This window comes from Dermacentor andersoni, chromosome 10, assembly GCF_023375885.2.
Source record: "Dermacentor andersoni chromosome 10, qqDerAnde1_hic_scaffold, whole genome shotgun sequence".
Taxonomy (NCBI): Eukaryota; Metazoa; Arthropoda; class Arachnida; order Ixodida; family Ixodidae; genus Dermacentor; species Dermacentor andersoni.
Window position 1 is genome coordinate 62,323,843 of NC_092823.1, and position 72,089 is coordinate 62,395,931.

General features: G+C 46.6%; 1 protein-coding gene across 1 annotated transcript; it reads left to right on the top strand.

Moving 5' to 3' along the window:
• The first annotated feature begins 12,589 nt into the window (after positions 1-12,589).
• LOC126543856 (kielin/chordin-like protein) lies at positions 12,590-23,602 on the top strand. Its single transcript, XM_050190988.3, has 3 exons — positions 12,590-13,251; positions 15,482-16,170; positions 20,812-23,602. Exons 1-3 carry the CDS (start codon positions 13,137-13,139, stop codon positions 20,902-20,904), a joined length of 897 nt encoding a protein of 298 aa, XP_050046945.1. The 5' UTR covers positions 12,590-13,136; the 3' UTR covers positions 20,905-23,602.
• The last annotated feature ends 48,487 nt before the right edge of the window (positions 23,603-72,089 follow it).

A 72,089-nucleotide genomic window follows, 5' to 3' on the forward strand; every position in this document is an offset into this window, starting at 1 on the left:
CGTAGGCGTTCATCTTCCGACACCTAAAGTATTCTCTGTGCTGTGCATGACGCTAAGAAGAAAAAGTAACTGCTCTGTATCAAGCACTCATATTGTTTGTTAGGGCAAGATTACAAATTGAGGGGTGTTTCTCCTATGTCTGTGTTTCTCATTGATCTAGACACATTTTTTACCTAACTAAAGGGAACTATGCTTCGCAATCTTCATCTCAACATGAACTGTGCCGAAAATAAGATCTGTATTATAAAATTTCATACATTCAAGACGCACTGTCTCGAGCTTCATTGATTGTGATGATAGCTGATCTCATCAACGAACACGCTGCTGAAGGATGGTTCAAATAATTAAAGAACCAAATCAATAAACTTGATGATGTCTTGCGGGCCAATGTCCACGGTGTCACTTGTAATATGAAAACGAAAGCTCAGCTTCCATCACCTTATCATATTGACGCGTTGCTCGCCATTACCTCTCGGATCAGGACAGCTTCTTCTCGCGCCTGGGAATTTTTTTTTTCATTAAGGTGGAATGCATTCTTTCCGGAAGCAGTCGAAGTCTTAACTTGTTAAGCTTCGAGCACATTTATTGTACTTTGAATATCCTAAAATACTTCAAAAACTTCGGCGCCACAATGACTTCTTCTTGTAATCAACTGCTTACCGTTAAAACAACAAGAAAACAGGGATTTTAAATAAGACTTCAGCAGTCTGAGCTCATTAAAATTGTCGTTAGCGTCTCTTTGAGATAAGCAGCAGCGCTTTAGTAGCTTTTGTATCCGCATAATGAAAAATGAAAGTTAGAATTGTTCGATTTATAATTAGCACATTTTAAGTACTTACTGGAGGTTCCCGTTTTTGATACTGGTTTGCTTTAATGCTTCGTAGTTTTTCTTTGACCTGTGTATTAGTACTGCAACATTTCGTTCCGTTAAATTTCAGTGAGTTATGTTTTTACTACGTGTATTGTTAGTTTTATAACCAAAGTGTTTTCAATTATTTCTTGTTGCTTTGTAAAATTCTCAGGTCATTCTGTATTTAAGTGACAGACGCTTGTGCAGTATATAAATGTTTACTTCTTCTTGACAGAACGCTTGTTTCTGTGCTCTCTGCATTTTTGGTGAACTCTCTGCCTTTCGGGGTGCCTCACCTCCCCGTCTTGCGACCATGGACGCGGAGCATGCCACAGGCCCGCCTGGCCAGAAGTCATCACGGCTGTCAACCGCAAGGAAGCGAGTTGGCTCCCCTAGCGACACCGAGGACACCGAACTGTATTCTATGTCGGAAGACGACTCATCCGACGACGGCTTCATACCCGTCCGGAGTAAGAGGGCGAAGAGAAAGATCGCCAACACAGCGCCGTCACCTCCTGCGAGCACTACGACTACGAAGTCAAGGCCTGCGCGCTGGCCACACGTCATCATCTTTATGCCGGAAGAACCGTCAAGCAACCTACGGTTGCTGAACAGGCAAGCCCTATCCATTTTTCTGCAACGTGCGGTGCCGGATCAAATTAAAGACATCAGAATAAACCCACGCAAGAACATACTCGCCATAGATGTGTACAACGCGAGTGCGCTTGGAACACTTCAAGAAATCACGGAGCTTGGCGGCATCAAAATGCGCCCCTTCATCCCGATCGACGACACATCGATAGCCGGTGTAATTTACGACATTGACATTGCCATTCCCAATGAAGATTTACCTAGCCTCATCAAGCCGGCAAACGAGGGCACGATCATTACGCAAGTGCGCCGTCTTGGGAATACGCGCTGCGTAAAAGTAATCTTCAAGGGGGATTGCATACCCTCCCACGTTAAAGTCGGACATTTTCGACATCCAGTTCGACCATTCATCCAGAAGCCGCTTCAATGCCATCAGTGCTTCAGGCTAGGACACGTAAAGGGCGTGTGTCCCAACTCGCTTCTGTGTCCCCGTTGCGCTGAACCTCATGCAGAAGTGACCTGTGGTGCCACAGTTCTGAAGTGCGCCAACTGTAGCGGCCCTCACGCAGCCTCGTCGAAAGACTGTCCCCGCATCAAGAGGGAGCGCGCGGTTCTGAAGCAAATGGCCAGAGACAATTCGGCCCACAGGGAGGCAGCCGAAGTAGTCCGGCGTCGGCGTCGACGTCGGCACCGTCGTACGTCTTCAAAGAAGGCGCATGAGCGAAGCGATAGCACCCGCTCCACTACGGTACCACCTAGTCGCGACGCGAAAGGGCCCACCATTTCCACGAGGGCATCAGATAAGACTCTTTCTTTAGAGGAATGTCCTACGCTACCGAGCCGCTCCCTTGCTAAGGAACCTCAGAAGGTCACGGCGCCACCGGAGCCTTCTGCGGCCATTGATGATTCACCTAAAACAGATCAAGTCATCTCGGTGCTACGTTCCCTCATGGAGGCCATCCGAACGATTTTAGTTGAGATGGGGACACCGTCTGCTCGAAGCGCACTTAAAGTGCTGGACGCCTTAAGCCCAGTGCTTGAATCCCTCCACTAGAAAGATGGCTACCCATACCCCATCCTTCCGAAAAGAAGTCAAGGCAGCGTCCGTCATGCAGTGGAATGCCAGAGGGCTAAAATCACGAATTTCAGATTTCCGTCAGTATTTGTACACCAATGTGTTTCCACTCATCGTCATTTGTGAGCCCAACTTGTCGAAGCCAATCAGACTGTCAGGGTACGAATGTTTCATGTCATCAACAAATAGTGCATGCAGCAAAATCATCATTTTTGTTCGTCGGGAACTCACCTATGTTTTGCAACCGATTGCGCCCCACGACGACAATCAGTATATATGCGTCACAGGTAAAAAGAACAAACTCTTGTTTACTCTCATAGGCGTGTATATATCGCCTTCCAACAATTTCGACACTCAAAGATTAGCGGATATCTTGAGTGTTTGCCCCGCCCCATGGGTCATCATAGGAGATTTCAATGCACACCATCCAGCATGGGGAAGTACAAAGACAAATGCAAGAGGACGAAGATTATCAAGCATCGCCTACAACTATGGCCTTACTCTCTTGAACGATGGTAGCCCCACCTTTCTTCGAGGCGTGACATACGGCAGCTGCCTCGACCTTGCTTTTGTCTCCAACTCTCTCGCCAGATATGTGAAGTGGTTTCCAGATATTGAGACACATGGGAGTGATCACATTCCCACCTATCTGAACATCAAAGGCTTGTCGTCTAGATCTGGCCCACGGAATACCATTCGGACGATTCAATGGGCCAGCTTCAAATCTGATATGGAAGATGCCTGCAGCGAGGGCCTACCCTCTGGGTTAGAACAAACAATTAAAAATACGATGCGGAACGCCACTCGCATACTGACGATCTCTCACACGCGAAACGACTTCGACATAGAATTAGAGCGACTTCGCGCACTTCGTCGCCGGGCGGAACGTCGATATCGGCGTACAAGATCAATCCATGACCTTAGGGCAGCCAGGAGGATACAAAAGAAGATTCAGCGTCGAATGGATAGATTAGCGTCGGAACGTTGGGCAACGTTTTGCCAGACACTCGACCCCCGCAAGCCGCTGTCTCACATTTGGAAAACGGTGCAAGGTCTGCGTTGCCTTCCGGAACAGCGTTTTCCATTCAAGGCGCTCGCGCTTTTCCAAGGGCGGCAAGACATCGATGTCGCAGAAGACTTTTGTGCGCGAATGGCAGACCAAGCGACACGTCCAGATCCTCCAGCCCGAGATGATGTCCCCCATTCCCGAGATTGCCGCATGGACCTTCCTTTTACAGTGGAGGAGCTCGAGGCGGCACTAGCTCTCTGCAGGCGCTCATCATCTCCGGGTCCAGATGGTATATCATACCGAGCCTTGTGCTATCTCGGAGAATCCGCACGGATAGCACTATTGAGTCTCTACAACACCTCATGGCAGGAGGGAAATGTTCCTGACGAATGGAAAGTGAGCCGCCTGGTGCCAATCTTGAAGCAGGGCAAATCCCCGCTAGAGCTCACCTCGTACCGCCCGATAGCGTTGGCCAGCTGTGTAGGAAAGATAATGGAACGGATGATCCTTGGCCGCCTGGAATGGTACCTTGAACACTACAAGATTTATCCGAGTTCCATGGCTGGTTTCCGACGTGACCGCTCTTCCATCGACAATGTAGTTGATCTCGTTTCATATGTCCAGCACGAAAGGTCCCGTAAACGTTTATCTGCAGCTTTATTCTTAGATTTGAAAGGGGCATACGATAACGTATTACATGAGGCTATTCTCGACGCTCTTGTGACGGTTGGCCTAGGTGGTCGAGTATTTTTATGGATTGCAAGCTACCTATCTGCAAGATCATTCTATGTATTAACTGACGATGGCCCAACTACGCGACGCTATACCAGCAAGGGCGTTCCTCAAGGCGGTGCTCTCAGTCCGACGCTATTCAACCTCTCTCTTATTGGGCTTGCTGAACACTTGCCAACTACCACCAAAATTTCAGTATACGCAGACGACATCTGTCTCTGGACTTCGGCAGTCACACGTCCTCAGATACGTGCACGGCTTCAGAGAGCGGCTACTTTGACAGCGAGCTACTTGTGTGAACAAGGTCTCAGCATATCGCCAGAAAAATGCGCCCTAGTGGCGTTTACTCGCAAACCAATGACGCCTTATGTCATCTCAATCAATGGGCGGACCATTTCCTATGTCAGAACCTACAGATTTCTTGGCGTAATTATCGACCGAGACCTCTGTTGGAGCCCGCACGTGGCTTACATGAAACGACGCCTAACAGCAACCCCCCAGTTGTTTAAATACCTGACAGGAAAGACGTGGGGGATGTCAGTAGACGCTATGCTGAGACTCTACAGAGCTCTCTTTCTCGGTTTTTTAAGATACAGTCTACCTGTACTGAACAACACCTGCAAGACAAATATTCGTGTTCTGCAAGCAGCGCAAGCTCAAGCACTCAGAGTTTGTCTTGGTTTGCCGAGATGCACGTCAACTGAGGCAACTATTGCGATTGCTCGGGACCATCCAATGCAGACTCACATCACGGTGGAAACCCTGAGAACGCATATCAGACATTTGGCACGGGCCCCCTATCACCACCTTGCAACACTACCTTCAGACAGGCACCAAGCATCATTCTCAAAAACTATCGTCAAGTACAACGACAAACTTCCCTCGGGCTTCACCGCTGCATCTAAACCATCGATACCCCCTTGGTGCCTTGTCAGCCCCACAGTCCATCTCAGCGTACCAGGAATCGGGAAAAAGTCTGAGCTGTCGTCGCCTGTGCTGAAACAACTGTCTCTGCTTCTTCGGCACGAGAGGTACGCAGACAGTGTACATATTTATACTGACGGTTCCACAAACATCAAGTGTTCTTCCGGTGCTGTAGTCGTCCCAGAAAGAGGTATTACCATCAGCTTTAGGACTGACCACCCAACGACATCTACATCTGCGGAACTAGCTGCTCTTCGAGCTGCACTTTGTTTTGTCAATCGGGAACCACCTCGACAATGGTAAATTTTCAGCGACTCAAAGGCAGCCCTACAATCTGTACTATCAGCTCTGCGTCGCGGGCCATTCGAACAGCTCGTATTCGATATTAGATGCCTACTCCATACATCACATGAGAAAGGACATCACGTGACGTTTCAGTGGCTGCCAAGTCACTGCGGCGTCATCGGAAATGAAGACGCCGATAAAGCCGCTCGGACAGCTCTTGAAGACACACAGGAAGAGGCCATACCACTTTCACGGCCCGACGCAGCCAGCAGACTTCAAGTGCTTGCACGGGAGATCACGCTCTCTCTATGGTGCACACCAAGCAGCCAGACCAACCGCAGCAATCATCAACACGACCTGCCCTCCTTGATGCATCTGTGTATGCCAACTGGACTCCGCCGAAGTGAGGCCACCCTGCTTTATCGCTTATGGCTAGGGGTGGCCTTCACGAAATCTTACTCGTTTCGCATTGGAATGGCCGACAACGCTCTCTGCTATGCCTGTCTTTGCGAGGAGACACTGGAACACATTCTGTGCGACTGTCCTGAATATAATGTTCAGAGACAGTCCATGGCGTCCGTTCTAGCGCACCTTGACGATAGACCATTGTCAGTTGCAACCATTTTCACATATCGCCGACTGAAGACATCGCAGCTGAAGGCGACGAAGGGACTACTTCGGTTTATGAAGGATACGGGCTTGGACAAGCGGCTGTGACAGTGATGTTACGTACCGCACAAGAGTGACAGACTGTAATCAACGATGTGTGTGCCGTGTTGTGTGCCCTCTATCTCTTCTCCCCATCTTTCATCCCCCCCCCCCATCCCGCTCCCATGTGTAGGGTAGCAAACCGGTTAGACTAAACTGGTTAACCTCCCTGCCTTCCTTCTCCACTTTTTCCTTCCTTCCTTGCCAAACAGCATACTTTAAGGCAACAATAAATAATGATGAAGGCAGGTGCTGACGTGCTGGTTTCTCTACTGCCGCGCTTTCAGAGACAGGTAAGATATAAGAAATCACTCGTGCACAAACCGATGATGACACAACAATAGATTGGTTTTTCATGCAGTCCTAAGCGATGAAATAATTTTCTGTAGCGTTCGAATGCACCTTTTTGCCCAGTGACTGTAGCTGCCCTGTGAAGTATTTCTACTATTATTACAGCAAAGCTGTTAGCCTCTCCGTTGACGGAATTTTTCGTGTCCGTCCGATAGCAGAAATTATCATCGTCAGCAATGGTTCATACACCCCCTAAGCAAACAACAATACAACGGCTCATTTTTCGCATACTGCACAGACTACAAACACTCAGGAAGTGAAGCGGCCAGTGCATATATTCATTGGTATCACCCATACAACGTACAGAACGGCCTACATTTCCATAAATAACAAGCTCGAAATAAGCATCCGAACCATGAATTAAGCGTTGCATACCCCCTCGACAGCTGCAGTGGTGGTTTCGCCACAGCTTCAATGGGCATCCAGTTTCTCAAGTCGGGATGGCGAATCAGTTTTTCCGTGGCGCAAAGAACTTGAAGAAATTGGTATGTTGCACAGCAACGAAGTCGCAGTGAAAGCTGTCTCTTTGAAATTCTTCTCACGTAATGTCGGAACATGATAAACAGCGAAGTTCACCCTTCCTATGCCTTTTTTTCACGCACCGTTCGGCATCGCTATCATAAATGCCTGCTCACACAGTATTTTTTTCGTTCGTTAGCTTATAGGGTCGATCAGTATAATGTACATACACTGCAGAAGCTTTGGATATCAAATAATCACTGGCCAGGAGTTTACCTGTGTACAAGGTCATTTTAAAGCATGTATTGTTCGCTCGGTTTCCTTAGGCTCAGGTGTTTGTGCATCCAATGCATTATTACGAAGATTGTTCCTGACCTGCATAATGAACTACAATATTAAAGCCCTCGCGGCCTCGCGAATCACCGCAGAATGACATTGGCGACGGTAATTAATTTTGTACGTTAGCATGCACGTTGCGGTATCATTGAATTCAATATTGTGCTACGCCGGCTCTTTTGGTGTTGTCAGTTTACTTGCGTTCCCCGCGCCGTACAAGAACACACGAAGAAATCCTCGTTGACTACAGTTCCGGCTCAACCGGGGCCACCCTCAAGATAACAGGAAACATATTTTGCCGCATCGATTCGCATGCATGATTGAACACGAGCCTATTTCGTGGGCGTCCACGCATGAGTTATTCACTACGTCTCGACCTAATTAGCCTACCCGCATGCATTTCGATCCCGCCGGAAAGCGCGACTAGGGACATCAAGGGCGTTCTCCTTTTTTTTTTACTTTTAATTACGTCAAGATGAGACGCAGATGCCTGTATGATGTATCCACCTGAACAGCGCTCACTTCTGCTATCTCAGCAACGGCCTCTAACTTTCCCCGCCCTCACCCTGCGATCTTTGAAAGTTGCGTGATCGTAAATGTACAGGTCACTGCGATGGAATCAGAAGAGTCAAGGTCACGCCTACCGAAAGAAACTGTACCGGTACTGAGTTAACATTTTTTTTAAGGATATCTATCCTATCACGCCGACCCTTTCTATTACACACTGTACGCGTTATCGTGAGCGGGACAGCTACAATTGAAGTGTCTTTGCTCTATATGTTTGCCCAGCTAACGCAACTACTCTCTACAACTTCCGCTAGCTATTACTATTGAATGAGGTATACTATAACTCACAATTCATTATGACTACAGGGTGTTGGTGAAACATTTCTCCTATTCAAAACGTAGTAACTGTGTTTCCATTTTCACTAACTCTTGTCTCTTGTTCAGTTTTCAAGCGGCATTACAAATAAAAATATTAGAGATAAATGTTATTAATGATGATTACCAATAATAAAAAATCATAATATCTGCAGCAAGTATTTCTGCATAATCGCAATTGATCGGTATGTATGCCTAGTCTCATGGCTGTCGTGTTCTACGTTAGAGTTATACACTCGCACGCGGAAACAGGTTGCTGATTCAGTGGGCGCATAAAGCATGAAATAGTCCACCGGCACCAAATGATACCTTAATTCGCTGCCACTGAACGATATGCTGTTTGATACGTGGATTGAACGAGCCCTTTTGGGGCGCCCTGTGAATTCACCTTCAAGGTAGGCCTGTACTATCTTCGCAGACTTGTCGAAATTTTCGCTCGCAATGTTGTGGAATCCCTATGGCAACAAAAAAGCCCCTTCTTCGCTTAGATTTTCGGACGGCCTCCGTGTGGCCATAACTTTGGTGTTTCTGTCTACGGAACAGCGAACAGATGAATTTAACGCTAAGTACTATAAGTAATGGCTTTGAAATGAAAGAAAGGTTTTAACACGGTATCTTGTAAATAGCTTTTTAGATATATAATATTCAAAAGGTGAGAGTAGCCTTTAACTGACCTCTTTTCCCAGATGCGTTTATAATTACTACTGTAATAGTCACTGTAGTAATCAGTAATTGTCAATAGTATAATATGTATTCAACAGTACTACCTCGAAGCGCGGCTATATTAAAACAAAGCACGTGCATTTTATTGGCTAAATTAGGTTTTCCTAATAAAATAAAAAAAATACCTTGAGAATTGTTCCGGCCCACATCTTGCTCTTAACTTATTCCGAATGGATTAAAAAATTTGGAGAAGGCCAGAATGTTGCCAAAATTTTTATTTGGATTCTTACTGAAAAAAGTGGTAGGCGACCCTAATCTTTAACTTCGGTGTCTCTTAAAGGTACTCGCTCCTTGGCGTTTGTGCTCTTTACGTTAACTTTCGGCGAACGCAACGCCCGGGATCGAAACACACTTCGTCGGAAAAAAATTCACCGACGATTACGATACTTCCTAATGCGAAATTTGTGTGCAGCTCTATACGTGTTTTCATTTCACGTTATATTCAGGCAAGGAATGAAGAAAAACATGCAGCAGAGTCGGCGATCATCGAAAATATGATTTGCGGGTCAAGCGTGTCGGCTTTTATACATTGACTCGTCGAAGGTTCCACTGTGTAATCGCTGGGGTCCACGTGGCTTCCAGCAAGTACTGCGCAATTCGCGTAGCACGTTCACTCCGATTAGAAAAAGATTCTGTGGCAGCATTCAACGGATATAACTCTCTATAACATTAAAGAAATTCTGATACATGCAGGTGCGTCGTGCGTCTAGTGTTAACGTTAACAATTGTGAGCCGGTGAAAAGCAGGGACCGAAGAGAGAGATTAAGAAGTAATCAGTGAACCGACGATGGCGTGCTACTCTGGCGCCATCTTGTAACGGTCGTCGCCGCTTGCGCGGCACTACTCTTCTGGCTCTTTAGCCATACCCTCCTCCTCCGCTTTCCGCCTCAAGCTGCCGCCGAGCCCTCCGTCTCTGCTTTCCCCCTCGCGCACTGTTCAATTTCGCCGCTTTGTCATCCCCCGTTGTGCTTCGCGTTCGCTCTTTCATCCGCTGCGCTCGTTCTATCGGTCACGCAGTGAACGCCGACGCTCGACTCAGGAATGGGCGCCTAAAGCCCAGACCACAGGCCACAGGTACGCTTGCCGGCTCGGGCAGCACGCGCTCACTGGGCTCACTCATAGACGCCACTTCGTACTTTGTTATTGACAGTGTTTCAAGATAGATATCTATAAACGCAACTTTTCTACCTTTAAAGCTGTTCGATCAGCACAAAAAGGAAAGAAGCACTTTTTTGAATGATATCAATCTGCTTCACTGAGAGTCGAATATTCCGCGCCGTAGCTGCAAATCCAGGCGCATCGACGCGAGCGAGCCCAAGCGCGCGATAACAGAAAGCAGCTATTAACCGTGATCGCGCTCCGTTTCGACCCCTACGAGCCGTGCCGCACTCTCTGCGCATGCGTGTGCGCGCGGACGCGAGCTTGCGCGCGTCTGCAAGCGTACGTGTGGCGTCGGCTCAAGGCTGCGCTCTTAAAGGGAAGCTGAAGAGTTTTCCAGAAAAAATGAATGAAAAGCTGTACGTAATGGTTTTCAACCCCCATAATTTTTATGCAGCAGTTCTATGTTTAAGAGAGACCTAAGCCGAGCACTGCATTAGTTTATAGCTTTTTAGACTATGAGATTATTTTGCGTCAAAGTGATAATAGAGAACATGAGGGCTAACGTTTGCTTGCTTCAATTTCTCAGACAAATCTCAGCGACAGTTTGAGGTCACGGTCTATAACGTATTTTGGTGGCTTCTGAGTTGATTTTGTCTAGAGAAAGTCTTCCACACTGACTACGTGGTGCCATAGGTTCATTCGAAATGCAAACTGTTCCACGTTTAGCAACAAGCTCTTAACTCTTATAGGACAGACATTACCAAACTCCGTGAAGTTACATGCATATTTCGCGGAAACACTGAAGGGGTGTTGCCGCAGTTCTTTTGTAATTGCTTTTTTGCTCTCTTTAATGCCACCACTTACAGTAACTTCGAACTTTTTCGCGTCGCAGAAGTGTAAACTAAATATACATCCTGCGCAACATTGCACTTTATTCTCACTTTGACTGTAAACAAATTGACGTCATATAGAATAAAAAGGTAGTAAAGCTAATGGTCCACACAATAGCATCAAGTTGCAATGTATTTTATGTCACGTAGCGTATTCCGCTTCAGAGTATGTTATGCTATACCAAAGACTGTTATAATAATCTTTGCCCTGGGTGTTTCCGTTTCTACACAATTATGCTGATGAGGTCATATATAGTGATTGCAGAACACAAGAAAGCTTTTCGGCTTAAAATTACGCTTTAGAAAAACATTTACAGGCTTTGGGGTGCGTCTTGCCCCGTGGAATTATCGTGATGTGTCTTGCTGACATTTCCTTAACAGTCTGCGTTCGCTACTTTCCTGCGAAGAATGCTATGTAACGCTGATAACAAGCATGCCCTTCACGACCTGGAAGAACCACGTTTGCATTGTAGAAAACGAAAGGCACGCGACATAGATGACGATTATTCATTTGGACAAGATACTATAAGGGTACAAACTTCTCTTAGAGTGTGTTTCGAAGGACACTCTTACGAGTGTTCCTCCTAGAACGCGGAAGCTGAATCTTGTGAGTAGAAAACAGAGGTGATGCAACGTTCAGATGAACAGAAAACGTACAATAGTGAATAATCATAATCAACAGTTTCTCTTTGTAGAAAGTATGTTCCATTGCTTGGTAGTTAGAGTATACAATGATTTTTTAAATAAGCGAAATCTAAAAAAGGGTAGGAAATAATGAAAGCGTTGTGGGTAAACCGGGAATAAACGTGTGACTGCGCTCTTTTGCCCGTTATGAAAAAAGACAGCGTCTTTAAAAAGCATAAAGGTGTTGTCTTATACATCACTACATGAGATTGAGGTTGTGGATTAATACAACAGGTGGTGTTCTGTCAGTAAAGTAGTATTGCTGTTAAGCGCTTGTTCTTTGTTGCATGCTTGCATCTCTATGGTTGTGCTTCGTGAAGTTTAAGCCGATTTTCAGAGATAAACCAAGAAATCCGCACCAAGATCGTGTGACATAACGCCGCTCTACGCACTCAGCGAGTAACACTCATTTTTCGACATAATCTACTGAGTTAAAAGTTCCTATGTGAAATACTGGCACTAGTATTTGTAGGAGCTGGAAGTTTAGTGGTTAGGACATATTCGAAGAGTGTTACAGTAGATTGATTTACTCGAACTTAGTCCTGGCTCCAAGTGATCTTGCGAATGATCAACACTGCGTTAAAAATGGGAGATTCTGGAATTATACATGGCGCGGAAACTTGCCTTCATGTGTTTAGAGAAATTGAGTTACTTGGAAAAATAAAACGTAATAATGAACGCCGCAAGAACACCTGATCGACACAAACGCTTGTACTACCTGTAATTCGCATGGTAGCTCAACGATCGCAGCGCCAGCGTTCCCTCTATTCATTTTTGTACGGAACGCCACTCTGAGGTAAGCGCGCGGAGCGCTTTGTTTCGCTACGCCGGTGATCTCGGAAGCCGCGCGGCGGATGAAGCCACGTTGGGAGGGGGAAGTGCTACTTTGGGCGCCCTCCGTTTTCATCGACCAGCGCTGCAGTCGGACGCCCGGCGGGCGGCAGACGCATGCGCAAAACGGCCGCACTCTCCCGGGTGTTTCAGTTTTTGTTCGTTTTTTCCTTCGAGCGCGGGCGCAGGGATAAAGCGGAGGATTTGTTGTCGTTGGGCAGCGGCAATTCGGCGCGGGCAGCCGGTTCGCGGTGGCTGCCGGTTCTGTTTTCTCCTGCGCCGTGTCTGGCTTCGTTCAGTCGGTTGCTGCACGTTCCGTGCGCCCCGTCGCGAGTTGCTACCGAGCCACATGGGACGAAGAACGTCATCTACGCTGCGTCGCCGACATGTATGGATGCAGCGTGGACGGAGCTGCGCGACTCAGCGACGAGGAAGCACTTGAGTCCGCACACGCTTTCCTTCATTAGCGCCTCGGGGACCGCGGTTGTTGTCAAGCTGCCGGCGGAGGCTGCGCTTTCTTCGGCGTGCGGTTTGTTGCCACCGTTCACGTTTCTACGGTTCGCGTAGGTGACCCGATGCGCAGTTCGCGCTGCGACTGTGTTTCACGCTTACGCTCAAAAGCGCTCGACAATCAAGTCATCTCGGTACCGGTTTTCCGCTGACTGTGTGACTTTGCAGTGCGCGTGTTCCGTTTGAGTATCCACGATGTTGCGCGCTAGTCAAGTCTTCGTGGCCCTTCTCTTCAACTTGGCGCCTTCCGGCGTCCTCTTCGCCGATGCCGGCGATGCGTTCCGCAGCAAGGTACCGCCGGGTACAATTGGTACGTGACTTTTCTTTTTGAACCTTCACTGGCGTCTCTCGATCGGGCTGGGTGGAAGTTGGGAGGGTGTTTTGCATTTCGTATATTATGCTCTTGATTCAGCATCGGTTTGCGCCGCGAGTGCGAAGCGCAGAAACAAATTTTGATTCGCGCACAAGGGGACGCTATTGTAGTGCGTCGCACTGGCGTCGGTCGAGTGCACTTTCGTTCGCTGACCGCGTTGTGATAGACTTGATAAACATGAAAAGGTGCACTTGAGTCGGCAGGAGTGTCAGGGCCGAGCACTTCAAATGATACCCGGACGTATGCGTTCGAACCACACAGAAGCAACGCGCAATCGTTGTCTTGGAGCTTGGCCCTGGTTAGCAGCCTGGACTAATTAGAATGTAATCGTCGCAGTCGTTCGTTCTTTATTTTTTCTTAAATAAAAGCTTATCTTACTTTTCATTCTCCCCGAGTAGGCAAATAATGGTCGTGCCAGTATTGCGCCTGATTGTGTTTGATCTGCATTTGACTTTTCGAGTAAGATCGAAGCGCAAAAGCTTTGAATACAGCAAGATCAACACCAATCTGTGTTGAGAACTGCATGTAGTAAAGCTTCACGAGTTCAACCTAAATTAGTTGATTTGGAGTGGCGGTTGTGTCATTGCTTACATTAATGCCGCACTTCACAAGTATTTACCTATATTCACTCGTTGGAAAAGAAAAACGTATGAAAACTCAGTATGCGTAGGGATCTTGTAGTGCGGTATGGGGTGGACTTATGCTAAATATATAAGGCTTGGTGTTAGTGTTTGTAACGTTCCCCACGAAGTAGCGCATTTTTTTCCCGAACATTAACTAAGTGCCCTGTGTGGTGCTTCATTAAATGGATTAGAGCGTGCCGCTCAACCTGTTGCTTTTTTCTTGTTTGCATCTTCATTAACGGCATCATGTTGAGGATTGTACATGGTCGTAAATTTTTTATGTGCTACCTACACATTATGTCAATGATATATTGCTGCTTTTGTGTCTTGAACACCGAGTTGCGTTCTGAACAGCAAGCTTTGAAGAACAGCTCTCGTAGCGGTCCAGTCAAATGCATTTTTTTCCATGCATTTTCTTTCATGCATTTTTCATGCTGCTCTTCTCAATGGTCCATAAATGAGGTGTAAAACAGATACTTGGCTAGATGTGAACGCATATATGTATTCCATCCGATGCAGAAGGGGTATAGTTAGCAAGATGTGAACAGCACTGTGTTTATAGTATACGCGTATGTACAATTTCACCAGAAAAGGTTGCATTCTTCAGCTGTTATCATTTCTCCAGACAGTAATTATCCTGTGTTTTGCGTGCCTTTGCTTTCTTTAACACTGCGCGCACGGTAGTACCAGGCCACGGAAGTGTGTTATCAGCGTGGCATAGCATTTTTGGCAGGAGAGGAGCGAGCGCAGAGTTTTCAAGCAAGAAAACTCAAGCAAAACAGATGAAAATTATTGCATACATATCAAGTCATCAGAAATTTACGTGAAGTTTACGAATATGAGTTCATTTCTCGATTTTGCGAACGTTTCGTTAAGTTTAACTAAAAAGCAATCCTGCAAGCGAAAAGGTTTCGCTCGCCAGTCTCCGCCAATCTTGCGTTTGAAGTCCTATGGCGGTGAAAAAAATACAAAATGGGTAATTGGTTCGGGCAAGTTTATTCATTCCAACAACTTCCTGAAGCAGTCGCTGAAAAATTCCCTGGGACCTAAAAGAAATTTGTTGCTTGTCATTCCATTTTTGTAGCTATCTGCGTATGGCAATTAAAATTAAATCAGCTTTAGACTGGACGAAGGCCATCACAGACCCGAGGCAGGACGTCCAGCTCCTGGCTGTCCAGAGGGCCCGTGAACGAGCGGAGAGGCATGGCCTCTCTGTACCGACATGGGGCTAGCCAACGGCTAGGTAGGGACCTGCAGGCCCCCGCTTAGCTCCTCAGGACCCCAATAATGTCGTTTGCTGCTGCTGCTGCTTTACACAGTGCGCTTGTATATGTGAAAAGGCGTGCGCTCCAAGAGAGCATTCACTCCAGCCCCTGCGCTTTGATGTCATGTCAGCGGGATTTTGCGATTTTCAATGTTGGCAGGTTGGCAGGTATGCAACTTTTGTTTGCGCACAGGCGGCAAGGAGTGTGAACCGTATTTAGAGCGTACCCCAATTGTAGTACTGTACTTAACGATATGCCCTCTAACCCTGTGCCTTCCAGAGTTGGATCTCCTCAAGATGCTGAACATCAGTACATTGCACAAAGGAGTGGGCCGTACCACAGGCCCGATCTCTAGTCTTCCGGCCTGGAAACTTTTCTCCGGTCTGAACGCTGTCCAGATCCCTCTGGAGCCCGAGTCAAGCTTTCAGCACCAGCTGGCGAGCAGCGGAGCACTTTCAGCCATCTTTGTCACCCGGCCCAATCGCCACAGCGTGGCCACATTGTTCAGTATTCACTTACCGGGAAAGATGTCGCCTCTCGTGAGGGTTGCCGTCAATTTTAGGACCCGGCGCTTTGTGCTTTCTTACACTGTGCCAGACTCTATAGCCATGCCTTTGTCAGTCGAAGATGAGGGAGCTGGCAAAGCAAGCAGGCGGGACCTCGACATTGCTGACGATATCAGCGAAGCAGATGGCACTGAGCAGGGGGCCGATGATGCAGATGAGGCCTTCCACTTGAACTCTGCTGATGTGCGACATGTCAAGTTCATGCTAGCTTCAGCTAAAGCACTGAAGAAGTCTCACGGCTGGACTTGGATTGGTGTCACCTTGACACGAGAGAAAGTAACTTTGTACGAGAACTGTGAAAAACCAGTTGAGATGGAGCTGGTGCATTCTCCATTGCTGAGGTTTCCGAGTGATGCTCTGGTCTACTTTCGCCAAGAACCTGGATTGAAACGCAAGTTTGTGGTGAGTGTGTGTGTGTTTCGTTATCATTTGAGCTGATTGTAGTATACCTAAGAGCTATAAATTAGAGCATAATGCAAAGTGCAATGTAGGTAATACAGATAATTTGCTAGGGATCTGAGTTAGATATAATAAAATGTGTTCACGAGACAATATACCAAGAAGTGGTATGCACTGTTCAAGCATTTGTTTTCTTATATCCATACTGCAATTTTGTTCATTCATGCTAGTCGAGAATTTGTGTAATATTGTTTACGTAAAGTTTCAAGACAGTTTCAGCCGTCATGTCTCGTAAGCGGTAGTTCAGTCTATGTAATTTTGCCCCGCAATGCTCAAAGAAGGATCTTTTACACTACATTGACTAGAATATCTATTAGAGTCGCTCTAAAATTTGGTAAGGTTTCCTCAAGGCGTCTGATATATATGCATCGTTTGATCACTCCCCCTTTCCATTGGGAATTGCCTTAGGGTGCCATTTAATACATTTAATACTAGAACTCCTTTCATCTTTATCGAGCATCACAATTGCGTTGTGTCCACCTTTGTGAGCAGTGGGCCTGGGAAGGTGGCATAGACCACTTAAAAAAATAGCGAGAAGTCATTATATACGTAGAAATATGCTGGGAGATTTGCCGGAAGAGAAGCACGTCGTGAGCACCCAGTGGGACACAGGCGGCTTTGTAGGCTGGAATCAAAGCTGATGCTGAGCTGGTATTTTACAAGTGCTTGGTCTTGGTCATAATGCATGTGAAACGTGTCGCGCTTCTGAAAAAAAAAAAAAAAAAGCTCCCGCTGTGACTGGCGCCTTCAGGTCTATATAGGCATTTCTGGTTAGGGTAGTTACGCGGAAGTAGCAGCTTGCTCTGATCGAGAATGTCCAGTTTAGGGTCGCGGTCGCAAAAAACTGGATTGGCGATGCCTTCACGAGCTTGTCCCATTAAGATGAGACTCTCGGTTAAAAAAAAGAGTGGGGGCACAGGAGAGGTGTCGAACGCGGCATGGAAAACACGACCGGTTTGGGAGGCTACTGGTAACTTCCGAATATTTGCTTCTGCTCACATTTGGAAGGTAACAGGAACATTTTTGTCAATGTTATGCCGCGAAATTTAATCCCGAGCAGAGAAGTTCTTTTTAACTATCGTGAAGAGAGTAAATAGTGAAAGAAGATGAAATAACGCGGTTTTACGTTCTAGAAAATGCCCTGGCTATGAAAAATTCCTAGGGGTAAAGATAAATAATCACCTCTTTTTGCAATAGAGTGTAGATACAGGTACGAGGTACGCCCGAGTCGCCCCCCCCCCCCCATGTAGAAAGCACTCATCGGGGCCTTGTGCTTACCAGCATAATGCTGTAGGCAGCCGACGGGTCAGCCTCGGATCACGTGGTAAAGTCAAACGTTGGGTATAAATAAGGCTGAGCACGATGATGATGGCGTTCCTACAACTATTTTATAGAACATGGACGCCATGTATATCCTGGTGGGGGATGTGATGGAAGTGTGCACAAAGTCGGACATTAGTTCGATAAGGCTGGTTCTAAGCTTCGTAGGTGTTGCATAATTGCATTTGTTTGAGAGGCAGCTTTTAGCTCAAGGCCAACTACGGTTTTCCGATTCTAATTTCTGTAAAATACAGAAATACTCATTAGACAATCGCTGAAGCTTTTTGAACGAAATTGGTTGCGTTGACGATATGAATGTGAACTCTACAGCCTGCAGAAAGCACCATTTTCTGTTACACCTTCAATGTTTTTTATAAAGGTTCCGGGAAGTAGGTGTGGTATAGAGAACAGAAGCAAGAAATTTTCAAATCCGCAATGCTGCACCACTAACAGTTATGGCAGTGTTGTAAAAAAAAAAACATCGGTTAGAGAATTTGAAGCGGACACACGATACATGAATTAACAGTTTATGTGAAACTGCTTTAATGTATACGAAGGTTTTGTGAAAGTCCTGCTAGCGGATTAGTTTTATACCAACTTTATAATGTGAGTTGTCGGCTAGGACACACTAGCTCAGGCCGAGCTCTGCCTTTCTTGAAAAAATATGTCTTGCTTTCTCAGACTTCTGTATAATGAATCAATTTTGTACGCTTTAGATAATTGAAAATAGTTATGTTCTTTATTGTCGAGTTGCATAGCAGTAAACATGATCCTTCAGTTTTTCCTAATGTTGCCGGTTTTCAACAGTGCAAGCAAAACATTAAGACCCAAGACAATGTATCATCCCTACAGTCGTAGCTTTTCACTTTTCCTTTTGCGTGCAATAAACCTTATCGAATTCAGTAGAGTGGGTGCCTAGCAAAACGATTTCTCCATATTTAGGTATTTAGTTAACAGTCGAATGAATTGGGCTAGCTTGTCTCATACAGGCTGGCTGAAATTTCCATCGGTGGACCTAGCAGTCATAAGCGGCCTTGTCATATTTGGCGTGTTAACCGTAAGTGGTCAGTATAGTGATGTCACGTGGTTTCGCTAGTGCCGAGGGCTATCTGTAAAGAAACAAAAAACTTGGCTCTCATTTTCTTGGTGTCACTATAAGAGAAACTAAGTGACTTCTCTACGCTTAACTTTTACAGCTAACTTGCCAAGGCGGCTGTCATTGACAAATGTAGTTCCATCCATCGAGACGTCGGCCAGCCTGCCTGAACCACTTTTCCTTTTTTTATCCTGCTTTTAACGGTGTATTTTCATTTGTTCGGGCACCATCATGGCTTTAGATTTCCCTGTATTCATATAGGAGCCCCGGAGGTAAACAGTTCTCTTAAAGGCTCATGCACTGCGTATGTCGACAATGAACGAACGAAGCGCTGCATTTTACGCTAAGTAACGCGTCGTCGGCTCTGTAGATAGACCGCTTCCCGTCAGGTTCGTAGATATGGGACGCGAACGTGCATCCTCCTCACTGACCACAGGAATTATCCAGCCAAAGTGGCCAGAATAACTAATATGGCTGTAAGCAATTCGGGTTGCGGCGTGCGTGCCATGGGTTGAACTTCTTTTCAAGCAAAACATAGAGCCGGAGGTTTCCGTTTTTGCTGCTGGAGGGCGCTTCGAAATTTCGAGATTGTCCGTTGGTCTGCAGAAGGACGCAATTTCGGTAATCAATTACTTTTAACACATGGCAACTGCGCGGAAAATGGGGACATGTGCAGACGATGCCAGCGGAGAATAACTGTCATTTATTTGAAAGGATAGAAGTATATTATAGGGCTAAATTAAGATGCGCAGGCGGCGAAAGATTCATCAAGTACGTATTTAAAAAATGTATTATAAGGTAAACGTCTGTTGTGCAACTCTGCGCTTGTGGAAACTCTACCGCTTATGTGTTCCTCTGAACTAGTTGTACCATGGTGCTGCACCTTCGTGACGTTCAGCAGAAAGAACATAGATATATTTCGGGACATGCAGAGAATCTTCCCACGTATAGTCGCGCACGTGCTATCTAAACTGGGAAAGAAATCTGGATGCGTGATATCCAAGGATAAGTAATCCAGTAGAGTTGCATGTAATGTTTGTTTTCATTAAGAATGGATTACGCTGAAAAAGAATGTGGGAATGCCATTTCGAAATGGTAGTGTTTTGCTCTTGGTGCAGGTATATTTTAGTGTATTCAAGTCGGTATTTACTCGAGTGCAAGCTTGTTATTTATCCTATGTCGTATGGCGGCTACATTGACTATTTTTACGCGAAATATGACTTGTTGAATACAAAGGGTTGGAAACTGTATTGCATATAGTCAACAGAATCGCTGTGTTGGGCTCATCACATACATTTCACGCATGCACATAGGATGTGTAACACTACAAGAAGTGATTAAGTATTTCATCAACCTTCGTACAACTGCTAGGGATGAACATATTAAAGAACTAAAACATAGCAGTGCAAGAAAGCTATAGCGTCGCTTGGCATCGATATACAGTCTGCAGCACGCCCTTTGCGGACTCGCCCAATAATAATGCTTTTTAGTCACAATTTTGTTGAAATGAAAATTGCCTCACATGAGTGCACATATTCTTCAGCAGAGACAGCGTTTCTCTCTACCAACGGATTACATTTTGTATGTTTAATGGTATAAAAAATCCTTCAAACGATAAAAATGTACGTGTTTCCAAAGTAAGCTGATACCGAGTGATAATTTTCCTGTTTGCTGATCACAGATTTATATCATTCGAAATAATTTGGTGCATATCATAGTAATATTTCTTTATTATCTCCAATAGCTGCTGAATGAAACATGGCGCCTGGTAAATCCAGTGTCAGAGTGCCCACACCGTGCAAGTTTATTTCTGCCTGTCATCTCTTTAACTTCAGTTTTAGAGGAGCCTTCCGTGTAATAAGCTTCCGCACGGGAAATACGGTTGCTGTATTTATGAACTTGTCCATAGTTTTTCAGTTCAGTCCTTGCTGAGGTTGTCTTGGCAGGAATATTAGAAAGGCAACATGTCTTTTCTCGAATGTCGTGTGGATACCCATTACATGTTTCTTTCCCATAGATGTTTTGCCAAGTGTCCCTATTCTTGTCACTAAAGACTGCAATCGCTGTTTCTCGTTTGTGCTGTCATCCTATGACAGCACGTGACTCATTCCTAAATGCTTCTAAGAATTGCGGTTTCCATTCTAAAACATTTCCAATTTTTCTTACAGGGCTCGGTTCAAGTTGCTCGCTTGTACAGTAACCGCATCACGTCGCGGCCGTGGAAGTGCTCGAGTACTGGCACTGCAAGCTTGGAAGAATGAGCTTGGCAGCCAATTTTGCGCGAATCACCCGCCAAGAGCTTCACATTATGATGAGGAGTACCATTCACGCACATCCTTATCAGAAAAAAAAAAAAAACATGAAGGGATGTGGGCCACATATAAATCGAGAATTTTGGTAGTAATTATGTGAATATTGGTCAAGAGTTGGTCGCTGGGACCATTTTTGCGAGCAGAATTAACATGTGCCTGCATTACGATTTTAATACAGTGCTTAAGGGAAGATCGACTAGTTGTAAGTGCTTACCTTATAAATGTGTTCTTTGAGTGGAATGGGGAACCACAGTGCCAAGAAAGACGGCGAGTCATTCCACTGGCTGCAAGCCATGCATAAGCAGCACGACTGCGCAAATGCTTCTGCTGTACAGTGTTGCAAACATTGAAGAAATTGTTGAGTGTTCATCCTGGTGAAAATGTTTACAATGACGTTTGTGGCAAAATGTGCGCACAACATGTGCACTGTATTTTGTGCGGGAAAATTCGAAATTGCATTTGCTTTTCGTTGACTGGGAAATTGAAGCAGGTAGCCTAAAGTATATCTGTATGTAGTGATTGCAAATTATGTTTTATTTTTGGAGGCATCGTATGTTGCATGCACGGTGTATGAATATCAGAGTTATGCTGCTTTTTTATTTGGCTTTTATGCGATAGCAGTTTTACGCAACTGACATTGCCTTGTTTTCATTAAGTGCAATAGAAGGAACAGATAGCTTTTCCCACTTCCTTGTCCTCTCAAACATCTGAAAGGCAAAGCAGGCAGTATCCGAAACCCACGGATCAATGCTTGCTCTCGAGACTCATCAAAGGGGGTTTGCTGCTTATCTTTTTTTTTAAACATTCATTAGCAGTTAACGTTAACCTCACCATTGCGATATTGTTTACCATTTCTTTATATCCAAGTCATTAATTGACTTTGTTTTGTCTCTAAGTGTGCGCATTTATCGCTTAAAATCAAATTAAATATTAAATGATTCGCGAGCCTCTTATTCTCCGAACATTTCCCAAACGTGCAGAATTTACATAATGTGCAGAATTCAAATAGTATTATAATATGGTGCCTGATGAAACACGTGAAGTATGGTCTGTGGAATCTGAAAAGTCTACTTGAAGAGGCTTATCCTGCAGCTACCAGAATAGGAAGCGACCGCTCATCACACATTTGTCTTCCTAGGCTGGCCACACGACTGTAGTTTTTATTCAAATCTCACGTATGAATTTTAAAGGTCAGTGAAACTGGCGTTTGTGTCAGTCAATAGCATTTGTGATCACCCCCGTAGCCTTCTGCAGTTTACTGCGTGAACATCTGCAAAAAAAAAAAAATCAGTCAGTCATTACTTCTAAAGAGACGTCTCACATGGCAGACCAACTCAGTGGCGAAAGCTTTGCCTGACCAAATATCTAGAATCTGTAACGGCCATTTACTCCATCTTTTGCATGGATGAAGCAGTCACCTAAAGAAAGGTCGGGATTACGAGACAAGATCGAAAAATTTGAAGAGCCGCAATTGAACCAAGACTTGTCGTTCGAACTGCTTGCTAGGTTTTTGCGTTCTTGTTCTGCGTTATAAGCGATTCAAGCAGCTATTTCTCCGCAGCAAGCAGTGGCTTTTGAAGGCGTGGAGACCACCACTAGCTAGCACATGTGCGACTCTGGTGTGGTGCACGGTACTCTGCACATATTGAAAGGGATTCAAAGTAAGCCAGTGAACCGACTTTCCATGAGTGCTGGAAATGATAGCGTGTTGTGCTGTGTATTTATGATATGTGTTTAGAAGCGCCTGTACGTGCTGCTTTAAGTGGCAAGAGAAAGTTATGTACCTAATCGCCCGTCAATGTTAAACATTCTGCCACTTGGCTTCGTAGTCCTTTTTTTGTTTGCTCGAAAGTTTCTTGGCGGCGGGCACTTATTGTCAAGAAAAATGCTACCTCGAGTCCCCACCGCCCTCTGTGGTTGTGGACATTAAGGTAAAGACTGACTACTTACGTTTGAGAATAAAGGAGTAAGGCACGTGTGCGTGTTGCAAAAAGTAATATGAATGCTCCAAAAAGAGTTTATGAAACGGTTGCTTATAGTTTATTTATCTTTTCGTGCCATCGTTCTCTTTTTTTTCACCCTTGTCATCTCTAAACATAGCGCAAACCCGTGCAGTAGTCATTTGTAATGTATTCGACGGTTAGGTTAAAAGATTTTTCTTTCTTGCGCCGTGAAGTTTGACGGCTGCTTATACTTCTGACGAGCTTGTAACCTTTGTACACAGCACTCGACCAGAAATTCTTGGTAAAAGTGTGGCATATTTATACTCATCTGCCTGCTGTGTGCCATTACACCTGCGCCCTCTGGCGTATTCCTCTTAAGGACTGAGGAGGCCGCAACTCAACATTTAAGGCAGGCATGCAGGTTCTACTTGTGCAACTTGTACAAATTAAGGATCGCGTGTAGAGGAACTCGTGTCGAAGTGATTGTAGCACTGTGGCGTCCCGAATCAATGTGTTCGTGTACGTGGTGTATGTAGTACATGTTGAATTGCTTTTTGAAGGTCAACAGGAAAGCAGGCGGCTTGCCGGAAGAAGTTCTTTCCGGTAAATCTTTTTTTTGTTTTGTTTGTTTGATGCCGTCTTTATGCAACGGATGTAAAACTAGCTTCACTCTTGGACAATATTAAAACAGCGTACACGCCCAATCATTGTAAACTGTCGTGTTCCTGCTTCTTTCTTTGTTTTTATTTTGGGGCTCGTCAAGAGAGTTCCATTTTAAGTTCAGGCACGCCGGCGCCGTTTGCTTCTGGCGGTCCATTCGCGATGCGGTCAGTAGCACAGTTTAAAAAGTCAAAGAGCGTTACACAATCTAGTCCGTAATTACCCGGCGAGTAATGCTTCCAATGTTGATTGAGAAATGGTAAGACAAATCTGGAAATGAAGAGTGACCTATATTTCGCCATGGAGAACGCTTTCGCCGCTGTCGAGGCGTTGAGGAGGGGTCGGGGAGGGGGAGAGGGGCGATTAACTGCCTGCGTTGAAGTGTCGAGCGGCACTGATAAGCGCTGGATCGGCGGCTTCCCGGCAGAGGGTCATTTCTGCCCCGTGTGAAGGTTGTTGGAAGGAGTTGATTGTACGTGCTACATTCTTGCGGTGCTTTATGTGAAGTTTACATCAAGATCCCACGTTCACAAGGCCGTGGAAAACCAAGCGCGCGATGAAGGGTTACCGAGGGCCTATAGCTTCTACATTTGGTTGACAAAACTAAGCAATGCGTGAAAACAAGGCAGCCGAAGAAGTGCGATGCGTTGTAGATTAGAGTGAAATAAAAACACTTCAGTAAATGAATTTGCAGCCAGTGTTCGTCAAATTAGCACGCCAGTTTGAAGGTATTTGCTAGGAGAATTTTGTAATGTTGCCTGAAGGTAGGAAAAAAAATTCACCGAGCCTGCAAATGAACGCGACAATGATACAATAGGGTTTCCCGTACTCTAATGCCTCTGGATACCCTATTTCTAGAGCTAACTAAACACATGGCAGTGCGTACGATTATTTTTATTAGGCACATCGTTGATTTTCCAGGAACATCTAGTGGCTGCTAAAATACCCGCAACGAAATGTATCCCTTCGTAGATAATGCCAGTTGCGGCTTCGTGTGTCGAGAAATGCTCAATGCACTGTTTTATTTGAATGCATTGGGATAGAAAAATAAGTGGGTGCGTCCGTTAATGACAGGTTTCTAGTTTTACACAGAACAGTTGTGGCGTGGAAAGTTGGAAAAGAGCTGCGCTGACGCAGATTAACTAGCCCCCCCTCCCAAAGAACACTGATATAAATATTAAGCTATATCCCTGGATGGCTCTTCTCGAAGGGGATGAGCAAAACGTGAACAAGGTGAATGCAGGAGCCAACGTTTCGACAAGTGGACTTGTCTTCTTCAAGGCGACATATGCTTTCCTCGCCACAGTATATATAGGTGGGGTTATTCTAAAGGGGAGGGGGTGTGAGGCGGGAGGGCGCGGAAACGAGGGAAAGTGTGTTAGCGTGTGGAATTAGTAAAGGAACGCTGTGTACAAGGTCAAAGCCAGGACCCCCCCTCCCCTCACCCTAGTCTGTCAACCCACGCGCGTTAGCCGGCGTGTCAAGGGCGTCTGACACGCCAGCTGACGAAAAAAAAAAAGAAAGAAAGAAAGAAAGAAAAAGAAGGGAAGAAAAAGGAAAAGGGGGGGGGGGATACGCCAAGAAATCAAACTAAGTGTTGTTGCCTATAGCTTGAGGTTTAGCATAGCGAATAGATTCTAAAGCTCCCTTTGAAACGTTTATGCCTATTGGTTGCAATGTCTTGAACTTATGGATAAGGTATGATTATCTGTATTTTCTTTCTCGTTCAGAACGGAAATTTGACTGTAAGATGTAGAGTTTAAGTTCATCAAAGTTATGACCTGGTTGGTTGAAATGCTCGGCGACGGCTTTGGGAAGCTTTTTAGCTGTGTCCGCGCGATGTCCGTTTAATCTGACGTTCATTGATTGTCCTGTTTCACCGATATATTGTTTGTTACAGAAGGAACATTCAAGCATATAAATCACATCCGAACTTGTGCAAGTGAAGCTGGATTTGACTTCATGTGTATAATTATTTGCGCATTCCCCCGTAATAAAAGCATGTTGTCGCCCTAGATGCAAAACCTGCAGGCACCTTCAAAGTGACATTAAAATTAAAAGCACCGCAAATAATTATACACATGAAGTCAAATCCAGCTTCACTTGCACAAGTTCGGATGTGATTTATATGCTTGAATGTTCCTTCTGTAAGAAACAATATGTCGGTGAAACAGGACAATCAATGAACGTCAGATTAAACGGACATCGCGCGGACACAGCTAAAAAGCTTCCCAAAGCCGTCGCCGAGCATTTCAACCAACCAGGTCATAACTTTGATGAACTTAAACTCTACATCTTACAGTCAAATTTCCGTTCTGAACGAGAAAGAAAATACAGAGAATCATACCTTATCCATAAGTTCAAGACATTGCAACCAATAGGCATAAACGTTTCAAAGGGAGCTTTAGAATCTATTCGCTATGCTAAACCTCAAGCTATAGGCAACAACACTTAGTTTGATTTCTTGGCGTATCCCCCCCCCTTTTCCTATTTCTTCCCTTCTTTTTCTTTCTTTTTTTTTTCGTCAGCTGGCGTGTCAGACGCCCTTGACACGCCGGCTAACGCGTGTGGGTTGACAGACTAGGGTGAGGGGAGGGGGGGTCCTGGCTTTGACCTTGTACACAGCGTTCCTTTACTAATTCGACACGCTAACACACTTTCCCTCGTTTCCGCGCCCTCCCGCCTCACACCCCCTCCCCTTTAGAATAACCCCACCTATATATACTGTGGCGAGGAAAGCATATGTCGCCTTGAAGAAGACAAGTCCACTTGTCGAAACGTTGGCTCCTGCATTCACCTTGTTCACGTTTTGCTCATCGCCTTGAATTGCCATCTCCCGGATTCCCCGTCTTTTCTCTGGTCTTCTCGAAGGGGACACTCATCAGCTTTACTGTGGACGGGAGCATAGGATGATACCAATGGCGTAAAAGCAATGGGTGATGAGGCTTTATTACGATTTACTGCTCAAGCCTTCGATTACCTCTTAGATTATGTAATTAGGGGTTGACCGTTACTTAAGGGGTCATGACGCAAAATTTTCGAGCTTGAATTATGCATTGCATGTTAAACTGTACGCGTCTAACAGCAAAGTGGCAAAGTTTGAGCGCTTTCGGTGCGCTGGAAAATTTGTGTTTAAGGTTTTGTCGAAGTTTTACCGTACAGCAGTGTGGCCACAGTAAGTGACAAAATTAATTGTCCTTGTTAAATATTTCTTAAAAGGCAAAGATTCTCGCATTCTGCCTGCAGGTCTGAAGTGCAGCACGCGGGCATTACGCTTTGATGAAACACGGCTAGTGACGAAGCCGATGACAAGCCGCTTCATCAGAGCAACAACATGTTCCACGGATATATTTTTAGCAAATACGCGGTGTGTTGCGGTGCGGCTTTCATTTCATGAAATATTAACAAAGACAGCTTTATTCCTGAGTACTAGAACGGGCACGATGTCTATGGGTGTAGAGATTACTTGGAAGAAGATTGCTTCAAAGAGTTTGTCTAATGAAAACTAGATGCATGTGCGTACAAGCTGCGTATTATCGCGTTATTCTTTATTAGACGTGCAAATATAAATATGGGGTGTGAATTAGTTATTGTACTGCCAGAAACGACTTGGTACTTCTAGGTAAGATGCCAGCCAGGCGTAGGGAATAGCTTGTGGATGGAGTGTTTCTGTTTCGGTACTGTGTGCGCGTGCCCTTGATTGGTGATGGAAGAGCAATGCGCGTACCTTAAAATGCGTCGCGTGAGGCAGTAAGCACTCATCGTGTATAGTGTCCCCATAAGTGATATTATTTAGAAATGCGCCGGCTTTGCTTTGCCTACGTCACCTTTGATAGGGCACAGCTTTGGGTAGCGGTTAGCGTAGAGACTGACGTCGGGACCTTTGTGAGGAAAACAAGAGCGTGACGAGGTTTGTTTTGTGCGTGTAATAAAATATAACAAAGGAGGAAGGATGTTGCGTAAAATCATGACGGTTTCAATTACACATAGCACCTTACCAAGCACTCGCAGATTAAAACAGGCTGGAATCACGGAGGTCATTAAGAAAAAACATTCCGAATATGTCTCGTAGGCACGAGAAAGTAACATCAAACAAATAACAAATTACAATGAAATCTTTGTGGCAACATCCGATAAGCCATGCACCAAAATTCATGCGGTAGTAGGCTCCCGGTTACATGTTATCGCTGGCTTAGTTCACTAAAATTTACACCGCCTACAGGGTGCGTTTTAACAATCACCTTCCCTATACCAACCTACGCAGCCAAGACATCATCCGTCTTGACGCACTCATCCGCGAAGCGACCAAGCTAGCGTTCGGACTCGCTGTCTGCGCTATCGCAGAGCTTCGCATGGACATGGGGAGCCACAGCACTCTCGGGGAACTCGTCGCCATCCATTGCCGCGGTCAGGAGCTAAGCCTACATCAAACAAAACAAGGACGCCGCATCTCACGTAGCCTCGAAGTGCAACCAGCTTCCACCACTCCTACAGATACGCTACCACTCATTTCAGAAGCCAGACCTCCACTACATGTAGCTCTTCTTCCGAGATATATGAACCCGGAAAATAACAAAGCCCGTAGGCAGAGAAAGGGTAGCACACTACACCAGGCGCACCACACGTAACTCCCCGAGGCTCATACTGCTATGTAGATGCGAGTCTACAGGAAAAGGGATCGGCCATTTACGTAGTCGGTCGCCGCCTTCACACAGTACACACAGGTCGTACCTACAACAGACTCCACCGCAGCCGAGCTACAGGCACTCGCAGCAGCATTCCAGCACCTTCCACACTCACTCAAAGGCACACCTATTATATTCACGGACTCCATATCAGGGTGAAGGAAATTCATGCCTGACGACGTATCCACAAATAGCACGGAACACTTAGAGCAAGATCTTCATTGTCCGGTAGAGATCGTCTGAATCGCTCGTCACGGTGGAATGTCGGGTAATGAACGTCAGCTTGCCTGTGACACAATAAACCAGGCTCCTGACATTCCCCGGCCAGACCCAGGTGTTTCATTATCAACCCCGCCAACCTCAAGCCATATCGAGACGCGCACCAAATATTTCTCATGTTGCATCCTGATCTGACGCACCGACAAGCCGTGCTCATCCGCCAGGCACAAATCAGCATCCTATTCACCCCCGCCCGTATGGATGGATGGATGGAATAACTTTAATGAAAGGTCCCGAACCTTCTAAATTGCCTCCGCACCGAAGGCCCACCGCTGTGCCGCAACTGTGGAGGCTACTCTAATACTCCCCACATTTAATGGCGCTGCTTCCACACACTGCACCCTATGCACCCCTTCACGTCGCTCACCTCTAAACCCACTGCCGAGTTGCTGACCGCAGTAATTCTGTGCCAAGATCAACAGCATCTTGCGATCTTTGTCGGTGACGCACTGAAGATTGCTGCAAGTGAAGCCCTGGACTGAGAGCCCCGCCAACGTGCCGGCCTTTCCTATAGCGAAGTGTTTTCTCTTTCTCTCTCAGACGATCAGGACTGCAACCTTAGTAGTGGCAGAAGTTATTCAGGTATTCGTATGACACAAGCGAGTATTTTCGAACAAGCTTTGCTAATTTTTTTTTATTAGGGCATCTCTACTGTGTGCTCATCTAGCAAAGGTACATTCTGTCCTTCACATAACCCCACGAACAGTCCAGACGAACAACTAGGGGTTTGGTAATTTCCATTAAGCCAAGTTCGCGATTGGCAGCAGCTGAAAGCCGATTCAATGTCATCCTGAAACCGAGTGTTCTGTAAACACGCAACCGAAAGTGAACGACCTCAAGTAATCCACAGAACCTTTACGTTTGTTATTCACTTAATGCTCTGCTGTTAGAAAATTCGCAAAGAAATGTCTGAAAATCGACAAATATACTGCAATACAATTCTAAATTTATGTTATAAATGTAGCTATCAATGTTCGTTGGCGTTGTTGAAACACTAGGCGTTATGAATAATTAGGCAACCATTTCCAGAGAAATTTGCACGCTCTACCTCTGGCAGATTGGTTACAAGCTCTGGGACTTGCAGGCCTTTACCAGCAGCCAATTTGCAATACGCAAGCGCCTTTGCAAGTTCCTTGCTTTGAAATTTTGATTCAGATATACGTCAAATTGACACGACTCGGTTATTATGTGGAAGACGCCCCGTCGAAGCGACTACTTCACAAACGCTGGCATCAGGTATTCCAAGGACTAAAGGTAACGCGTCTCGGTTTCATCACTTTCACCGACCGTCCTGGTATCCGCGGCTCCTGCGTAAGGCTGTCGCTTTCTTTAAGCATCATGTAGGTGATTTGTGACTTGGTCGATTTCGGGAATACCACATGTACACATCGGCTGCTGTCCACTCGTTTGCACCGGCTGCTGCAGAAATTTGACCAGGTACTCTTTCTACCAGTTGGAATACGATGTACGTTGCTGAGCTATTCAAACGCTATAATTGGCACCCATGGCGGCTGGCGCTTCTTGCGCTTCCGGTGGGCGCGGTGTAAATCGAGCTGATGCATTGTCGTATACGATGAAAGCGAGGACATTTGTGGCGCATTGAGATTGCATTTCGCGGGACACTGATCTCCGAGTGTCCGACACAAACTCAGTGCCCTTCCACTCTCTGAAGCAGGATTACCAGCGAATCTGTGTATCTTGGCCCTTTAATGGCGAACTGTATCTCCGCCGCGGTTATCTTCTTAATCGGGCCACGTAAGGGGAGTCCTTCACGCCTGCTTGACCTCCGCCGCGAGTCGGCCGGGCATTACACTATCTTCGAGATTTTCTGTCTATGCATGGACGCGATCCTTGGGGAACTAGCCCTTAACGTCTTCGCTGTAAAAAGCGCCGGTGTCATGTGCACTCATGATCGCGTTTGAATTGCTGGGCACCGCACTTGGTGAATTTCACATGATGAATCACTAAATAAAGCGACCAACTTGGTTTTTATAGTATACACTAGAATGTCCTCCTGGGCTAAATGCTACCGTGAATATCCTGACTGGTCCTCTAGGAGGACCAATCAGGAGGTGTAGGAGGCGATGTACATGGCAGCGCAAGAACATTTTGCATTATTGAAAGACACACAAATGGGAATTAGAACAACCACGGCAATGTAAAGCATATTAGCAACAGTAACAAAGAAATGTAGCATTGGAAGTTTCGGTGGCAGTTCTCATGACCCGTTATTGACAGGATTCTTGACATGCATTGTTACGGATCGTGTAACGATGTACGAGTTTTTTACAAAACACAAGGAAAAAAGATATTGGGTCTTATTGAACAGCTAACATTTCATCATTTCTTCTGCAAGAAAACTATATAAATACGAGGGTCGTTTGATAAGTATGGTAGAAATAAAAGAGGTGGCGCTACAGTTCTGTTTTCTTCTAGGTGCCGCGCGCGAAGCACCCTTCATATGACGACAGAAAATTTTTTCGCTAGTACCGACGAAGTTAGTTAGCTTCTGACAGCCATTCGCACTGAGCTGTGTGGTGATTCCCGCCAAAATGGAAAAAGCTGAACTTCGAGCAGTGATCAAACATTTTTATTTAAAACACTGGATGGCCGGCCAAATTAAAGCCGAGTTGGGCGAAGCTCATGGAGGCTCTGCACAATCACTGAAGACCATTTACTACTGGATAAATGAATTGAAACGTGGGCGAACTTCGACGCAAGATGAGGCACGCCCTGGGTGTCCAGTGGAGGTCACCACGCCAGAAATGGTATCGAAAATTGATCTAATTATCATGGAAGACCGCCGAGTGAATTTAAGTGCGATAGCTGAAATTTTAGGCATCTCCGCAGAAAAAGTTTACTATATTCTCTATGAGAAATTGCAGGTGAAGGAGGTCTGTGCACGTTGGGTGCCACCTTCTGACGATGGACCAAAGGCGCCTGTAGGCAGACATCTCGAAGCAGTGTTTATCGATGCTTGATCCCAATCCGCAGGACTTTTGGTGTCGATTTAGGGAAGTTGACGAAAGGTGGATACATCATTGCCCTCCAGAGTCTAAATAGCAGTCAAAGCAATGTACTGGGGCTCATAAAGTTGCTCCAAAAAAGGCAAATACTGTTTGTTCAGCTGGAAAGGTGATGGTCACTGTCTTTTGAGATTCACGAGGAATAATCTTTGTGGACTACCTACAAAATAACAAAACGATAACAGCACCATATTAGGCAACAGTTCTAGATAAACTGAGAAGAAGAATTCCGCACTAAACTCTCCCGAGTTAGCGCGGAAAGAACTCCTAGTTCACCGCCCCACAGATAGTTTGTTGCAATGGCCAAATGGCACGAGTTTCGCTTCCATGTTGTGCCTCTTCCACCCTATTCTCGGGATTTGGCCCTGCGACGTTTTTCTCTTTCCAGACCTCAAGAATCGGGTGGTTGGAAAGAAATTTTCTTCAGATGAAGTGGTTATGTTAGTGGGAAATTATTACTTCAAGGGCCTCGAGCCATCCTTTTTTCTGAGGGGTGAAAAAATTAGAGCACAGCTGGCAGAAGTGTGTAGAGCTGGAAGGGAACCATGTTGAAAAGCAAAATATTGTTTTCGGCAGACATGGCATCTTTAATTGCTTTTTACCACACTTGTAAAACGACCCTCGTAATAAGGCTTTGTTACTTATACCGAATACATTGTTGTACAAGTTATTAAAATAAGCCTTAAGCCCTTTGTGAGACAAGTTAGTGGTTTCATCTTTCTGTGTCAATTATACGCAGTACGCCAATAATAACATATAAGACAGCACTGAAATCGTGCAAAAAATTTTTGTTAGCAAATATGAAGTGCTTCCTTTTAGTGACCAGTAGTGCAGCTGAGCGATACAATGACTTCGCAGTCGTTGTACAAATCTACCGGAGTGCGGCGCGCCTGCTTAGTTATTTTCGGCACTTCCCCCGACTTTCGTTTCGCGCATTGGCTTGCGGGCATTTCACACTGCGAGGGAAGTTCTTGACGCGTACGATGGCTTTGTAGCGTTAGCCACTTGTCACTGAGCCAAGACCAACGCGAAAACCAATACCGGGCAGTGCAGACGGCGCAGGGCCTCTTTTTAGCAGACGAAGGCCGGAGGCAATTCATTGCATTCGCACCCGGTACACCAAAGAGGACTGGATGTAATGTGAGGAGTTGCTTTCAATTTGGTGCTTTGTCCTTGTTTTCATCTCAAACGTATGGCACATGCTTTACTGTTCTGCTTAGGAACGCGTTATCCTTGAACACCCAGGCAATCTTTATTTGGACACCTGATCGTTTTAATGCAGATTGACCTATGTAAATTGATCTATGTAAGAAGGTCCTGCGGCCAAGGCGCAGAATGAACGAGAGAAAGGGACACGCAGGGGGTCGATTTTTGTTAAGCACTACCATATATAACCGCCAGGCAATGACCCTACAACGAATCATATAGGTGTGGCTGAAACGAAATGTACAAAATGAGCAGGAATATAGAAAACGGTAGTGAGGGAAAACATAAGACACTTTATCATATACTGAATGTCATGCAGTACTCTACTTTATGTTGGGAGACTTGGTTCATTTTTGAAAATTGTAGTCTTTTAGCAGCTATCAAGAACACTTTTCTCTGGATTGTGTTTGAGGAAACCAGAAGTAGTTGCCTTCACGTTGTCATTGGGAAACAATAAATGTACCACGCAGTACGGCGACATAATCCGTAGGTGGGGTGGGGCGTTAAGGAAAACGCTGGCCCTATCGCAGTCTTTGTCGTCTCCAGTGTGGGAAAGCGGGAGCAACGCGACAGAGCTGTGCGGTTTTTATTGCTCGACTCTAAAGCAACGGATTCAAGTGATATTTGCGACACTGATCCGGCGGGTCATACCATTCAAAATTGATGAAATTTACGACTTTTTCTTATAGTGTTGTTGCGTATTGATAAGCGTGTAACCCGCATGATGTTTCGTGCTTTCCTGCGTGCCTGCTGGTCGAACTTGCCGACATAAGTACATTTGCATGATGCTGAACACGTGATAGTCGTCACTTTAGCGATGCGCACCCCGGCCAGCATTCAGAGGTATCGCAGAAAATGCTAGTTCTTTAGAGCTTGTTTACAGTTATAGGCACAGATTAATTGCTATTTTCTACTTGTGTTGGGTTCAGGGCAAAAGTTCAAAATAATACAAAGATAATCTCCGACCGCAAGCTCCTCCACACTGTCGCGCTGAAATGTTGGCCACGCTTTATGACCATTCGTCTTCATTTTTTTTAAAGAAACCTTAAAGGCCCCTAGAGGCATTGTGTAAGGGGGAGAGTATAATCAAAAGTTACAACATAGAATAGTTAGAAAACATATGTGAATACGTATACAAAAAATACAGGGGAACACATGCGCTAACATACAGTAATGTGGTGTTATAATTGCACAATGGACAAACGGAATGGCTTTGAACGCGCCAGGTCAAGGAACAAATAAATTTCAGACAGTAAAATATATTGACGTATATTGCCGCTTGTCTGTGGCGCAGATCATTCATTTTTGCGTCTGAAGTTATTGCATATGGATGCCTTTAGGGAGCAGGGACAATACGCAGTAACTATAGGTGCGTCTATGTAGCAGAAAATTTTTTTCTTAGCTTCCTTACCGAAGAGTATGTGAATTGCCAGTTCTGAATATATTTGTCCACCGAATTTTGACTAATGAGGATTGTGAGAATATTATGTTGAAGAGCACTGCTCATTTGAAAAGTTTCTTGGCCGCCAAACATTCCACAGATTGATATTCTGCTACACATGTTAATTCTTTTTTGTCCACGTGCGTCGTGGCTTTGCATGCGTGGAGCTTACGCAGCTGTGAATCTGCACGCTAAAAACGCAGAAGCATGAACCTCATCCGTCGCATTTGTTGAAGTTTTCCTCGTTTGCCTTTGCGCTTGGAGCGCGACGCCAGAATCCAGCGCGTAGCTCTGACAAGGGTCTCTTTGTGGCCTTCGCTGTCTGCCGTTGTGTTTTCCCGCTGCTGCGATTAACTACTGTAGAATGTCTAGTATTTCTCAAAATATTTGTGGACTTCATAGTAATCACTGACAGATGTATCAATGCGCAGCGATGCGTAGTATTGGAGGGAGAACAACGAGTGGTCAGTTGCATCACCTAGGAACGGCCATAGGAGGAGACTGGCGTTGTGCTCGTCATGTTCGCGTGCCTTTGTGTGGCTTCTGCTTATTTGCATAGTTAGTCATGTTTGAGTGGCAATGCATTCGCGCAAACCGACGTGGTGGTACTTTCGTGACATAGCACAAAAGTGCTTGAGATGCCTGACATATACGGCGAAAGTAGTGTTCTCGTTGTTGCGCTCCCAACCTCTGCCGTCGGCGGCCATGTAAATGCACATTATGCGGCGCGTTCATTAGTGTACCGTAAGCCTATTACACGAACGTATACATAGATAACATGTTTGTGAACGAACGGGCATTGTACATGTAGACTAGACGTCTTGGACTTCGTATAAATATAGTTGTCCGCCGTTTTGCTAACACTTCTTGCGCACTGTGGAGGAGAATCTCAGGGGCTCGACTTTGTGTGATTAACAATCATGCTAAGAAACGTACAATACAGCCACAAAAGGCATAGGTGAACTAAATGACGTTTATTTCAAATGCAGAAATAATAAGGTGAAGATATATTAAAGAGGACGAAAAAAGTTAATTAGTAGCGGAACACATTTCTGTGTGGTGCTTTGTAATTTAAGCTAGCACAGTGTTCATTCTCTCCTGTACATTAATGGATAATTCTGTGTGCGTAAACGATTAGCTCTGGGGGTGCTAGTTAGAGATGCTCACAGCAGAGATGGCACCTTAGCCGTGAACGTCGCTGGCTAGCACGCACAGGGTTGCCTAAATTAGTTGTATACACATATTACTTCTACTTTTGTTTCGCTTTCGAAGCAATGCGTGCACTTTGAAACTGATTAGAGAGTACAGGTGGTCAAAATTCTGAAAATAATGTAAGCAAATCATTCCTCCCGGACGTAATTCTGAGCTAGTACGCGACAGGAACATTAAACCAGCAGTAAGAAATAACACGTCAGGAACCGGCGATCATCCTGATCATTTGCATAGAGGAATTGGATCGCGCCAGCGTGTCTCCACTTTTATGCTATCACCGAACTTCTCCACGAATTTTCATTTTAACGTCTACCCCGAAAAAGCAGGCTGAGCAGCTAAAAGGAAAATGTCGTCCGCCTTTCCCGCCAACCAGAAGCCAAGGAACTCTCCCAGCCTGTTCGCGACGCCCTTGCTGGCTTTCTTGATGCATGGGGCCCCTAAACTCGTCTCGCGGTCGGCCATTTTGTTGCTACTTTCCCGAACGTTCCGTGCTGCCTCGACGGCCCACGAGCAGACGTCTGCTGCGCCACGGGCTCCGATGCCACAGAGGCTGCGTGCGCTCCATGTAGTTCCGTTCTTTAAGCGTGGGCGTTGCGTTAGACGGCTGTGGCTTACTTATTTCTTGTTTTTGTTTTCTTTTGCATGATCTCTGCTCGCTGGCGGCGTTATTGAATTTCGCGTCACGTCCACCCGGCTCGCCGTATTATCACGCGCATGCCCCGTCCGAGGCCTCCGGCATTCACCCCTGCTGCTCTTGTACGTCGTCTGCTCCAAAGAATTTCGGCTCCTGCGTCTTTTTGTATTTTGCACTTTAAGTTCGAGAGTACGTTGCCTTTTTTTAAATGATAACGGCCAGAACAAAGCCGGGCTGTTTTGCCACCCTCTTTCGAAACATGTTTCTTTCTTTTTTTGGTGTGTTGTTTGTTTTGTTTGTCTTGCTTTGTTTTAGTGATGTTACGTTCTCTGCTCTAGGCTTCCTAACTAGTACTTTTAGGGTGAGCTGTTTAACGAACCGTGGCCAACGAAGTTGGAAGGCACTCGCCTTAAAAAAAGTTTTCTCTATTTCGTCTTTCCAGGTTTCATGATGCCAACTTTTGCGTTTGCGACACGCGCGGATGAGTTTTGGCGCGCATTTTATTATCCGCTGAACACGTGAGTTCAGCGTTGTTGTTGAGGAGGTAGGTTTGTTAAGTGTCTTCTTTCTTGCTTTTGCTTTCTTTTTCAGAGGCTCAGTGCATAGGTGGTTAACGTAAAAAAAAACTGCACGTTTGCTTGCCCTCGCTGTAATTAATTAATGCCGGTAAAACTGCAATGCGCTTGGCTGCTGCGATGCTCTGTGCATATAAAACACTTGTGCAAGAGCAAAATACCGCACATATCCTGTCAATCGCTCCGGGAGAGCGATAGTGCCAAGGCTTTGTTACAATTACAAATTAGTTAATTTACAAATTAGTTATGTCCACTTCCTCGGCTGCAAGCATTCTCACGACATCTAGTTTTCTTTTTTTTTTTTCAGTACCCTTGGAAGAAAGTTAAATGTTGAAGCTGCTGTGACTTTTCTTGTATTTCCTTAGTCACATTGACAGATACCCTCCGAAGACGACTGAAACTGTATTAGCAGGGCACTTCTGTAAAATTTTCCCCGACGTGTTCTTCTCACTGTTACTTTTTCTTCCGAATGTTTGTGCCTTTTATTTCTCCGCATGGCTTAACTTACAGTTAGCGCTCGCATACGCAAACCACCTAAATTTTGTTTACTCAAACAAATGTAGTTGACTGCTGAGGCATTACTGTTCTAATTATATTTTTTTTTGCTCCTCGGACGAGCGTTTATTCTGGGATAAGTTGCATTCATTCTTATCTAGTTTTTGGTGAAGGCAAATAAAGGTTACATTTGTATTGGAGTCATGCATCGGCATGAAATTGGAATCATGCATCTGACATCGAATAGAGCTTGGGACTTTGGAGTATTTTAGTGCATCCAGGATTAGTGATTTGTGTCTTTGAGGGTTTGTCTTGTGTTATTCCTGCGTTGTATTCCTTGCAACCTAACTCCTACGTGGAGTGTTTGCAGAAGTGCCACAGCTTCAGAATTTCTAATTATATATTTGCCCGTTGCAGGTCTTCGTCAGTTTGAGTATGTAGCTGCTATTTTGACACAATTATTGCGCACGCAGGACTACGTTTCCTATAAAAATTTGTGACATAATCCATGCACTTGCTTATCAAGTGACCACGTTTCACCGCCTAACAGATGTTATCGCACAGCGGAGGACGCGCTTGCATGTATCGGAAGTTTTTCAATAGTTATCGATGGTTATATTCGCTGTCTCTTGTCACCAAGCCTTGCGTATTCTGATTTTGTGTATGTGCGACGCGAATGGTGTCCAGCGTTCGCAAGACACACGGGCACCATTGATTAATCTGGAACCTTCGATGACTGATGTATAAAAATGGACTCGCTTGACCCGCTGATCAGACTTCGACTATCGCCGGCTGTGTTGGCCGCTATCGTTGTGCTTTACTGTAGCCTGTTTTTGTGGGCATAGGTTCGCCCAAGAAAAGTTAGTTTCGTCATTCACAGTATTGCTACTATGTTCTTTACTGTGACTACTACGTGACGTCTGGTGGAGGTGCTTTGCGTTCTTGTACTGGACGTCCCCGCCAAGCCGTGACCGAAGCCCGAGCGCCGAAGACTACCCCAACTTCGCCAAGAAACAGCATGGTAGCCGCAGGCTGCAAGGACTGCCCCCGGAGCATGGAATACCATCGCCAAGTCAACCCCAATGGCAGCCTCAGCGTCCGCCATCGTGTTGCCACAGCCCAGGGCCCCACCAACCTTCCATGGATCATTGACTGAAGATCTAGAAAGCTGGCGGGTGACTTACGAAAGAATCGCCACATTCAACAGCTGGAACTCCGCCGACAAGCTGCCGCATGTATACCTCGACTTACAAGACGAACGCCAGAACATAGTTTGAGAACCGAGAATCGGCCCTGACAACATGCGACCTGTCCTGAAATGGCTTCTTGCAGACCTTTACGAGTGTTGTGCGAAAGGAAAAGGCGGCAGGTATGCTAGAAGCCCAAAGTGTAACTTTTCAACGAGATCATCGCGATGCTCATGGAGGAGAGGACTTGCCTGTTCAGACACGCCAACCCCGACATGCCCGAAAAGAAAACAGCTGGCTTCTTAATGAAGGGTGTCAAGCAAAAGCTCTTTGCCGGATTTATGCGCAACTCCCCAAAAACAGTTGCTGAATTTGCTTCCGAGGCCACAACGATCGACAAAACACTGCAAATTAGGAACAGGCAGTACAACCGACGCACGCTCCCAATGACCTACGCCAAAGTTCAACCAGTGGACACCGACGACCTGCGCGAGACCATCAGGGTGGTCGAGCGAGAGGAACTGCAGAAGCTCTTCCCTAAAGTCGCAGCCTGATTAAGTGGCCTCAATCGCCGGCATCGTCAAAGAAGAGGTTCAGCGATCGCTTGTGGTTACTGAAGTGCAACCGCCGTCGTCACAGCCCCAGCCCGAAGCGATGACATACGCTGCGGTCGCCCTCCGCCAGATTCCCCGCCCGCGCCAGGGCCCCCAAGACACCGAAATTTTGTCGCCAGATGCCGCCGCCGCCGCCGCCATCTCGCCCACGTGTAGGCCAGTGAAGCGACCTGAGGAAGGCGGACATTTGGCGCGCTCCCGACCACCGCCCGCTATGTACCGTTCCGGAGAAGCCTGCCATGTGTACCGCCGATGCCCATACCGCGACTTGGGACTGCGAGGATTCGCCGTCAACGCGCCGGGTACACAGCATCGGGAGCGCCCACGTGACATCGCCCACTACCTCGCCGCTACTCAGTGAAGCCCTCGACGACCGTCGCGTTCGTCGTCAACCTGGCGGTTGCCGCAGCGCCGTCCGTACACTGACAAAGCCCGGGGCCAGTCCGTCAGCCCATATGCGGAAAACTAAAGCAGCAGCCGATGGAGGTGCGGTTGCTGCTTGTCGAACTGACGAAGATCCTCCTCCGCCGACGAAGCCGCCGAAAAGACTATCTCGACGACATAACAACGACACGCCGCCATCCCGACGAAGCCTGAAAGCGAAGAATACACCGCGCAAAGACCTGACGACGCGACGCACCAGCCACGCGTCAACATGATGCAGCCGTGTTCCGACGCCAACACTTAACTGCTACTCAAGGCAGAGAACTACAGACGTCGACGTAGTTATCGTCGGCCGTGCAGTCACCGCCTTAGTGGACACAGGAGCCGTCTACTCCGCGATTAATGGACCTCTGGCCACCCAGTTGAAGAAAGTTAAGGCTGCACGGGAAGGCCCTCAAATACGGGCAGCGGGAGGACACCCGATAACACCGACTGGAATCTGCACTGCCAGAATTATTGTGAATGACCGCACCTACCCTGCCACTTTCCTTATCCTCCACCAGTGTTCACGAGATATAATTCTCGGCACGGACTTCCTGAAACAAGACGGCGCAGTCATCCACCTGAAGTCGAAATCAATAACGGTATCCGAAGATCAAGTGATACCGCCGGAGAGCTCTCGTAGTCACCATGCCTTGAGTGTGCTCGAAAATCTAGTCAGCATCCCGCCCTGCTCCAGCAGTGTCATTTCCGTCGGCACTGAAACACCTGCAGACGTAGAAGGTGTCATCGACTGTGACCAGCGTCTACTCCTCGACCGTGAAATTTGCGTTGCAAGAGGGATTGCTCGACTGCACGGAGGAAAAACGTAAGTGCTGCTGACAAACTTCAGCCAGGAGTTAAAGCACATCAACGAGGGCACGATGATCGCATACATCGGGGAAATTCTTGAAACCAGCAATGTGTTCGTCCTCTCAGACTCTGTGGCATCTACGTGGACAACCATAGTTCCCGAATCAGACTTCGATATAAATCCAGGTCTAGCCATCAGTAAGCAGGAACAGCTCAAAGTCTTGTCCGGCGACACAAAGATTGCTTTTCGAAGTCATCGGGGATTCGACAAACACAAGTTGCAAAGCATCTTCTAATATACGAAGAGTGTGCTCGACCACGCCGCCAGAGCCCATACTGAGTTTCAACAGAGAATGTGATGCTACAAGGCAAGAAGTCGACGAAATTCTGCGCGACAACATTACCCAGCCGGCGAAAAGCCCGTGGGAATCTCCTGTAATCACGGTCAAGAAAAAGGACGGAACCTTACGTTTCTGCGTTGATTATCGTCGATTGAACAAGATTACGAAGAAAGACGTATACCTCCTTCCACGGATAGAGGATGCATTAGATCGGCTCTGCTAAGCTAGATACTTCTCGTTGATGTATCTCAAGACTGGCTACTGCAAATGGCATATAAAAATCGACGAGCGGGATCGTGAGAAGACCTCCATCACGCCAGACGGCCTCTATGAGTTCATGGTTATGCTATTTGGACTGTTCTCGGCGCCTGCAACGTTCCTGAGCGTGATGGGCACAGTTTTAGTAGGATTGAAGTGGCAGACCTGTCTTGTTCACTTGGATGACGTAGTCCGCTTCGCCGGAAATTTCCACGATCATCTTAGGCGGCTTGCGACACTACTAGAGGCCATCAAGTCATCAGGGCTCACTCTGAAGCCGGAAAAGTGTCGCTTCGCTTACGATGAGCTTCTGTTCCTAGGCCACGTCATCAGCAAATCTGGAGTCCGCCCCGACTCGCACAAGACAGCTCCCATCCCAAAGTTCCCGCAGCCCATCGACAAGAAGGCTGTGCATAGATTCCTTGGCATGTGTGCCTACTACAAGCGCTTTGTCAAGGACTTTTCACGCATCGCTGAGCCGCTGACACATCTAAGTGTGATGTTGAGTTCAAGTGGGAAACGCCGCAGGCTGAAGCATTTCATGAACTCGAACAACGCAGGCAGTCGCCACCGGCACTTGCACACTTCGACGATGACGCCAGTAGCCTACGCCTAGGCGACTTCCTAGTCCAAAGGAAAACTGGACATGAACGGGTGATAGCTTAGACTAGCCGATCGCTGTCAAAAGCGGAAGGCAATTATTCTACAACCGAAAAGGAATGCCTTGTCATCGTATGGGCACAGCAAAATTTCGTTTTCGCCCTTACCTATATGGCGTATTTTTGAGCCGCTCAAGTTACAAAAACAACCTAAATAAAATGAGGGAAACCCGCACCATATAGCAGGTTTAAGCCAATCGAAAATATATGAGGAGGGGTAAAAACCGAAAGTGTAAATTCAGAAAAAGCCAATTGCAGAAAAAAAAAAGAACCGAGGTAAGCCGACATAAAATGAATACATATCAAAAGTACGGAGCAGGTATTACCGTCGAAGTAGAGGTCTGCGTGGGCACGGCATGTGTCGTCTCGGGATTCCGGCCAGCCCTTTATTAAGGCACATAGCAGGAGAAAGCTATCAAGTGGCAAATTGAGGGACAAAGAAGAGACAGCAAAAGAAAAGGAAAAAGGAAAGAAGAATAAAAAAATCAAAACGACAGGAGAGGGCAGCACCAGAGGAGGCCTAGGCAGGTCCAGCAGGATGCCTAACAGCAGGAGCAGATCTTCGGGGGAACCGGACTGCAAGAGGCTGGAGACGGACTGGCACTTGGTAGGTGGCTCCCCGTTGACTAACGCAGTGGTATAGGCGTGAAGGCTCGTGGGGTGGCGCACGTCTTGTACATGTTGTCCGAGGTCTCCGGTTTGTCCGACAGTGCACCGGGCATCAGAAGCAGAGCGCAGGGTTGGCTTCGCTGCAGCGCGACTGCATATCTGCGAGAGGCTGGAAAGCGGTATCAAAACAGTTCGAGTAAGTATATATTCAGCATTCATCAAAGGAGACAGACAGGAGATGGACGGAAAACAAAAAAAGGGGCTGAGTCGGGAAGTCAGGCATTCCGTCTATAGTGTCCCCGGAGACGAGCTCCTCCTTAGTTGGCCTAACTAAGGACACTATGAAGCGAAAGGCGAAGAGCAAGTTGGGAGGAAAAGGAAAATGAAAGAGAGAGAGAAAGAAACTCGATTACGAAATATGGATGGATGAAGGAAAGATCATAATAGGAGGGGTCAGGACAAGTGAAAGAAGAGATGACGCGATAAAGGCAAATGAGGAGTGCCCGTCTTCGTTGGTCGGTAAGGAGAGAGTGATAAAGAGCAGGTGTCACAGTAGGATGGTATATGTCTTTGAAGAGATGAGCAATATGAAAAGTCAGAGGACAGTCGTTGAAATAATGTAGCAAATCCGAGCAAGAGGTGCCACATGCGCAATTATAGTGAGATGAAAGAAGAATGGGGAAATAGTGAAAAGGAAAGCGGCGATGAGAGGTGAACCATGGGTCTTTTTGGCGGGAGAAAAGGAGGAATGCGAGTAACGTTTTTAATCCATTGAAAAAGAGCAGTGCCAATGTTTTCTCGCGTCCAATGAACGTTTCACTGGGCGAAGGAAAAGGCACGCATCTTAGAGTTTATGGAAGAAGGGGTGAAAAGGAGAAACCTAGAAAGACCGTGGGAGGTGGTGGAATTAGCAAGGAAGTCCACCATCTCATTGCCATCGATGCACTGATGTGTCGGAACGTGAAAACGATACACCCGTCGCCAGGTAGAAATGGAAAGACTGGGTTGCTTGATGTCCCGGACATAGGTATTGGTGGTTGTGAAAGTATTCAATGCAGTAAGAAATGAGAGACAATCCGAATAAATATGCAGAGGGGTGGTATGAGGCAGAGTCCGTATGTAGGCTAGTGCCTCTAATAACGCTACACTTTCAGTGGCGTAAGAAGAAGTGGCACCGATGAGTTTAAACTTGCCGACCTTAGTGATATGGTCACATGGACTATAATGTAGGAAAGCAGCGCCAGCAGAGTAAGAAGTATACGAGCCATCAGTATACAGGTGATAGACCGGCAGAGCGGTTACAGAGGGCACCTCTTGGAATTGAAGGCGATGATGAAAAAACGATGTTTAAGACTGTGATGACAGTCCCGATGGTTCAAGGGGTATTGTACAAGCGACGGATGGTAGGTGGCAGGACCATAAAAGATAAGGGCCTTAAGTGCGACTAAAGAAAAGTGTGCATTTAAGTGGTCGAGTTCAGTGGGGAGCGGTAGAGAATTCGTCAAAACTTGAAGAGACAAGGTACGCGTCATACGAAAAGCGCCGGTGATCGTAAGAAGAAGAGTACGTTGTATAGAGGTAATTTTGAGTTTAAACTGTGACGTAGAAAAAGTCGGCCACCAGATAGGAGAAGCATACACTATAGAAGGAAGCAGAACCTGATTATAGAGGAGATGGAGAGCAGAGGGAGGCATCGAATAGTTCATTCGAAGGAACAGGAGAATACGAGAAGAAGGTCTCCTTTGTTACGAAGATATGTTAAATGCGCATTAAAGATGTGTGTCGAAGATGACGCCAAGAATTTTAATACTGGACTGAGATTTGAGGGCGATACCGGTAAGGCGAACAAAGGGAAGACGGGTGCGTGAAGAGGAAGAGGAGTGGCTATTGGGGAACTAAAGGAAGAACGATTTGTCACTACTGATAGTAAGTTTAGTGCTCTTTGGCCTGGTTGAAATAAGATTGAGAGTGAGAGATGCCTTAGAATCTAAGGCGCGACGATTGGTTGCAGAGAGCAAGATAACTGTTATCGGCACAGGGCTGCGCCAACACGTCCGGGGCAAAGGGGAGGTAAAGTAATCCGCAAATAACAATATTCCACAGCAGCGGACTGAGGGGTGACCCTTAAAGGCTGCCCAATGTAGGCGCGGCAGACAACTCACCAGCCTGTGATCGGAAAGTGACTACGCGATTCCCTAAGAAGGATTTTAGGAGATAGTACAGGTTAGAAGAACAATTGTGGGAGCGTAAAAAATGGAGAACGACTGGGTGCCAAACACTGTCGAAAACCCCCTTTGAAGTCGAGGCGGGATCAGAATGGCGTGCAGTTTCAAGTCCTTATAGGTGTTTAAAGTTTTTCGAAGGCTGTATAAAGCGGTGGGCGCACCCTTCCCATGCGTAAAACCAAATTGACGTCGACGAAGTAGGTTATTGGAATGAAGAAAAAAGTAGAGTCCGGAATTTAGAAGAAGTTCGAGAGTTTTGCTAAATAATGAGTTGATAACAAACGACGGTAGGATGAAAGAGAGTCAGAAGGGCGGTTAGTTTTGCAATAAATATCACACGTACTTTACTCTAGTGAGTGGGGAAATAAGATAGATTTAGACATTGATTAAAAATAAACAAGAAAGAGGTCGGGTGGTGGGAAAAAAGTTTTTTGAGCATGGGAAGAGTCAGTCCATCAAGGCGTGGTGCAGCGTTGGTGTTGCCTGAATTGAGGGCATGTTCAATCTCACCGACGGTGAAAGGGAAGTCGGTAGTCCTGGTGGAGTAAGACGTGTCGGTTATAGTACGCAAACGGACGTGGTCACCATCATCTGTTGAAGGAGAGTCCTGAGAATTGTGAACAGTAAGGAGGAAGTGGGCAGAATCCAGCACGCTGCATGTAGAACGACCACCGGGAAAAACGAGGGAGGGGAGTTGATTGGTGCGACAGAGTTTATTAAAGCAGACGCGGAAAGGAAGGCCGAAAATATTACGTTTGGAGAAATCTCAGCAGATAGATTTGGAAGCAGCAGATTTGGCCTGATCGATATGCATTTTATAGTTGGCATGGGCGTCCTAATATTGAGCCTTAAACGTCTGCCGGAGGAGAGGATCAGCGGTGCGTTGGAAGCGCCGACGGAGAGCACGGATGCGTTTGCGTTCGACAGTGAGCTCGGGAGCACACCAAGAATTAGTCGGCGTGGGGCGCGGCCTAATCCAGCGAGAATGGAGATGATAAAGCTGGTCAAAGAGAGCATGAAACGTCGCTAAAACCAAATCGACTGCGTTGGGTGATAACAAAGTCGTCTAGTGTACCACGGAGAACCAAGGGGAAGTGATGAGTGACTGCAGCAGATGAGATGTAGTCGATCTGGTTAGGCGTTTATGTCGAGGTTTAGTATGGCCAAAAAAGGAGCACAAAATATATTTGTGGTCGGAGAGCGTTTCAGACTCGTCTACCGACCAGCTGTAGCTGCATCAGGCGAGAGGAACCGATAAGAAACAGACATCGGTCCAACTTTCAGCAAGGTGGGATTGGAAGGTTGGCGGCGAGCGTGAATCATTTAATGCTTTAAAATTGTTTGCGGCAGTAAGCTGCGAGTTGCGCGCCACGGATATCACCATCGACTGGACCCCACAGTAAGTGCTTGGCATTAATGTCTCCAGCCATTACCAGAAATGGCTGACAGGACAGGTGAGACTGTAAGGCATCAAAAAGGGGTTCCGGTGGTTCGTGAGGGGGAGCGTAAACTGCAAGAATGACAAGAGAGACAGAAGGGGCGGCACAGGAGACAACGACATAGAGAGAATGGGAACGTATTAGGAATAGACCGTATGTATGTTTAGGTGCAAAGAGCCAGGCGCGGGGCAACTGGTGAAGCGAAAGTGATGTGCGTGTGAAGGAGGTGCGGCAGAGAGTTGCTTCGTGTATATGGTTCAGAAATAATAATGAAGTCAGTCTGGTGCTGCTGAATAAAATCCGACAACAACAATGTTGGTTGTCGGAGAGGGAAATGTGGAATAAAAGCAACAGAAAACGAACAAAAATGGAAGAAGAGCGAGGGGCAGACGCACCCGCCCTGGAGGGAAAAGGGCTGCGCAGTGGCTAACCGAGACTAGCGTCAGGTCCAGAGACCGAGGGATAGAGAGCAGGCAAGAGGTACAAAGGAGAAGAAAGGAGTACAAGGTCTGACAGCAGGAGGTACAAAGGAGAAGAGCCACCACGCAGCCCCCAAGTGAGAGGAAAAGGCGGTGCGTGTAAGCCTAGCCATAGTCCGTGCGCATACGCATACGCGCAATGCGTTCAAGAAATACCGGGCATGTCGCATCGCCCATGGGATGCGACGACGTCCTAGCCACCCGCCGGCACTCAACGCACGACACCGCCGCGTCCCCCATGCGGACAGAACACGTTTCTGCAAGATGTGAATCCTACACACTTCGTGCACACTCTCCGCGAAGGGTCCGACTTGTGCGGGCAGGCGCGTTTAGAATGCCTGTACGTAGAGCAGTAGGTGCAGGTGGGGACATGTAAATCTTCCCGCACCGTAACCGATGTCCATCCAATGATTAACCTTCCGAGGGCAGTAAGGGAGCGCAAAGAGGCTGTATCAACGGTAACGACGTGAGTAAAGTTACCGGAGCGTTCGCGGAAAGAGACCCGCACTTTACAGGACTCAGGGTCAAGCTGGACAGATGGGTTGCGTGTATTGTTGGCTACGAGCAGGCTATGAGCCGGAACGTCAGGTTCGACGCCTGAAATACGACAGTGGGGTTGTCGTTTTTCGGCTACCTTGATGGATATCGCTGCACGAGTGATCGGGTTCCTCTCTATTTCAGCCTTAAGATGGTCAAAAGAGAGTGGCTCATTAGTGAGAATTGTTATGCCGTGACGTGTACGGCGCATCGAGACGTCTCATATCCACTCATTGATCGGGTCAATATTAGCCTTCAGAAGGGCCACGACATCTCGCGCAGGCGAGGCGGACGGAGCAATAGGTGTCAGAAACATAATAAATTCGTACTCTCGCCTGAGTTCACCGTGTCGTGGAGGAGGTATAGTCGGGTCCGAGTCAGTGTGTAGAACCTCTTCTGGAGCCCTCTTTGGGGGCGGCCGGGTCGTCAGAGGAGGAGCCTGAATCCCAAGATGCGCCGCAGCCGCGTATGTCCTGGGCTGGCAGGAAGTTTGCGCGGCAGCCGCCAGCGTATCACCAGCAGGGCTCCTCGCCTGCCGCAGCTGGTCCCGTAATTCATCGACACGACCCGACTGATGGGCATCAATCGCGCGCACACCGGGACATTCCTGCAAAATCTCAGCCAACCAGGTGACGATTTGCGAGCGGTGACCGTTCGGTACTTTGGAAGACGGGTGGAAAATCAGGTCGGTGATTTGTTTTTGTTTCTCGACTGTACGATGGATAGAGACGGTTATCCGTTTTTCAGAATCCGGCTTTACTGTGGAAACCGAGGTGCCACAAACGGAAGTCGGGGATCTGCGGACAGCGAAATTGGAAGGTAAAAGCGCGGTAGTGGGGACATCCCTACCAGACGGATCGTGTTCGCCTCCAGGTATATCGGCGTCGCGAACTAACGCGTCCCCATCAACAGAAAAGACTAAATCGTTCGAACCGTCCCCACTAGGGGAGTCGCGCCCGTATGGCTGCACGTCCTGGATAGCCTCAGGCTTAGGCATGGCTGCGCACATAGGCGGCTGTGGCCATCAGTCGCCCGGCAGCCTACGGTACGAGATGGTCCAGAAAACAAAAGAAGCCCGTAAAAGGCACCAATCGCGCGACGGAGCGAGTCATAACAAACTTATAAGAAGCCTCAATGCAAGGTTGGGTTGGCGGGATCGGACCTATATGGCAGACCGTTCAAAGCCGCAAGCGACCAGCAAGCTTTTCGTTGGCTAGCGACCTTAAACGACCCTTCGGGACCCCTGGTACGATGAAGCCTCATACTGCAAGATGGTCACATCACTGTAATCTACAAGTCATGATGAAAACACCCTGATGCCGACTGCCTGTTTCGCGCTCCCGTGGACTCACCGCCCAAAGATGACAAAGACAGCGCCGCCTTTTTAGCAACATAAAGCACAGACGACTTTGCAGAGCAGCAGCAAGCGGACCCCGAGCTAAGAAGCCTTGCTGAATACTTGGATGGCAAAACCGACTTTGTCCCGAGGATATTTAGGCGTGGATTGTGTACGTTCTCGTTGCGAAATGGCGTCCTAGTGAAGAATTTTTCCCCAGTCCGAGCATGCTACCACATCGTTGTGCCTGCAGCACTCCGATCAGAACTCCTGCACGTTTTGTACGACGATCAGACAGCCGGGACCTCAAGTTTTCCTGTTCAGTTGGAAGAATACAAGAGAAGTACTACCGGTTACACCTGACCGCCGACGTCGCCCGTTATATCAAGACTTGGCGTGACTGCCAACAACGCAAGACATCGCCAACGAGGCCAGCGGGATTACTACAGCCTTTCGCGCCACCTTGCCGCCCATTTCAGCAGATCGGGATGGATTTGTTGGGACCCTTTCCGATGGCAACATCTGGAAACAAGTTGGATCGTCGTGGCGATGGAGTTCCTCACCCGCTTCGCTGAAACGAAAGCTCCGCCGAAAGGCAGTGCAGCAGAAGTGGAGGAACTCTTCGTCGAGAACACCCTGCTGCGACTGATCATTTTCACCGACAGAGGAACGGTGGTTACAGAAGACCTCACCTAAGCCATTCTGCAATACAGCCAGACAAGTCACAGGCGGACAACTGCCTACCACCCGCACACGAATGGTCTTACGGAGCGGCTGAATAAGACTCTCGGACATGCTAGCAATGTACGTCGACGTCGAAAACAAGACCTGGGGTGCCGTCTTGCCATACGTAACCTTCGCTTACAACACGGCAGTGCAAGAAACAACTCAAGTGACGCCGTTCAAGCTGGTTTACCGAAGGAACGGGATAAAGACTCTCGATGCTATGTTGCCGCGCGTCACTGACGAAGAAAACGTCGATGTCACCGCCTATCTCCAGCGTGCCGACGAAGCCCGACAGCTCGCCCGCCAACGCATCAAGATCCAGCAGAGGACCGACTGCCGACACTACAATCTTCGACGAGACTACGTGGAATACCAACCCGGCGATCGTGTTTGGGTTTGGACCCCGATACGCCAACGAGGACTCAGTGAAAAACTATTGCGACACTATTTCGGACCCTACAAGATCATCAGACGTATTGGCGCACTGGACTATGAGGTCGTGCCAGACGGCATTTCGCAATGACAGAGGCGCCGGACACTATCTGAAGGGGTCCACGTGGTGCGTCTTAAGTCCTTTTACGCACGCTGACGAACTTCGCTGTTTTGTGGTTTATTGCGCGTGTTTTTGTGGATTACTTTCGTTTGTGTGCAGCATCGGGACGATGCTTTTTAAGAGGGGGGTATTGACACGTGTACTTCAATATGTTTATCGGGTGACCATGTTTCACCGCCTAACAAAAGTTATCGCACAGCGCAGGATGCGCCTGCATGCATCGGAAAGTTTCTCGAATGTTATCGACGGTTATATCCGGTGTCTATTGTCGCCAAACCTTGTGTAATCTCATTGCATGTATGCGCGACGCGAATGGTGTAGAACTTTCTGGAAGACACGCGGGCACCAGTGATTACTTTGGAACATTCGATGGCTCATGTACAAAAGCTGACACACTTTACCGGGTGATCAGATTTCGACGATCGCCGACTCTGTTCGCCGCTATCATTGTGCTTTAAGGGTAGCCTGTTTTTGTGGGCACAGGTTCGCCAAATCAGAGTAAGTTTTGTCATTCACCGTATTGCTACTGTGCTTTTTACCGCCACTACTACGTGTGACTATATGTATTTAGTGTGGTCGTTCATTACGCAAGTCTTCATCTGTATATTATCATCATCATCCTGCGTTGATCGATCCTCATCTTCAGTATCGTGGGATCATCATCATCGAGCGTGTGGTTTTGCTGGTTCGATGCCGAAGTACTCGGGCCAAATGAACGTCGTTCCAACAGAGAGAGAGAGAGAGAGAGAAGAAACTTTATTAATGAATGGCCGGCAGTTTCGTTGTGGTGGCCTCAGGTGGCGGCTCGAAGTCCTTGGACTCGGGCGGCACCTTTGGCTTGCCGGACAGCCCAGAGCTGGTCTGCCAACTCTGAACTTTTGAGAGCCGCCTCCCAGCGGCGGCGACGCCGATGGAGAAGGTCCCCGGCGGCCCCCGCAGCTGGGGCGGCGTCGGGGAGAAGCGAGCTCGAGGCTTCCCGTACTGTGGTAACGACCGCGATTACGGACGCGTCGCGAACGGATGTGGTCCCATTACCTTGGTTGCCGGCACATTCCCAGAGCATGTGTCGCAGCGTTGCTCGTTGTCCGCAAGCTTTACAGGCATCTGTTGGATATAAACCTGGGTAGAAGTGATGTAGGATCGCGGGGCTAGAGTAGCTGTGTGTCTGGAGCAAGCGTAAAGTTACGGCCTCATTCCTGTTTAACTTGTCGTGTGGTGGCGGGAATGTGCGTCTTTGGAGTCTGTAGTGTTGGGTGAGGTCTCTGAACGTGGTCAGGCGATCGCCCCACGACCATTGTGATTCTTGTTGCCGCATTTCTGTTGTAGTGTCCCGATCAGGCAGATCCGATGCCCCGCTCTCGGGGGCGGGGCGGAGACGTAATAATATATATAAAAGGGTGCGCAGGTAGCAAAGCACGGTAAGCAAAAAGAAAAATGTGCGCAGAAAGTCTGGTTGTTTCAAGCTTCCTAGAGGTGTATTGCTTAGGAACGAACACCCAATTTCGGTCTTCTTTCAACAACTCACTGCTACATATCCTGCGCAACACAGTTTTCTACCAACAATCTATCGACGAGGCTGACGAGGCGACGAGGCTGGTCGAATCAAAGTTGTATCGGCAACTAGTTGCAGGTGTTCAATTTTCGGCCAAAGTCCTAGCTTCTTTTCTCATCCCTCCCCCTTCCCCAACATGTTCACCGTTCTCGACTCCCACGCACCTTAAGGATACGCGCACAATCTTTGCTCCGTTCTGCCTTGTTAGAAAGCGTCGCCAAATTTTTGTCCTTATTCAGGTACATCCTGAAGTTGAGACGGAAAAAAAAAAGAAAGAACACACAGATCTCAAGGGAAGCAGCCCTTTTCGCAAATTTGTTTCCACGGTCCCCCGACAAAGCTCCCGTTTTCTCAGCACGTTAAACGAACCGTACACGCGCCCCGTTCGCGTTATACGCGGAGAGAAAAGGCAACGTAAAAGAAAGAAAAAAAAAAGAACGCTGGAAACAACTCCGGTCTAAAGCACAGCAAAATTTAGCCGTTCCGCGTTGTGAGCGCGAGCGGTCCCTCGGTGCACCAAGCTCGGCGGCCGTCTTGGTCTAGTTGTATTGTCTCGGAGTAGTGCGAGAAGCCGATCCAATCCAATCCAGCCAGCAGGCGCGCGGGTACGGTGTACAAAGCACGCCTTACCCACTCGGCGCGCAGCTTTTAGCGACGCTCAAAGGGGGGCGCGTTTCGCAAGCACGTCTCGTTCCCTAGAGGAACGGCCTGCGTCGTTTATTTATTGCGCAGTTGTCAGCGTGCGACGCCAGCGCGCCTATTTTATACCAGGGGCCCATTTTCGGCGGCAGCTTTGCGCGTCGAGACGTGCACGTGGTTTAACGTTTACTGCCGCTAGAGTGCGCGGGAGTCGGCCTTCGTTTGGGCCAAAACGGCCGGGCGAGACGCACGTCTCGCGTTCTTGGGGCTCGCCCTGAGATTGCGCTCAATTATCGCGCGTTCTTATTTTGTATCTTTTTTCCCCCCTGCTGCTTCCTCGGATCCAATTAGGGAGTTTCGTGCTCGGACTTAACTTCACAGCGCGCTCCGTATACGTTATGGGAGGTGAAGTTAAACCCTCCACTAGAAACTCGGTTTCGAAACCGTGGTGCCGTTGACTCATGCGTGTTCTGCTGTTTACAGCTTTGTTGAATGTTTATATTTTTGAAGGGGGGACACTCATTTTCTTCACAATACAACCATATGTACGCTGTTCTTCTTCAAACTTTGCCAGTTAGACGTCTAAGACCACGTTGAAAGAAAAAAAGAAACATATAACACAGACAATACCAGATCCCTTGGTTATTAAAGAGAGTGCTTTGTGAGTTATGAACGAATACCTGTAGAGCAAGCCGTTGTGGCGAAAAAAGCATGGCGGACTGGGGTGAGGCGCGTGGCGGCGTTACACTGTTTCAGATGGAGCGTAGAGCGGCGTTTATTGCTCTTTTGATAACCGTTCTGGTGTTTTTTTTTTTTGCGTGAAAGTTGGCAAGATAAGCAGACCCGTATGTGTCCAGACCTAGTTGCTTCACTCGACGCAGATCGCGCTACCGACGAGGACATATGACGAACAAGTTACATGGAGTGTGTCAGACGAGCAATCTGTTTTTATTGCCATGGCTGAGGCCTCCAATTTCCCACAGAAATTACTAGACCGAACTCTAACGCGTGTGTATGTGGTAGCTACAAGCATGGCGGTTCGGCCAGCCCTGATTTGCCTAACCTTAGTGCATCTCGCTTCAAACGGCCTTGGGACTTTGGAAGTTGATCATATTCAACAAAACCTATCGTTACAAACGAAAGAATTCACAAAAATTATGCATGAGTGGACAGACTTTTCGCGTTATGGGTTTAGAAAATAAAACATAGCATTGCTTCAAAATTTAGACCAATAATGACAAAGAATACGTAGTAAAGAAACTTATAAGCATGAACATCAGACAAATCCATGTAAGAAGCGATCGCTCCCATGATGGCTGAACACTCGCAGTGCCCGAGAACCCTTTAGAATTTTGGTAAGAAAGTTACGGGTTGATTGAATTGTCACACACACCAATTAAGTTCCCCACCCACCGCTGTCTCTAACAGTTATGTCTATGACATTTGTGGCAATCTTAATATTAATGTTTGAGCTGTGACGCATAATAAATATTATCCATAATTTAGGACCTGTTCTTCAAAGCATATTTGTTTTAGATAACTTGTGACGAAGTGGGCCACAATCCGCTCAAACATTTCACCAGGCATATCGCGTGTTGCAGTACTAAAGGATACGCGCTTAGTAAAGGTCTACTATTTCTAATTTATATCAATAATCTTCCTTCTTATGTGTCATCCAAAATAGATTTATTCCCCGATGACTGTCTTATTCATCGTCAGCTTAAAAACGATAATGATGTTAACGTGCTACCGTACAACCTCACGGCTATAGCTGATTGGTGCAACCAATGGCTAATGGAACTGAACCTTAACAAATGCAAGGTCATGTGTGTCACCCGTACTTCTACTGCTTCTACAGTACACAAATCTCAATGACATGGCACTTGAGTGTGTCAATTTGTATAAGTACTTAGGTACCCAAATGACATCTGATCTAGCTTGGAGGCTTCATGTAGATTACATAACCAATAACACTAACAGTTCTTTAAGAAACACTGATTCGCCTAAACTAGAACATTCAACAGCAGTGCTGGATCCTAGCCAGGACGCTCATTGGCCATACCTGGCCCTTGCGCCAATAAAAACCAGAAATTAATTCATTACTACTTGACTACTTCCGCGGAACGTGTTCAGAGACACTGTGTTCGTTTCATTTTCTCCTACTTGAACCAAGGAGCAAGCATAACAGCAATGAAAACTTATTCGACTATTCACTCGTTGGCTTCGCGACGAAATATTTGTCGGCTCACCCTGTTCCACAAGTGATATTATAATTCCACCTTGCACAATAACTTCTTCCATAGACTCAGTTACATATCGCGCCGCATGGATCATCCGCACAAAGTAGTAATCCCCTTATGCAGAACAGCCTCTTTTCCACGTTCATTTCTTCCCCGCACTTCTAAAGAATGAAATGATCTTCCCAATGAAATTGTATCTATTATTGGCATCAATAGTTTTTGCAAAGTTTTGGTTGCTATCATGTGAATACTGGCCGTTTTGTACTTCGTATGTACTCACGATTTTATTGCTTGTTTGTTAGCTAACATTGTATATATAGGAGGAAGCATTTACGTACCTGCATTTTTCACATTGTCTGGTTTAGTTTTCTTTCTGCCCATTCCCCTCTGTAAGGCGTGCATGACCCTGAGGGTAAAATAAACATGTTCATTTATCAATACAATTGTGTTGGTCGGCACGATCTCATGTTTATTTATTTATTTATTCGCAAGGTTTCTGTCGGCCTTAGAACAAGGCCGCAAGCAGCAGTGGGTATACTGAGGCACTGTCTCTGTGATTGAGCAATATACAATATAGAACACTGTAATATTATACAAAACCGTTGCACAAAAAAAGACTGAACACGCAATTGCGAACATACTTAGTGAAATTCAATATACAAATAAAATTGCACAATGCGTAACGTATATTGAAAGAGATGCTCACGTCCGAACAAAAAAGGATAAGAACAGATATGGCGACAGAAATATCGTTACAAATTTTCCAGCTGCGCTAAAAATGCAGACACTGCTGCTGCATCCGCTACATTGCTCGGGAAACCATTCAACTTGCCTACAGTTCGCGGGAAAAAAAAATCCTTGCAGGTGTTAGTCCTACAAGAAAATTCTTGTAGTTTCTTTTAATGATACGCCTGCGTGGGACGTGGCGCAACTTTTTCTATGTATGCACTCGAGTCAATGCCAAACTTATCATGATAGAGCAAGTACATGTAATTCAGCCCTTTGCGATACCGTCGTAGTTGTAAGGATTCAAAGTGCACTGTCTGAAGTAGAGCATTAATTGAAGTATGGCGATAGTACGAACGAAAGATAAAACGAGCTCATTTTCGCTGTATGTTTTCATGTTCAATATTTTTTTTTTTAGTGTAAGGATCCCAAACGACGGAGGCGTATTCGAAAATTGGACGAACATAGGTTTTATAAGCCAATCATTTTATTTCTTGTGTTGTCTGGCGTTGGGATCTCCTTAGGTATCAAGGTTTTTTCATGGCTTTCTTTTCGATAGAAGTGATGTGATCATTCTACCGGAGATATGAACTGATTATTACGCCTAGGTATTTGTAATAATTTACAGCACTAAGACAGCGACCGTTCATTGAATATGTAAAAGTGAGTGGCGTCTTTTTTCTTGCTGTTGTCATAGATATGGTTGTTTGTGTATTTGTGATTGACGTGAAGTTGACGCGGGCACACGAGGAAAGAAACAGGAGCACTGATGAACTGATTTTGATGCAAGAAAGCACTTCTACACAATTACATACATACATACATACATACATACATACATACATACATACATACATACATACATACATACATACATACATACATACATACATACATACATACATACATGGATGCATGCATGCATGAGGGAAACCGGGGCCCTCATGTTCTTGTAGGGCCCACCCACGCCGCAACTCGGGGATGCTAAGGTCGGCGCTCTCAGCCGGCGCTTCGGTGCCAGCTGCGATAGACAATGATAACAACAATTGACGGCGCGTGCCCGTTGCGCAAGCAGGGAACGCGCAGTTCGGTTCTATAAGCGGGCTTTGCTGGTCCTCCTGTTCTGGCGCTCCTCTGCGACCCCTCGGTGCGCGACATAAGCGATGGTGAGCGTGAAGGCCACGTCAAGCAATGTTCAGTTAAGAGGAGGTTCTCGGGCTGATGTGGTGAAAGCGATGTAGGGGCGGATACCGACGCTATGTTCTACCGCCCCTGCAGCAAAAAAAAAAAAAATGGAAGGTTTAGAAAAATTATGATGCGCATGGCGCGAACACGACTCTCATGGCTACACGGTTGGAAGGAGACGAACAACCAGCGTAGCCCTATAGCGCGCCTTGAGACACAATTCTGTGGATGTTTTGATCGCGCTATTTTCGCGAAAAGGCCGGGTCGTTTCGCCGCGTGTCGGTGCAGAAATCGCTGCACTCGCAAAGGCAGCAACAGTTTATTTCCGTTTGCGTCCGCGAAGAGCTATCCGGCGAGGAAAGCAGCATGGATAAGCGATGGCCGGAGACGCCATCACAGCACACAACTTGCGCTTAGCTTCGCTCCTCGTAGAGCAGGTTGTCATCGAGCTACTTGAGGGTATACTTCATTGTCATATGCCAGGGCCGCGAGGTCATTTCGGCCTGCAGGCTACGAGACGCCCTTAAACGGAGCCACATTTTGCTGGAAATGTGAAAAGCTAAAGATGGACAAGGACGGACAGAGCTTGCGAAAGCGCAGTGGTGCCGCTCTGTTGTCGCAGACGTTTAATTGTAATAAGTGTTATAAAGTAATGTCTAAATTCAGCGCCGACACTCAGCGCCCAGCACTCCACCGCTGAAGTGATCGAAACACACCATCCAAGGACAGTTCGCTTCACAGACGGGCAGCGTGCAGCGACCACCCTGCGAGGTGTAGTTCGCCTGGGGTGGCGTGCACGAACATTTAATAACGAAAGTAATCACGAATTTAAGAAAGAGTTCTAGTGCGCACAAGGAGTTCTCTATAGGGAACACTTCAGAACGCGCGTTCTTAAATTCCTTATTAAGTGTTCGTGCAAGCCACCTCTGGTTTGCTCTCTGCTGCCGATGGTGCGCGGATATCCAAATCTATTTTCATTTAGCCTCTTAATATTCATGCATGTGTTAAAGAATTCACAAACACTATGCGTTCAATCGCTGGCTGAGGCTTCTTCGTAACCGGAGACACCCACGGCCAGCGAGCAAAAGCAACGGTTTTCATCGATGTCAGTTATCTATAGTGCATGCAGTCGAGAGAACGGCGCCTCGTTCGATACTTTCCCGTGTTTACCGTGCGTGAAAAAGGACCGTCGTAATAAGGCGAACAGCTCGGTGAAACTTTCTTTTCCTACAATGTGGCCATATTAGTACGGTAAATTTTCCTAAGCGGAGCATCACGCTCGGCCAGCTCACTTTGTCGGCAGTCACCGATCGCTCGAGTCGGTAGGCCTAGCTCCCGGTTGTCGAAGAAGCAGCCAATGGCGCGTGCGATGGAAACGCCGCTACTCATAAAGCGTTTATTGCAGCGAGCATTTTAGGTTGTGGACAATTAGGTCGCGGTTTAGTGAAAATAGAGTTGGCTTTTTCTGTACACTCTGTGAGCGGCGAAGAGCAAACCATGCGAGCCACCTTAGACGATGGGCGCTGCGCGCGGCCAGTCTGCGAAACCAAGTGTCGTCACTCGGCGACACATCGTCAGAGTATTTCGACGACGTACACTCCGCTCTTTGTAGAAGGCGTGCATGTCGCTGGTACCAGTCCCGTGCTGGCATCAGCAGCCTCCGAATATACGATATATTTAACGTAATCTTCCTGCTGGGCCGAGCCTCGATGAGCCTGGGGAACTATATGGCAGTTTTAGAAAGCAGAAGCTGCCGCACGCGGTCAGTGTCAATGGTACGCTTCGGGAAGTCAGCATGTCATGTACCAAAGCGGCAAGGGAGCGATGGTGTCTTCAATTATTGTTGCCGCAGTGAAAGACAGACGCAGCTGCCGCGGCAGAGGTGACGCAGCAGCCGAGAAAGGAAACTCGCTTTCTAGCGGCATGCTCTAGCACGCACAGCTCTGCAGCTTTGTCGTCTGTTGTGCGACAGGTGACGCCATTTTGCAAACCGTGAGAGTACGAGAGCACAGGCGGGCAAAAAAAAAACAAAAAAAAAACGCGCAGTTCCCACAGAATGAAGTTGCCAGAAAATGGGAAATATACCGGGAGAAAAAGGTGTCGTTCAACTACGGGTTCAAGACAAGGTAAAATACGAAAGTGAACGTTGGTTGTCAGAAACACGCCAAGAAAAGAAAGCTGCGCCTAGAATATTTTGGAACCAGACAAACTTATTATGCGGGAAGTCTGGAATAATACAACATATCCTAGACGAAGAAGAAAACAAGCCCGAAGGGCACGCGGCGTTAACAATCATCCGAAAAATAACAGCCGAGGCAGCGAGGAGGTTGTACTTGAAGAAAAACAAAACGCGAAAGAGAACCAGATGGAAAAAGCAGCTGGTGCTGACAAATTCGAGCGGAAAGGAAGCTGAAGGGAAAATTCCTAAGCGCACAGCCACAGGGCTAGACGAGTTTCCCGTTAGGCTGATTAGTGAAGTAGGACCAAAAAGTAAGGAAGCTCTGTTGAAAGCAGTAGCAAAAACTTTAAAAGACAGACGAATACCAGAGAGCTGGCGACAAAGTAGAATGAATTTAATTTATAAAGGGAAAGGGAAAAAAGAAAGAATTCATTAACATTGACCGTTGACCATTACATTGGTAATATACAAGTTAGCAATGCAGGCGATTAAATTAAAGCTGCAACACGGGCAAAGAATAACGGCGTATTAGTAGTACTTCAGGACGCCTTCAGAATTGGTAGGCGTCTAGATGACAACTTATTTTTCCTTACGAAGTATCTTGAAAGATACTGAGAAGGAAGGAGAGGATTATATGTGCCTCTTTTAGAGATTACCGGAGCGTAAGACAACGTTAACAGCAACATATTGTCGGATATTCTGGAAGGAGATGGCATGATCAACGATTGTATAGAGCTTTTGAGACAGATTTACCTAGAAAATACATCTTGCACTGAATGGGAAGGGGTGAGGAGCACGGAGCAAGTTCATATCAACAAGGGACTGAGGCAGGGGTACCTTTCATCCCCAGTGCTGTTTATGATTTAAATGGTATGGATGGAAATAGTGCTAGAAGGAAGCAATATCAGGTTTAATTGATCATACGAACACGCAGACGCAATTAGCGGAGCAGCAGCTTCCAAGTCTTCGTTATGCAGACGACATTGTGTTGCTAGCTAACAAGCAGAATGATATGCAACGTCTGGATAATATCTGTGGACAGGAAGGCGAGAATTTAGGTCTGAAATTTAGCGTTAGAAGTCAGGGGTTGTGGCATTCAATGAAAACAGTGAACAGACAGTATCAGTACAGGGCAAGGAACTACCCCGGGTAGAAGAATATAAATACCTTGGCATATGGAGAAGCGAAGGCAATAGATATGTGGAAACACAGGAAAAAACAATAACAGTGAAGGGGAAGAGAAATGCAGCCATAATGAAGCACAGAGCGCTATGCGGATACGATAAGTACGAGGTGCTCCAAAGTATGTGCAAAGGTGTCATGGTTCCAGGACTTACTTTTGGAAATGCGGTTGTGTGCTTGAAATCAGGGGCACAATCAGGACTCTATGGGAACCAAAGTTCAGTGGTTCGCCTCGCATTGGGCGCTCACGGGAAGACTACAAATGAAGCTGTGCAGGGTGATATGGGCTGGACTGGTTTTGAAGTTAGGGAAGCTCGCAGTAAAATCGAGTATGAAGAACGGCTGAGGAATACGGAAGAAAGTAAATGGTCTGGGAGAGTGTTCAGGTATCTGTACCGGAAAAATATTGATTCACAGTGGAGGAAGACAACTAGGAATCTTACCAGCAATTTTATGGCCGGCTTGGTGAGCAACATGGCGACAAAGAACATCAAGCGGAAGATCAGAGAAGCTAAAATAATCTCGTGGCTGGCGGCAATGGAATAGGAACCTGCCATGAGTAACTACTTCAGAGGAAAAAATGAAATCAGCAAAGAAACAATGTATGATAACTCCAAGGGAGGCTCATTACTTTTCTAAGCGAGGTAAGAGTTCCTTAGAACACGCACTTGTAAGGCGAGATACAGCAAGAAAGAAGAAGAACGTGCTTGCTGCGATAAAGCCAGGGAAACGATGGAGCTTGTTTTATCAGAATGTGAACGCACCTCTCACGTTCTTGAAGCCCTTCGGTTCAGCGAGAGCAGGGGAAGGTAAACATGTCAGCAACAGAGATTAGTAAGAGGGGATTGGTAAGTTGTGGGAAGTAAGGAAACGGACAATTAACAGAGGCGTAAAAAAACAAAGTGCCCAATAGGGTTTCAGAAAGTTTGATGATGGGAATTCTTCATAGTTTTTTTTTCCTTTCATTTCTATTTTTCGTTTTTTTTTTGTATATAATAACAGCAATATAATAACAAGAGCTTGGTGTCGGAGCCCACCGCCCCGTTGCAAAGGGGACGCTCTTAGCATCCACCGTCAATTGGGCATGCTACGTGGCGAACAGCTGCAGTAGCGAGGTAGGTGAAACGTATCGTGCGTGCTGCAGACTGTGTATGGGCGCCGGGATAGAAAAATGGACGTAACCAAATACGCAAGTTACATTTACTCCCAGATTTGAAGAGCTACAAGCCTAACTTTTGGTGCCTATATAGCGGGGATCCTGCGGTGTAAACTTGCAATTGTGGTCGCTCCCCATTTGCGGTCGGGCCGCCTTGTTTAAAGGTGGGCTGCTAATGGCATCCCTTTGCCTTGCTGCTCGAATGTAATCACGCCATTTCTGGACACTACTAGTAGCAGAGCAACCGTGACATTTTATGCAAAAGATGGCGCACTTTCAGGTCTTGTAAGTCCTCATGTGCACATGATTAGGTTTGATGTATTATACCTGTTGCGGTTGAGGTGAGCTCCCCCTAACGCGACCACTCTTGCGCGGATTGATGAACGTGCTGCGGCATTACGCCTGCCTGAACACCAAGCGAGAAGCTAAATCTATATCTGACAGCGTTGGGCATGGCGTGACAACAGTGCCATCTCTGCACCTGAAAGATGATTGATCGAATAATGCTTTTCTGTGCTTACACGACGACACCAAAGTTAGGCGAGTAGGTATAGCGCGATTGCAAAGATATAAGCAAAAATGCTATAACGCGTCGCGCCCGGTTTCAGCAGGCGATCACCTTCGGCCGATCTTGAAGACGGTGAAAATACAGCCCGGGTATCGGGTCTATCGCTTGGCAGGTTACCAGCCCGTACGCCGAAGCAATTTTCGGAGTAGCTGCGGTGACGAGACCGTGCTTCTTCCGAGCTTCAGCGAGTTGTCACAGCAGCTGCACTGGCGTAGGAAGTGATGCCAAAGTTGGTCTGCCATGTGTTCATGGGTTGAGATTGAGCCAATGGCGTTATGTACGCTCTAAGGATGGTGGGCGTGCATGTTGCGTACCGAATGCATTTTCTATTACAGAGAGCCGTTATCAATGCTCCGCTCCATTCCGCCCAGGAAAGGTAGCGCAGGAGGGATACATTGGGGGGCACAACGAAGTCGACTCTCTGCCCCCAACCATTCTTGTGTGGGCTCTAGAGAGATGTCGAGCGCGCATCGCAGTAGTATTTTGTACCCAAAGAGGGGCATCATTCTCAGGAGAGTGCCACTCCGGTATAGTTTAAAGACAGGAGACGGCGGTAGCGATACCGTTCGCCGGGAAGCCAGGCGGCAACCAGGCGATGTAGTTTTCGACGTGCTGCGACAAGAGCCAGATGGCTCGCGTGATACCGTCGGACTTCCTGGCGAGACGGCCGAGGAGCCAACGGCGGCATCCGCTGCCAGTGAGGCGTTCGCGGTAGATACTCGTGGCAGCGGGATCCATCATCAAGCATCCCCAAGACGGCATCCCTGAGTGGCTCGAAGGTTGAGACAACCCCAGATAAGGTATCCGTGATAATGAACGCACGGGGCGCGTTCCCCGCCAGAAGGAACGTCGAACTTTTGTCATTTTTATATATTACTGTGTGTGAGACCTCTTCTAAAATATAGTTGAAGCTATGGCATGAAATCGCCTTCTGCGATGGCGAATCAACGGTCGGAATAAAAAAAAATTGAATATTATATATATGCAATAGATATTTGCATATGCACATGTTTATTATTTTTCGAGATAGTTTTGTGTAAACGTCCATGTCTTCGTTTTCCTTCGGTCTCATTCTCTTCTGATACTCCTTGAATCCGGCCCTGTTAATAATGCATATATATGTAGCGCACACGTTGACCCTATGTGAAGCGAAGCATTTTTGAAAGCATCTGTGAGGCGACACGTAGGCTGGTTTTATTTGATGCGTTTTATGTAAGAACTGCAGTGGAACGTGCCTATTGGGGACGAGTAGCCAACTGCGGCACACAACAGATAACAGTAACAGAAAAGAAAGTGAATGGAATATTTCGTTAAATATATAGTGCCACTTAATTAACAGACTTGTATGCTTTTGAGTTTGGTGCGCGCCGACATATGTAGGCGGGTATATTTGGTCACCATACAAAGCTCGTATTGGGGTCCGATCGCTGGTGCTTTCACTCGGCGCTTCGTAGCACCTATTGGTCCCACGTTGGCGATACATACACTCAGTAACATGTATGTATATAACGCAACTTGTTTATATGCAACTGTGTTCGTGTTCTCTGTTGCCTTAGGTATAGTACACCGTAGGTGAAGTAAACCGCACCAAGTGAGTGCAATATTTCGGTGGATGCTTGTGTGCATAGCATGCACTTGCTATTATTCTACCGTACCAGTCTTATTGTGTCGTGATCATATGGCACAGTGTTCGCTTTCTCATTTGTTTAATAAACATCTAATGCGATTAGCATTGTTTGCCTACTACATCTGGCATTTTAAATCTACCTATCTATCTATCTATCTTGGTTAAAACATGTTGGGGGGCTAGTTGGTTAGAATCCATGATACGAATGTATAAGCGCGACTGAACGAGGACGTAGAAAGAAACAGGTACACAGAGACTGCGCTTCACTTTTAACTGTAGATTTTTATTTTCGCACGCGCCGACGCATATATACACTAGCGTAATCTCGGCTCACATGGATATTCATTGCCGAGATTGTTCCTGCAAACCAATGTTCGAAAGTACTTCCATTCTGTAGGGCTCAAAACACAATAACAAGGGAGATAGTGGAAGCCTAGGAAATTGCAAAATTACAGGAAAGGTGCGTGAGCAAGCCGTCAGTGTCGCTATCTGAAAAGGAGATATGGTTCCACGGTTTATCTTTGTAACCATTGCAGTACATGTTTTCACCATTCCTTGCACACGGGTACGGCTCATCGATATGCATCCCTGAATGCTTTTTTTTCAGCCACGTTTGTTTACACTCGTACGGTATATATACATCGATGTGTGCGAAATTAAAGATATATAGTTGAACGTGAAGCACTGTCTCTGGGTATCTGTTTCTTTCTACATCACCGTTCAGTCGTGCTCATACACTCTATCATGGTCGGTCGGTCGGTCGGTCGGTCGGTCGGTCGGTCTATTTTGCCTAATATCTCGAGCCGCTAGCTACGAGCCCGTGGTAGTGATGCAGTTAAATATCTCAAGTTGCTCAAGTTGCCCGAAGCATTTTATCAGATTAATTTATTTAGTGTCTAATGACCTCACTAGAAATCACACCAAGAAGAAAAATCCTTTTTTTTTACATGCAGGATGTGCCATGTGAAATTCATGAATGCACTGAACTTATTCATGGTCATCGAAAAAACTCTACGACGGTTTAAAATTTGGGCCACAGAAATCGTCGCCGTCTCCCTAATCGCGCATGTTGAGCAATTGGAGACTTCTGGTCACAGAAACTGCCCTGCGCATGGCCATATGCAGTAGAGCCCCTAGACAGACCAAAAATAGACCTAGGATGGCCGTACCGTTCCGAACAACGGCGTCCCATAATGAGTGCAAAAGCAGCTTGAGCTGACGTCATAAGCTGTAGCTGAACTGAAATTGCGAACCGTTCTCTCAATAAAGGGATGTCAACGAGAAACACCAAATCTGTTCAAATTGATAAAGTATTCTTCTAAACACTCAGTTTTCTCGAATTTACCGTAAGACGTTACCACAAGAAGGGCAAAGGATGGGCAAACTTCCATTTTCTAAATTTGCCGTCGTACGTGAGACGTCATGGATGCTAAAGCATTATTTCGATATCTGTGCTCAAAAGTCTTGGCAACTAAATTTAGTGTTTGTTTTGCTTAAAAAAATGCCGTCCCTTCTTATTATTGAAAAATAACTGGGCGTGAGCAGGCGCAGGAAGTATCTGTGACCTGGCGGCATGTTGTTTCGATAATTTCAAGCCGGCGTTGTCACCCCTATTTTGTTTTTCTCTCTTTTCCGACTGAATAATGCTTCCCGCTGCGGTAAGAAGGGCTTTTATATCATCCGAATTTATTATTGCAGCTCAGCTCATTTGCATTGCTTTTCCTGTAACACTAGTTTCATAGCCATTCTTGAACTTTTCTTTAGTCACAATAATTTCAAGGTTATTTAATGAGGCTGTCGTTCATACTGATGCATTTGTCCTATAGGCGGCTACGAGTTCGCGAAAGTGAATTTACTTTTTAGCTTCTGCAGCCGGTATGATAACTATGAAGATATTTTTGCTTGAATAACTTTATCAAAGACAGGGGGGAAAACTGTAATTCTTGTACAAGATGACCCAGTAAGACAAGATACGTGTAGTCTGTGTGCAGCCCTTCCCGCTCGGTGAACTGTAATGTACTTGACTCGGACTACACTGGACGCCTAATACATGTCTCGGACACGACTAAAGCCCCTAATGAATAACCCTAGCTTTCCAATCACTCTTTAGATGTAACCTCCTTCTATAGGTCTTTAGATACGAACTCTGGGTTGTGTATATGTCTGTAATGCTTATATATTTTTTCTCCGGCACGTCTGCCTCCATAGTGATAACTGTTCGATTAGTATATCGATCTGGCCTCAGGCTAAACCATGTTGTTGACATTTTTTTTTTCGTTTCGATTGTTAATTTAGTGAGCTAGCATGTTAAACGTTTCGACCGTCTGATCGATTGAAGTTGTAGTTTATGATACAGCTTTACTTCAGCAACTGTCGTGCGATCTTGCGCACAAAGGCCCATTTGCCTGAAAACGTTATAATGTTGCTCCTCCTTGTTGCATTATCGTCTTCAGGTAGGTACTAATTGATTCCTTGAACACTGAAAATGTTTTCGGAGACTACGCCCAGCTTTTCTGACTGCAGAAATAGCAATGTCATGACTTGTAATCTAATTTGCTTACTGATGTCTATGAAGACACGAGACACGCAGCCCTGTTATCGTGCTCCCGTTGTTTAAGTGCGATGTTTTGTGTGTGTGTGTGAAGCGAAAGAAACATGCCTGCTGACAAATGTCATTCACTGTATATCACGCCGTGTATGTGTGGTGCCTCCTTTGTTCTGTGCTACCGAGCAAAAAAAAAAAAAAAACGAACCTGCACGGACTGCCCTATCTTGTATAAGGATAAGACACGCTTCTATTATTGATCGAGGTCGAAAACGTTGGAAGCCTTTGTAGCCGTCACTCGCACAACATCGAGCGACATGGGATTTACGACTGCGGGCAGAAAGCAAACACTCATTAGACCAAACAACGGGGATCCATTAGGCTCGCGGCGTTTGCACAGTGTGTGGGTCATACCGCGTGCGATCGGAATTCACTGGACGCTGGCAATGCCTTCTGTTGGCAGCATAAGCGAATATAACTGGCCAACAACACGGCGTTCAATTCCGAGCAGTTCAGACATTCTTTTTTGCAAGACAGAGCCACGTGTGCCATACGCTTTCCTGAGCGATTGATTATTTAACGATATACAAAGTTAGGCCTCGCCGAATACCTATCTTGTGGTGAGAAGGAGCTATTGCTGGCCAAGTCTGCAAAGTCTAAACCAGTGTGGAGCTATCGCTATTGTCATTACGTACCACCAGTGCCCTGTCCCTATCGCACTGCCCGCAATCTTTCCAGATGAAATGATAAGCTTAATTGTGCTGTCTTTCGTGCCAGATAAGCGCATCCCCGTGTGCAGCACGTTAATTTTGTTTTTGTTTATCTATTACTGCGTAAGCAGTCATTCGAGATTACCCCAACGAAATCGGTTCTTCCAGTGACGTCTTATGTCTGTAAAATAAGTGCACAATTGGTCAAGTTAACACACGTAATTGTTATAAAACTGTAATGTAGATTATTGGTAGCGCAAATGTAATTGTTATAAAACTGTAATGTAGATTATTGGTAGCGCAAAAAAAGAACAATAAAAAGTACTTCTGAGCGCGATTCGAACCATCGACAGCAGCTTGACCGGGTGGCAGCGTTTTCACAGTTGGCGGGTCCTACCATGTGCGATCGGAGTTCACTGGATGCTGTTAAACCCTTTTTCTTGCAGCATAAGCAAATACAATTGGCCAACAGGACCTTTGTCTCTCTGAGCCAGATTTCATTCATGGGAGCGAAAATTGCTTTGGCCTTAGTTTACATCACACCCGGCTAAAGTCAAAAGGATTTTAAGAGTTCTCTCTGCACTTCCTTAGTTTCCTACAGTTCTACAGTAATGGACAAGCATTCTTTAGCGAATACCTCAGCAAAATGCGCATGTCCCGTGAGGCTTTATGCTTAAAAAATAAGCGCATAATTGGTCATGTTAACACAAGTTATTATTATAACAGTGCAATGGCAGTAGATAGGTAAAATTCTAAAAAGAAAGTACATTAGGAAAATGCAAGTGACGACACCGTCGTCGCGTCAATGTCATAAGAAAAAGGGAAAATAAAGAAGTTAGCACATGTTATCGTTATATCAGTGCAATAGTAGATGATTGGTAGCGTTTTAAAGAAAGGAACTGCTGACGTCACCACGTCAAGGTCGTAATAAAATGAAAAAAAAAATAAAGACGTTAACGCGTATATCCGCTATAATAGTATAATGTGACGGTGTGATTGGTAGCAATAAACAGACATGTATAAGCTAGCGAAATGAGTAAGTAAAAGCCATGTACCATGGCGAGCCAAAGAATGCTTGCGCATTTGTAGAAAGGCCGTCTAAATAATTCTAAAACAATGTTTTGAAAGAAACAGGAGCAATTGTTTTAGCCTCCGTGGAAATGTTTCAAAATAGGGTTTGTCCAATAGTGATTTGATTGCGAAGTGGAAGTCGGTGTAGATTCAGTTTTCGCGCAGCAATTTGCCCAGCCATCTGTAAAATATTGTTGTGCGCCCGATTTCGCATTGTGCTGTCCTTGCAACGCGACTGCCGCTGCACGGAGTCGTATCTTAGGAACAACTTTGAACACGATTGCGGAGATGTGTACGGTACAGCAAAAGCGCGTGTTGTTTCGCCAGTTACTCCTTGCATGCTTTCAACCCTCGTCCTTGCAATACTCGCAAACTCACAGCATGATTTAAACATGTTGCAGTGGCGTTTTCAGTTGCCCAATAGTAAATAGCCCCCCCTTTTCATTATTTTGCATTCAATAGAGAGTATGGGTATCACGACAACGAAGAGTCCGGATGCAGGTACCCAATTAGCCCTTAATTAAGGCTGGCGAGACTTCGAGGATGAAATTACAAAGCACGGCTTCACCCTATATAATACGCGTACTCGCAACAAAAGTTAAATCAGCTAAACAAACGTAAGGAGGGACAACGTTTCAGCTCAGGGCCAAAGCTTTGACAAGAAGCGTTGTCTTCGTCGAAGCAGCTGTCGTCGATGGCATGGTTTATATTGGCGCCGACAGCCGAAGTGAAGAGACATGCGGAATTGAATGAGGAGCGCAAGTTCCTCGAAAGCTTGCAACAGCTTGTGCTGATTAAAAGGCGAAGGTGCATTGTGTAAAGCAAGCGTAAAATGAGAACAGTCCTTGCGCTGGGTATTCAGGTAGCCTCCGCTCCACTGAAACACGAAACTGGAGCAGCTGGGAAGACGGAGTTCCTAGCGTGAGTTTACGAACATGCCCCAGGAACAACAGCTTGTGCATTGTTTGCTTCACTGCCTGCTCTCTTTTTTTCTATACCGCTTTGCGCGGCGGCATGAGGGATCGAAAATTTCTGCTTGCACCGAAAGTCTCGCGGAATGTCGATGAAAGGCTGAACAAACTGCCGTATGTTAGTTCTTTGGCCTTTCGTACTGTTTCTGAATTTGAATGCACTTTTTCAAGCGAGGCAGTGAAATGTCTTTTAAATTATGACTTCCATTCTTTTCCGACACGTTGGACGCTACTTAGAATGCAGTTGCATCGGCAGTTTGATATTATTTCGCACTCCGCGCACGATACCACTCGTGACTGCCGGTCGGAATATACGCCAATGCTTGTAACCCAAATTAGGGCCGTGAACTTGGCCTCGTAAGAATATGGAGAGACGTCGCGTCTATTTCTGCTTTCCGTCCGTCTTGCCGCGGGCCTGTCTTATAGAGTATGAACTTTTGAGGCCCGTAGGCACGATAAACAATTCTTTGGTAAAAAAAAAATCAACTTGTTTGCCACGATAATGGTTCTATCCATGTGGCCAAATGCGCGCCATGTGGCTGTGGTGTTTTCATTTGTAATCGCACCTCGCAGTGGCCCAAATTCTGTTTTTTTTTGCATTCGTAAATTCTCAGGTAAAATAAGGAAATCGTTTTTTTTTTTTCTTTTTTACTCAGGAGAATTGCGAACACGTCCTCCTTTCTAACAAAAAATGGTGTCACGTGAGCCTTACGGACCATATAAGCCAATGAGTTCGGTCTTCGCGCAGCACACTCTCTCTATTGACACTACCGATTAATGATTGGCTACAGCTGTGGTCGCTAGTTCACTATATGCTCTTGTAGCTGCTCACATTGCTATTGGTATTAGGTAATCGCCAGTAAAATTATCTTTAGTGGGAATTGTACACAACTACATACATTGCTACTGGTGTTTACCTCAAGGTATCACAAACGATGGTGCACAACAATCGGCGGTCACTTAATTGTAGCTGCAGCCGCCACTGTAGAGCAGTGGCTACGGCATTCTGTTGCTAAGCGCACGACGTCGTGGGTTCTTCACGAAGTTGAGGTGGCCGCTACCCGTTAGGCGAATAATCTAAAACTTTGACCGTGCACTCGAATTTCGGTGCGCGGTAATGAACCCCAGCCTGTCAGAACTGATACGGGGTTCTCCACTCCGGCTACCATCGTATCTATTTCCGTAGCTCCGGATGATAAATTTTGGTACTAAATTAAATATAAATTCTGGGGCTTTAGGGGCCAGAACCGCAATATGACTAGGAGGCACGCCACAGGGGGTGACTCCCGAATAATTCTGACAACCGGGGGCTTTTCAACGTGGAAACACGCGATACTCGGTATACGGCGTATTTATGCATTTCGCCCTAATCGAAACGCAGCTGCCGCAGGCTGGACTGTTTCTCGCGCCGCAGAGCTTAGCACTATAATGCCAGAGCCAACGCCGATGCGGCGGGTTATTGAATTTGACTCACTTATGGCTGCAAAATAAATGGCTCGGTCAACCTTGCTACTATCGTACAGACGCTTTTCAAATCTTGACTTCCCACAGTGGCCGTGGGTTAGCGATAGAATTTACGACAAGGAAATCAATATGCGATTCCGGATACCTTGCTGGAGGAAACGCTAAAATTGTTGCTTAATCGATCACGCAATGTGGTGACGCGGAACGCCGTTGCCGCTCGCTATTAGGTAACAAGTCCTTCTCGCGCCCAATGCATCGAATTAGCCCGAAGCCAAATAGGCGGGCGGCCAGCCGATTTCCGTTTGCCCTTGCATTCACCATTCCCGCTCTTGTGTCGCCCTCTATAGAAAAACACCGATTGCTTCCTCTCGAAAGAGCGCGCGGGCGTTCGTACTATAGCAAGCGAGGGAAGCGCGTTTCCGTGTGTGAGCCTCCACAAGGCGTCCCCCCTTTTTGCCTAATCTTGGCCCCTTCGATTCCTTTCGGCTCCAAGGCTGCGCACGGCGAGGGCGATTGGGGACGTCGTGGATGGGAGAGTGAGGGGGGACGTGGTCGGAGATAAAAGGCGCTTAGGAATCCTTTGAAGCGAGCTGCGCCGCGTTTGCGCGGGGAATATGTTGCGCAAATCGTTTCTTTAATACGGGGCTCGCGGTTCTTGCGCCCACGGTCCTAGCCCGTAGCGGCCGTCTTGGGCGGCGCCGCAAAAGGCCGGCTGGCTTGCCTTGGCCGCTGGTTTTGCTTTCCGCGAACATCGCTTAAACAGTTTTCTTTTTTGTCTGTCCTTTATCGTCGCTTTCCGCATGCGTGCACGTTAATGGAATGCAAACGAAAAGCAATCATTTGTAAGTGGGCCGCTCCCCATTTTGCCCGGGCATTTGAGGTGGTTGATGCTGGAGCTTGGAAAGCTTTGTTTCAGAAGAAAAAAAGAAATGGGGCGCGATGGGGGAAACGAAAGCAAACTTACGCGAGACAAGCGAAGCTTATATGAAATAATTTTACCTACCCTAAACTGCACAGTTCCTTTTTTTTTTGGATTTGTTACGAAATGTTGTGTTACCAAGCTAACGTACCAAGCGTGTTTATTAATATTTGCTCACTTGTTTTCTCACAGATGTAGGGTACAATACTAGAATGTAGCCCATCATTGATATCATAAATGCGCGGATCGGTTCAGTAAAATGGTTAACATCTCACTTGTCAAAAAAACATATCCAGGATATTTAAAGCCGAGAAAGTCCGGTATGGGGAGTGCCTCATAAATTCGCCTGACAAGTCATAATAGATTGTGTCTCATTCAATGTTGTATACGATCAGTGCCGTACGTATTCTTGCGAATTCGCTGGCCATTTTTGTTTGTGAGCCTTTTGTACGAGAGGCACTGACTGCTACTCTCCCAGTGCCAAATATTTACTTATTTATTTGTCCTACTAGACTTACAAAACTCTCACGGGGTGTAGCAGCTGAGTGCAATCAACTTGCTTAAAAAATTTTGTGGAAGAAATGCCGGCGGAATAATCGCAATGCTGTGGCGCGGCGCGCGAAGACGGCGTGCTTTTGTGCTAACTATACCCCGTACAGTGCAATGGTATTTGTTGCTTGAGGTTGTGACAGTTTCGTGCAGGCGAGCTCCTCAATATGACAAGCCATGTCGCCGAGGTGCTACAGCGACGATGTGTGCTTCATTCCTGCGACCACCTTGGGGTTAACGTTAACGTTAAGCCAGTACTCGTGTTAGGAATGGTGACTCATCATGCAAGCCGTACAAACCGTTGCTGTACGCGGGACGAAAGTTGACTTAAATGTCTTATACATACTAGCATGGATGAAAGAAAAAGAGGAAAACTAGGACGGAACTGCAACGCGATAACAATTGAAGCCAGAAAGTGCCGGAACAAACACGGGACCATGTTCGAAGACCACCAATCAGGGATAGACACAGGGGCCGGAGAAGAAGAGAAAAGCAAAGCGCGGGGGTGTGAAGGAGAGTCGCTGGAAAACCAAGGGAAGAGCTAGGCCACAGGACCAGGCGTTGAAGACGCTGGGTCCGGGCCATCAAGTAATCACCCGACCTGACCGCCCAGATCGTCAACCACCAGGCCTGTTGACTCCAGTGCTCGTGGGCAGAAAAGGCAAGTGGTCGGGCTACATGCTCGAGCTAGCCGACTGCTCCCCGGCTGCCACGTCACTAGCCGCTGCTGAATCCTCTTTCAGACTCTGTTGTGGTACCGGCGTTTCCTCAACCGGCTCAAGCATTTATCCACGGTGGGTCACTCAACACCACCGTTGCCTTGGTGAGAACTCCATCGTCTACATCATCGCCTCGCCCGCTGTCACTCAGCGGCGAACTGATTTGACGACACCGCGTGGTCCCACTCGCATTGCGCTGTGCCACCGCTTTGTTTGATTGCTAGTTTTTGATGTGTGTTTCGATGCCCTCTTGATCTTGACATTTTAATAAACGTTCATTACCTATTTCTTTCTTCCTGGCTATATTTAATGTATTGTGTTTTCCAAGGACGAACGGCTTTGTCCTTGATTGGGCATTCTGGGGTTCTGCCTAAGGGGCCCTTCCGAAGCCTCATAAAAAGAACCTGCATCCGAGATTGCAATAATTCCACATTGAACCCTATACCAACATTCGATAAAAAAATTAACTGACGATTACGGTACTCCCTAATGTTTAATTTAAGCGCAGCTCTGTACGTGTTTTTATTTCGCGTGTCAATATTTTGTTTTATGATTACATAGGTACATGGGTTATAGGAGCAAAAGACCGCCGCGAGTAGCGTAACTGGCGCGGACAATGTGTGTCATGCGGCACGTTGCAAACGGAGCGAAGTGTAGCGCGACTGCCTCGCTAATCGGGACAGCGCGAGAGTCAGGGCGTGAGCGACGCGTGGGTGCCATTCACAGCAGCCGCCATGCAGCTCACTCAGCGCTTTGTTTCCACACAGAAGACGCGCA

Bases quoted from the DNA above. Each gene is read 5' to 3' on its own strand.
- LOC126543856 (XM_050190988.3), top strand. From the start codon at position 13,137: ATGTTGCGCGCTAGTCAAGTCTTCGTGGCCCTTCTCTTCAACTTGGCG. The intron at 13,252-15,481 runs GTACGTGACTTT...TGTGCCTTCCAG, and splicing joins GGTACCGCCGGGTACAATTG to AGTTGGATCTCCTCAAGATG. The intron at 16,171-20,811 runs GTGAGTGTGTGT...TTTTTCTTACAG, and splicing joins GATTGAAACGCAAGTTTGTG to GGCTCGGTTCAAGTTGCTCG.